The sequence below is a fragment of the Eschscholzia californica genome, unplaced genomic scaffold (genome assembly GCF_041429995.1).
Source record: "Eschscholzia californica isolate CP2 unplaced genomic scaffold, dmEscCali1.0.p SCAF_3, whole genome shotgun sequence".
Lineage (NCBI taxonomy): Eukaryota > Viridiplantae > Streptophyta > Magnoliopsida > Ranunculales > Papaveraceae > Eschscholzia > Eschscholzia californica.
In genome coordinates, this window is record NW_028238420.1 from 27,160,530 (window position 1) to 27,230,990 (window position 70,461).

General features: G+C 36.8%; 6 protein-coding genes across 12 annotated transcripts; 2 read left to right on the top strand and 4 right to left on the bottom strand.

The window, feature by feature from the left end:
• The first annotated feature begins 9,001 nt into the window (after positions 1-9,001).
• Positions 9,002-14,328, top strand: LOC147549281 (high mobility group B protein 10-like). 3 transcript variants are annotated; one of them, XM_086670165.1, is made up of 7 exons: positions 9,002-9,612; positions 10,867-10,945; positions 11,120-11,279; positions 11,896-11,988; positions 12,938-13,305; positions 13,430-13,533; positions 13,916-14,328. In XM_086670165.1, exons 1-6 carry the CDS (start codon positions 9,359-9,361, stop codon positions 13,511-13,513), a joined length of 1,038 nt encoding a protein of 345 aa, XP_086526291.1. In that variant the 5' UTR covers positions 9,002-9,358; the 3' UTR covers positions 13,514-13,533; positions 13,916-14,328. The 3 variants fall into 3 exon arrangements, with proteins under 3 accessions (XP_086526291.1, XP_086526292.1, XP_086526293.1); XM_086670166.1 differs by having other exon boundaries at positions 9,111-9,612; positions 13,978-14,154; XM_086670167.1 differs by having other exon boundaries at positions 9,351-9,616.
• Positions 14,329-20,783: 6,455 nt separating this feature from the next.
• LOC147549282 (ubiquitin-conjugating enzyme E2 5A-like) lies at positions 20,784-24,585 on the top strand. 3 transcript variants are annotated; one of them, XM_086670171.1, is made up of 3 exons: positions 20,784-21,024; positions 21,766-22,001; positions 24,057-24,585. In XM_086670171.1, exons 2-3 carry the CDS (start codon positions 21,786-21,788, stop codon positions 24,285-24,287), a joined length of 447 nt encoding a protein of 148 aa, XP_086526297.1. In that variant the 5' UTR covers positions 20,784-21,024; positions 21,766-21,785; the 3' UTR covers positions 24,288-24,585. The 3 variants fall into 3 exon arrangements, with proteins under 3 accessions (XP_086526297.1, XP_086526296.1, XP_086526295.1); XM_086670170.1 differs by having other exon boundaries at positions 20,813-21,024; positions 21,781-22,001; XM_086670169.1 differs by lacking the exon at positions 20,784-21,024 and adding an exon at positions 21,052-21,299 and having other exon boundaries at positions 21,781-22,001.
• Positions 24,586-25,343: 758 nt separating this feature from the next.
• Positions 25,344-27,402, bottom strand: LHCA3 (PSI type III chlorophyll a/b-binding protein). The gene is made up of 3 exons (XM_086670168.1): positions 26,949-27,402; positions 26,407-26,468; positions 25,344-26,106 (listed from the first exon to the last, which is right to left on the bottom strand). The coding sequence occupies exons 1-3, from the start codon at positions 27,114-27,116 to the stop codon at positions 25,491-25,493; spliced, it is 846 nt and encodes a 281-aa protein (XP_086526294.1). The 5' UTR covers positions 27,117-27,402; the 3' UTR covers positions 25,344-25,490.
• Positions 27,403-28,071: 669 nt separating this feature from the next.
• On the bottom strand, positions 28,072-39,882 carry LOC147549284 (uncharacterized). Of its 2 annotated transcripts, XM_086670163.1 has the most exons (8): positions 38,851-39,882; positions 30,587-30,751; positions 30,228-30,326; positions 29,983-30,084; positions 29,780-29,899; positions 29,031-29,171; positions 28,576-28,932; positions 28,072-28,456 (listed from the first exon to the last, which is right to left on the bottom strand). In XM_086670163.1, exons 1-8 carry the CDS (start codon positions 39,460-39,462, stop codon positions 28,190-28,192), a joined length of 1,863 nt encoding a protein of 620 aa, XP_086526289.1. In that variant the 5' UTR covers positions 39,463-39,882; the 3' UTR covers positions 28,072-28,189. The 2 variants fall into 2 exon arrangements, with proteins under 2 accessions (XP_086526289.1, XP_086526290.1); XM_086670164.1 differs by lacking the exon at positions 29,983-30,084 and having other exon boundaries at positions 38,851-39,874.
• Positions 39,883-41,479: 1,597 nt separating this feature from the next.
• Positions 41,480-46,369, bottom strand: LOC147549285 (WPP domain-interacting protein 2-like). The gene is made up of 3 exons (XM_086670172.1): positions 46,047-46,369; positions 44,552-45,796; positions 41,480-42,302 (listed from the first exon to the last, which is right to left on the bottom strand). Exons 2-3 carry the CDS (start codon positions 45,627-45,629, stop codon positions 41,620-41,622), a joined length of 1,761 nt encoding a protein of 586 aa, XP_086526298.1. The 5' UTR covers positions 45,630-45,796; positions 46,047-46,369; the 3' UTR covers positions 41,480-41,619.
• Positions 46,370-49,957: 3,588 nt separating this feature from the next.
• On the bottom strand, positions 49,958-56,068 carry LOC147549286 (putative WRKY transcription factor 2). 2 transcript variants are annotated; one of them, XM_086670173.1, is made up of 6 exons: positions 55,530-56,068; positions 54,194-54,724; positions 52,204-52,377; positions 51,254-52,101; positions 50,991-51,149; positions 49,958-50,661 (listed from the first exon to the last, which is right to left on the bottom strand). In XM_086670173.1, exons 2-6 carry the CDS (start codon positions 54,653-54,655, stop codon positions 50,115-50,117), a joined length of 2,190 nt encoding a protein of 729 aa, XP_086526299.1. In that variant the 5' UTR covers positions 54,656-54,724; positions 55,530-56,068; the 3' UTR covers positions 49,958-50,114. The 2 variants fall into 2 exon arrangements, with proteins under 2 accessions (XP_086526299.1, XP_086526300.1); XM_086670174.1 differs by lacking the exon at positions 55,530-56,068 and adding an exon at positions 55,277-55,525.
• Between the last annotated feature and the right edge of the window lie 14,393 nt (positions 56,069-70,461).

Consider the following 70,461-nt stretch of genomic DNA (forward strand, 5'->3'; position numbering starts at 1 on the left):
TTAGTGCTCGAATTTCATATTTGGACCAGTTTTAGAATAAATTAAAATAGAGATGGTTACCCGAACTTTATCATATTTCATATAAATGGACAGTTTCAGCTATAGATTTATAGTATGGATCAATATATGATTTGTCAGCTTATGAAGACTCTAAAATGAAAAATAGATTTTATCGGAAAATGGTTGGTCGGTTTGTATGCATTTCAAGTATCCGATGGACATGGCTATGAAGTTAGAGAACAATTCAATTATTCGAAGTCTTCCAGCGATACAGATTGTTTTTATGTTTTTATGTTTTAAGTTTTCATCGTTTTCTCTTAATTATTGTCCTTATTGTACGAAGGTTCTTAGTATAAGAACCTAATGTTTCTATTCGGTTTTGGTTATTCTTCCTTATCCCAGAGTATGCGAATGAGAAGGAATAAGGTCGTCTGGTAGGCGGAAGTCTTTGGTGATGCAAGGACTGAGGTAGGGGTTCTGAATCCTTTATCCAGCATGGTTTTTATAGATAATGAATATGCTAGATTCTATAGTTATATATGCGTCATTATAACTAGAGTTTAGGTAGCATGAAACTCGATTTATGGGATGAACTGAAATATGCTTGAAATGTTTTGATGCGATATGAGAAATGTTTTCGAACTGATTTTACGATGATTGTGAACTACTGGGGATTTTCTTGTATGTACCCGACTGCGGATTATGTCAACCTACGGGCACGTAGCCATTGAGGGTAGGATGACATGTGGACACGGTTGTGACCCGTGTGAGACCGGTGAGGTGGGCGACAGTAGTCATGAGACCTGTGGGAGTAGAGTGCTCCACTTGGTGGCCATTGGTGCTCGTGCCTCCAGCTCGAGGCTCAGAGCCGTACACCCTGACCGCTCGCCAGGGAGGTGACATTGATTGGGATCCCTCTGCTTTGTGGCGATATGACTCTTGGTTGTTCCAGTTCCGTGTTTGATAAGATAATGAATCGAATGAGAATATTGGTTTTGATATACGAATGAAATTGATTTGAATCGAATATGGGAATGTGGTTTTGATATACGAATGAAACTAATTTGAATCGAATATGAAAATGTGATTTTGATATACGAATGAAACTGATTTTGAAAGATCGCATTAGATGCATGACAGGGTACCGAAGAGAATGAGGTTCAGGTCCTTCCATGGTAATTGGGGGACGGCTCTCTTATTCGAACTCGGTGATAAAAAACGTATTTAGATACTTAAGGTATATATGTATCATGAGGTAAACTCTTCAATGATTGCGGAGTCCCTTAGTGGGAGAGGGGCTTACCAGCTAGGGGTAAGTCTCTTTCTCGAGGAGACGTTAGTGCATTAGTTAGTGCCATAAATGGGCTGGTACTATCTAACGCGCTCTAGGTTCTCCTGAGGAACTCTCCTCTTATTGGGAGTGCACCATGGGTGGGCAGCTAATCACTGCTATTGCTTGCTAGATTAAGGAAAATGGTTTTGTATATAGTATAGATTGTAACTGGTTTGATGACTCGTTTTGTCATGATGTTTACAACTTATTAAATGAACTTTTGAAAACGTGATGGGTTTTGGATTGGTCTTCTACCAGAATAACTCGTGTCGGTGAGTATTCTGACCCCTACCAGTTGTTAGTGTGCAGGTGCTTCGTCGTAGCCTCGAGGCGGAGGGTGTATTCCAGCCGATGATCTTGTCTGATGAGGCTTGTGGAGTTATGTCGTTTTATATGGTTTTTCGTTATTTTCAAGTTATGTATTTATCGCAGAAGTCAAACTCTAATATGTATATACGTAAAACTTAGAGTTGTTTATAAGTTGTATCGGTGTTGTATGAGGCGTTTGTATGTTTGTGGTTCAGGTTTCGATCTGAAACTGAGTTGAGTTTGTTTAGCTTCCGCTCGATAGTTTATTTCTTTGTGTATGCGAATGTATGGTTTGCATAACAGGTTTTACAGGTGCGACCGGTTCGATTTACAGAGGAGACTCTGTCGGATTTCTGTCTCGTCTGTGAATTGCCGGGGCGTGGTCGTGTCTATTTTGGGACACGGGGCGACACAGACACCATCGAGAGCAACAATCTAATTGTGTTTTGATGATTTGTGGAAAACCCCCGTTATGCTTCGCTTGAAGAATATCTACGTCTAAAAGATCATTTTAAAACTCTTCTAAAATCCATATTCGTATGGAATCCTTTTATTCACTATAGCTTTCTAGGTCTTAGTGGTATGGCTTTTGTGCATTTAGACTTTTGCTTTCGGAAGACTTTTAGACTTATGATCTTACCTTAATCTTTTAGTCAGATTTGATCCTTTCTTGATTCAGGTTTAGTCTCCAAAACTTCCTTAAATCTAGTATTTAGTATATTCCAGTCACATTAATCGCTTTCTTATGTCTAACATAAGCTTTTAGTGAGTAATTGACTCTTGAGATCTTGTCAAGTACATTTGTTTGAACCATGATTAACTATCGTTGAGGGATACGAGATCACTCAAATTTTAGCTTCATCCATGTTCTTTCAAATTTGTTTGACTAGATTATAATAACTAAATTGGATTCTTTGGTATAATTCTTTAAAAGTTGAGTAGCCATCTTTTAAGAACATCATAAAATACTGAATATTTTATTTATCTCCATAATCTCATTACAGAGTCAATGTTCGAAAAAGGAAAACTAAAACTAATTTAGAGTTATCCCTGTGGAGTCCATGATCCTTCTCTAGCTTTATGCAGCAACTATTGCTCCTTTTAGCTTTTGACAGGTTCATCTCCTTACTCATTAAATACTCAGCTTCCACTTGTTCTTGTCATTCATAATGAAAAGAATAATTTCAGGTATCCTATACCTTTTGTGGAATTGTATTTAATTGAATCAACTTTTAATATATTTTATCTTGACCGGAAACCACCTTTCCGTTCTTTTTGTCTTCCAGGAATTTGGGACAGTTTCTCTTCCAATGGCCTATGCCATTGCAGTAGAAACAGTTGGAATCAGATTGGGCACTTCTGTTTTTGGCAAGTTGTTTGCCTTTCCATTTGCCCATCTTCTTCTTCTTGAATCTCTGCTTTCCTTCCTTTTTAAAGCCCTTTTCCTTTTTAACCATCGGAATTTCTTTCTTAGGTTCCACCACTGCGATATTCTCTTCGGCTGTCTGGAGCATAGCGTGTAGTTCTTCTAGAGATTTATCCCATCCATTCATGTTGTAGTACATTCTAAACTGACTGAACCCATTATGGAGTGAATGCAGGATAATATCTGTGGCAAAATCTCGGCCATGGTCGACTCCAAGTCGAGCTAGTTTCTCAAAATGACTAATGATTTTAAAAACATGTGGCCCTACAGGCTTTCCCTTCTCAAGGCGCATATCCAATATTGCCTTTGAAATCTCATACCTTTCCATCCTCGACTTCTTTTGGAACAAATTTGTAAGTTGTCGAATCATGGTATAAGCGTCCATGTGAATGAACTTATCCTGAAGATTAGGTTCCATGGTTGCTAACATAAGGCATGTTACGGGTTCAGCCTTCTTTCGGAGACTTCTTTCCGAATCTATCTCCTCATCAGCCGAATCTTCAGTGATTATCGGAAGTGGTGTGTCTAGAATGCTTGCCTTGTTTTCGGATCTGAGAGCGAGTTCCAGATTCTTTTCCCATACAATGAAGTTACCTCCGTTCAGTTTTTCTTTCTCTAGTAGCCAACGGATGTTGAAGGATTCTTTGGTTGTCATAATTAAACTACATGTAAGAAACGCGAAGTGATTTAAACTTGTTATCCTAGCATAATTCCTGTATGCCTATATTATTCTATATTTTTGTCCCCTAAGAATAATATAATTCCAAGATCCCATTCCTCCGGAATTAAACGTACTAAGGCACTGCCCTTAATCCATCGTCCTGGGTGAGTAACTCCTTACTGATCATACTTCTATGATTCTTGGTTGACAAATTTCACACTTGTGTGTCAAATTGTCCTTTTGCCTCGAAATCCAAAACCCTTTTGCTGACTCGTTGAGAATAACCATTTAGACATGTAGATCTCTGCTATAGATCTACCCCTATTGTCCCGAGGTAAAAGATGGCACTCTACGGAGGCCGACCCACCACCGATGAACAAGGGACAACAGGTGTTTTAATCTGGGTAGGCATTTACTCAAAATTCTTCTTGGGACTTTTTACGTAATTTATCAAGTTGCGTTACTGTGAACTCTGACATAACCAATTATGATTTATTACGTAAAGTTTATGTGGGTTTGCGTAAAGATTTCTTACATATTTTAGTATTACCCCGAAAATATCTCATCTTTTAGGTTATTTCTTGTTTGCCTACGGTTCGTACGGATTCTTATCCTTGAACCACCATTGAATACTCCCACTCGAATCATGATTTCATCATTCGATTCGTCAATGGCTACTTAAGACCCTATACTCTAAGTATTATTCGGGCACTTTCACTTGTGCTTAGGAACAAGAAACGTTTACCTAACTAAAGGTATACTAAGCAACGCAATCACATAAAATATACAAACATCCAGAAATATGACAATCATATAAGATAAAGTATGTATCCTAGATTCGTTTCTAGGTTCGATATGTCTCGTATAGGTAATTGTGGGAAATTGTGACATTCCTATATCTAATGTGAGTTCTAAGTCAAGGATGAACCTATAAACGGTCAAAGTCAAGGTCCGGACCCAGCTCGGCACGTTCCGAGCCGTGTCGTGTCCCTCGGGTGGACGCGTCCTGGACCTAGGCCAGACGCGTCCCATGGACCACAGACGCGTTCTTTAGTCACAGACGCGTCTGTCCGAGTTCGTAGCATCTCGGATCGCATCCGAGATGCTAGGGATGCGTCGGACGTGTCCCTAGTACGCGTCCCGGCCCGTCTCGAACTCCTACTCGGAGACGGCCTAGGACTTATCCAGACGCGTCTTCTAGACGCATCTGGAGTCGGCCAAGAAAATTGCGTCTCGGTCTAATCCGAGACGCGTCAGAAGATATCGCAGGTCGAGTCTAAAAGACGCGACCTTTCCGAGATATCCTCGGATATCCCAATCCGTGTCGGACTGGGATGCGTCCGAGACAATCTCGGAGTCCCAGTCCGAGACAGACTGGGACGCGTCCTGGTGCACGCGACTGGCCAGACGCGTCCAAGGACGCGTCCAAGCCAGTCTGGCCCGGGACTGACTTCATCTTCCTCCTATTTTCTTGTTGTCCCTCGATTTTTCTGTTGTTCCTTCATGGTTCAGCTGCTGTTTTTCACTGTTTTTGATGATTTTCATTATCAAAACAGTGGGTTTTGACCCTTTTTTGCTAAATTTCAAAACCCTAAAACTAGTTTTCGAAAACCTTTTTAAAAAAAACTAAAGTTTTAGTGTATTAGGCTATTGAATCTACATCAAAAACCCTGATTTTCATGTCCAAATCTTTATTTAAACAATGGTGTTTTCTAGTCATTCAAGCTCGAATCTTATTCGTCTAGTCAAAGATAGTTTCATGTAACCGGCTCGTGATGCCACTGTGGGGTTACGTATGTGTCTAACACACCTTTTCAAGTGTTTATTGCGGAATCTCAAACATCTAATGTCAACACTAGACTCCCACGATCTAATTATACATGAACTAATCAATGAACTAGATATGGAAAGATAATTACCTTTAATCGCTTTCCCACAAACAAAATTCTGACAAGATTCTGAAGATCAAGAACTCCAATTGTAGTTCCTCTACTCGAGACATCGAGTGTATGACTTGAACTCCCTCCTTCGAGTTAGCTAGAACTCTTTTGAAGGTTGAGATGAAGAACACCTTCTTCTTGACTAGATAATCGAGAAAACTCCTTTTCTCTTTTGGCTTTTCTCTCTAAAAGCTCTCTTGAATTGTCTCTTGATTTTCGTCCATAATTATGTCTTAAGGAGGTTTATTTATAGAAACCATAGAGAAGGTATTTGACCCAAACTAGGATTCCTAAAATATCTCCTTCAAGACATATCTTTTTGTGTCCCATATGAAACCCTAAAAGGGTTTATGTGTGGCCGGCCAATATAAGCCTCTATGGGCTTTATGGCCGACCAACACAAGGGGTCTAACTGGCCATGTGATGGCTGGCCCCTTCCTAAGGTCGGCCATCACATGGCCGGCCCCTTTATGGGCATCCCCGGGCTCCCTTTTTAACCGGAGTTATGTACACTTGTCCGGACTTTTCCGAACTCCTTTTGGCCTCAAATAATGGATCCAATTCACTTATTTGCCACTTTATATCTAGTCAATATCTCTCCGTTCAAACCATCACTCTTATGCTTGTAGGATCCGATTTATGTTAGCCGCGGATTACTGAAGTTATCCGACAATCGTAGTTGGCTTCTAGCTAAGCATTACGACCCCTAATTCGACCGGACTAATGATCTTCCAAATATGGTCATTATGATCCTATTCGCCAAATCGTACGCATTATCATCTTTATCGAAGGACATCCCTTAGAAGGATACCATTCCTTCGGACCGAGGGAATATATCCCTCACGCCTAAAAACCATTCAACCCAAAGACCAAGAGCACACAACCTTTAGAATGGACAGAGGACTATATTGTTACCAGTAGATGACGTTCAACTACAAAAACGTCAGTGCAACCTACCAGAGGTTGGTCAATGAAATCTTTCGATAATAGATCTGGAAAACAGTATAATTATATATGGACAACATGAACTTTAAGAGAACGATCAGGGCAGAGCTCATCTTTAATTTGACAATGACGTTGATAAAATTTAATCTTATAACATGCAACTGAATCTGGAGAAATGCGCTTTTCGAGTAACGTATATCAAGTTCTTAGGCTTTATGGTCAACCGCAAAGGCATCAGGTCCAACCTTTCGAAGATCATTATCCGCGGGAAATTCCAAGCCTAATGACGAAGAGAGATTTACAGACACTTACCAGTAAACTTCCAAGCCTAATGACGAAGAGAGATTTACAGACACTTACCAGTAAACTTGCTTCTTTGTCTTGATTAAGGGAAATGGGGGACAACGCGCTGCCATTTTTTAAGATCCTGAGGGAGTTACGTAGATTTGAATGGATAGAGGATGCGGGACGAGCTTTTGGAGATTTAAAGAGACAACTTATGGCTCTACATACGTTGGTAAATCTGTGTCATGGGGTATATCCCCGTCCAAATTAAGCTCTTCCACTACAACCAACATTGAGAGATGGGGAGTCTTCGACACAGATGGCATTAGTGGAGAGGCGAGCTAGGTTGGCATAGTTCCTCCAGTGGTTCTCAAAATTAGCATATATTTCTTCAGTAGTTCAGTAAGTTGTTGCGCATACCCATCCCATGATAATCGGAAAGGTCAATTCCATCAAACGTCGTGGATGGAGATCAAAGTCCATGAGATGTGTGAAAAGGAGAAAACCAGAAGAATTCGAAAATTTTGAGAAAAGGCAAATGATTATTGCCATGAGAACGAAGAAAAAACATTTTGGTGTATTTATAGGGCAACGATTCCTATAGTGAAAGCCTGAGTCTAGTGAAATATATGTTGCATAAGACCAATTGTAGACATGTTTTGCAAAAAAGCACTGCGTGAACTATCAGGTAGAGCAGAGGTCAAGGTATCGGTGTGCCAACAAAGAAGTTTGTTCCAAGGGAGCAAATAGATGTTCAGACCCCCCCCCCCCTTTGAGATGATAACAACGAGATGATGCCAAAAGAAAAACCATTGGTAGTCAAGGAAACTAATCACAAATGCTCAACCTGCAAGCGACCATGAATGCTCTGTTGTGTAGGAGAATAAAAAACAGATCAACATAGCAATGACACATAATCTGCCAAAGGTATGGCTGACCTCTTTTGAAAAACATTTATAATGTGAATTTTGCATATGACTAATCATGACATGTAGAGAAGTATTGAGTTCTTCTACTCCCTAACATCTTTGAATTTGGCTAAGGAGTTGGGGGACTCGTGTCGAGCCAAATATTGTCAGCTTTGACCAGTCAAGAAGTCAACCGACTTACTTGTGCGACACTTAACGGAACCGTGAGTACGCATGAAAAAAACTTTGATAGAAGTTGTAAAGGGATGGTCCCAAAAAAGCTTTGCCACCTGAGCCTTAAAACGAGAAATCGACAGGAGTTTCCTTGGGACCTTAAACTCTGCCACGACTTAAAGGTCACTAGAAGAGTGGATCTCAGTTAGCTCTTCAACCTAGGCCCTATAACAAAAGGTCTGCAGAAGTAAGTTCGACACCTTGAGCTTTTCTATGCATAAAGAAGTGCCAGTTATTGGAAGGTCGGATAACGCCAATTATTTGTTGACATAGCAAAAAGCTATGATCATAAGACTGTGATTAGAAAGATTTAATTAACGACCCTGCCATGTTGCCTTCGTTAAACCAAGTGATTTTACACAACCAACACATATATAGACAAGACAGGTTTGTCCTAAAATTGGATATGACCCTTAACCTTTAATTTCTCATTAGCTTTCAACCTGCAACACTAAACTGACTTTGTGTTTGCAGGTACCCCTGTCCGATCCAATCATCAACGACAAGGAGGATAGTTGAATCGAAGATAACAAGGACAATTTCCATTGAAACAACTTCCGGACATCATCAATAGGTATTTGGTGGAAAAATGCTACACATACAATTAAAATCAAAATAAGAAGCTCCCTTCGTTTCAAACGGTCGGAGAAGAGAGTTTTACTTTGAATGCCAGACACTAAAGTATTTTTAGGTGAAGACCTTTGTAAATGGAAGTATTTATTGGAGGAGAGAATAAGAATAAGAAAAGAAAGACGGAGAGGAGCATTATAAATAAGAACAACGGTTTAAGGTAGATTAGGAAAAAACCAAGTTAACTTTTAAGTTAGTTTTGGGGCTAAAAGATACTCGAAATAATCTGAAGGGCCAGAATAGTGAGTTGGTCACTACGCGTGGGTAAACAAAAATTAACCCTAATTTCTTTCCAATACTTCAAATTGCTTATGCAGTCAACCAAAAAAAGTGGTCAAAAAACCCTAAAATGCCTTAACAACTTTACATTATCTCTCTTAATAAAGAAAAATCCAAGTAACCAAAAGAATTATATATCAAATAATCTTGCTTTACGCTTACCCCAAGTTAAATATTTGTTTTATTTCTTACCTTCTCCACTCTCACCTTGAGAAATCAAAACAATCTGGTTTGTAACATCTTTATTATTACCCAAATATTTTAGCTTTCTACTCTCTAAATTTGTATACCTCTACAAATCTATCATTAATAGATTCCTTTTGTTTTCAAAAAAAATCAATCAATCTTAATTTTTCCCCAACCTCTCTTTATCATCTCTCTTATTATCTTTTGAAACTTTGACTAAAAATGCCTACCCATCCCTCCATGAACCCAACCACTACTTCCAAAACACCTACTATTACTTCTACTAGTTCTGTTGCTTCAACAGTTATTTCATCAACACCATTATACTCTGACACAAAACCAAAATCACAAAGAGATTTAGGTCTTAATGAATCTTATATTGCCCCTGAGGCAACATATGAACAAGTTACTCAAGATGCTGATCTTTTTCATAAAACTTTGAAGAATCTCCATGGATCCCTTGGAACTAAGATTACGTATGTGGGTTTGTATTTTTATCACTTTTTGATTAATGGGTTGTGTTTTAAATTTGTGGGTTTTTCTTCTTTTGATCAATGGTGAGCTCTGTGTTTGTTAGACATATATAAAAATCAAATCTTTTTGCTCGTTTGGGTGTCTATTTGGTTAGCCTCTTGTTGATTAACTAGTTTCTTTATTTTCAAATTCTCTTTTTAGGGTTTTTGTGTTAATTTTATATTGAGATAGGTTGTTGGTTTGTAGATTTGTGTTCAACTGAGGTTTATTATTTGTTTCTTGATCTGTTTAATTGCCTTTTTGTTTATTGGATTATCTAGTGTTGTAAATTTTCTCTCTTTGAAGAGGGTTTTTTTTGTTGGTCTTTTTAAGACATGAGTTCATCTTTTGCTAAAAAAAGGAAAAGAAGAAGATGGGGGTTTTGCATGTGAATTTAGGGCTTTATCTTGAGGTGAATCTAATGTTACAGAATATAAGGTATTGGGGTAGGTTCCATTCTGAAAGGAGGCTTTGTTAACAAATACCCTCAGTTGTATCGTTTTCGCCTTATAAAAAGAATCTAGGTTTTCTGTAACATACCTGATTAATGTTTGAACTGTATTTAAAACCTTGTATTCTGTCAAGGGACATTTTTCTTTTGTTTCAAGAAGATATTTACTAGTTATCTTAGGGCATCAAATTTTAGACTCCCAACTTTAGAACCCTTATTCTGTGAAAATTAATTTTTCTTGGTGGAGAGGAAGGTAATAACTTCTATGTTGCTCCTTCATTTTGTTGTCCCTTTTATGTCTTCTCTATTCTTGTTTAATCGTCAACTAAAGGTTTATGAATTTAATTTTCTTCCTTGTATTGTTCTGGGCGTTTCTGTGATACATTATATTCGTTTTTGCGTATCAAAAGGATGTTTTTTTTGTTTGTGAACTTTCTTGGAGAAAAAACCCTATTAGATTTTTCTTCATTGCACACTTTGTCGAAGTTGTCATCTAGGATTAAATTTTTGTTTTTCCAATTTTGCTTTGCTTTTCTCAGTTCCTCAAGTTTTTCTTGCATGATACGTTCAGTGACCTTACTTTTACTTATCTAGGGTAATTTTTCGTATCGTTTCATTGTTTATTTCTTTCGCAATGTTTTGTGACAACATAAATAATCTGCATAGGTATATACTGAAGTTACTCAATCTGTATGAACTATGTTATCAATAAGACTTCTACTCTTCTTATTTCGTTCATGGTTTTTGTATTTTCTTTTTGTAATAGTGTACCTACAATAGGAGGAAAGGCTCTCGATCTATACCAGCTTTTTGTGCAGGTCACATCTCGTGGTGGTCTTGCAAAGGTGTCAAATTTCTTTCTGATTCTCTTAGTTATATGCTCTCAGTTTTTCTCTTTTCCGCTCTTTTTGTGGAAATGCACATTCAGATTAATCTTAGTTTGTGTACAATACCTGTAATTGGATACGATTGAGTTTGCATTGATTACGTTTCTCTGTTCTTATACACTGATTTTTCAGGTCATCCAGAACCGCCAATGGAAGGAAATAATTGCTGTTTTCAATTTCCCGGTGACAATTACCAATGCATCCTTTGTTCTGCGGAAGTACTATATGTCTTTACTTCATCACTATGAGCAAGTCTACTTTCGCAGAGAAAACAAGCCATTCTCGTTGACTTGTATGTCTTATACTCGTTTACTATTAGCTAAATGCATTTTGATTATGCGAGGTAGTTGGTCTCGGGACTTGGGACCTGACTCTGCCTAAGTCGAGTCCTGAGCCGTCTGAGTCACTCGTCCATGCCTTATTTTCTTATAAAAATATACATTCGTATATTTTTTTTCCTTTAGACAAGCTAAATGCTTTACGATTACAATGGAAAATTTTAACACACAAAGATAAAAAAAGAACAGTTCAGCTCCAATGATCTTTAATAACGCTCAACCTTGACCATTATCGAACAAGAAGAATATATTGTTGGATACATAAGAAGAGAAAAAGAAAGAGGAACTTGGCTCTTGTGATCAGAAGTGGCTGAGCTTTGGCCCACCCGAGCTCGAGCCAAGTCCTGAGGTACTAGCTATTAACTCAAAGGGTCGGGCCCTTTTAACGGATGATAAATACAAAAGAAAACTCAGTTGCATTACAGTGTTCAGTTTCATTAATATTTATATTTGTAGCCGTTATATCCTTTCCGTCTACCATATACGTCTTTAGCTGCTGAGGAAAATAAAGAAAAGAAAAATGCATTTGAAGATTTTGGGTTTAATATAAATTTGTTCATTATTTTGCAGACGTTGGAAACAGTCCCGTCGGTGCATCATCAAGCTTACAGACTCAATGTGCAACAAATCCTGAAAATGGCACAAATACGAGTGATATCCCAGGTCAGATCAAAGACATTTTCCTAAATTTCTTAACGTTCATCTAAAATATTTAATTAAATAGCTCTTCTATCGGAGACTATTTTTATATCTGCTAAATTTGTCATGAACTATATAAATTTGTCATGAACTAGAATAAAAGTGCTCTTAGGGTGGTAAAAATTGAGCCACTAATTAGGAACCGTTAGTCATCATAATTCTTACTGTCAAAAACAAGTGTTATTCCATTGCTTTGTCCCTGAACATAAGAAGATTGGTGACTACACCTAAAACGTGAACTTTTCTTCAGTTTAATGTCGTAAAACGAACTGGATTCTTGTAATGATTCTCTCAATGTAAGATATTCTTCGGTTATATTTCCATTTATCATGTCCATTTGGTTTGTATTTGAGAAGTTCTATGGCTCCTTTTGTACAATTCATCATAAATATTTGTCGCCTTGCACCCTTAGAAAGTTGTTTAATTTTTTGGCTCTTGAGTTAAACATGTTGGCAGAAGCTTCAATGCAGGTTTACTCATTATAAATTATAAAAAAAAAAAAACATTACCTACATAAGTTTTATTTTGGCTCTTGAGTTAAACAAAAACAAAAATATATTCAATAATAACTAAGAAAGAGTGTGATCTTGAGGCCCATTTATTGGACAAAAATTGAACCGCTCTTTCAGAGTTTCGATTTCCTTTGGCGAATGAAATAAGGAAAAGTTATATAATAACGAACAAATAATTTGTATCCTTAAGCAACGAGTAATTATAGATAAATCGGCAAAATAACTAAAGGAAAATAACAGCTTGTTATAGTAGCCGACCAAGCTTGCTAAGGGACCCTCAATGGGTTTAACATTCAAATCATTTGTGTATTTATTATAGTGAGATCTACTGCATTTTCTACACAAAGCTTCTGTTTGGAAGCTGGGTGATCTTATACGGGTTTTGCTTTCTATCTATACAGCAAATTCCCAGATATGTTCAGGCAGTCGGGTGAGTGGAACAATTGATGGTAAATTTGATTACGGATATCTTGTTACTGTGACATTTGGTTCGGAGAAGCTTAAAGGTGTTCTATACCATGTTCCACACGATTCACATGTTTCCGCCAATAATACTAATGATACACTCCTACCTCGTCGACGGAACCGTAAAAGATCCAGACGTGCAGATAGTGACCCATCTCGTCCAAACCCAAACAGGAGTGGTTATAATTTCTTCTTTTCTGAGAATTATGCGAGCTTGAAGTCTTCGCATGATGACGGGCAAGAAAAGACCATCAGCACAAAGATGGGGAATATGTGGAGTCAACTGTCAGAGGCTGAAAAACAGGTATTTGATGTCTGGCTTTTGTGATGTTCAGAGTCAGATGGAGTTACCAATGGGGAAATACTCTTTAAGTCATCGAAGTACTAGGTTAGGACTCTCTTCTCACATTTGCAATTCTAAGTTGCAGGTTTACAGAGATAAAAGTTTGAGAGACAAGGAGAAGTACCGGGAGGAGATGTCGAAGCCATCAGATGGTTCACAACCACAATAAATTCCATGATAGATCAACAGGTTCTTTCAAAAACTCAGAGTTCTTATTTTTCCGTCTCGAATTTAACTTAGCCGAATTTGACAATCTGAGCTTGATGTATGTGAATTTGACTCATAAGTCATAACTTCAACCAAGTTGGATTTCTATACCTCAGTCTAGACTTCAAATGAAGTCTGATTGGAATGGGTAAAAAATAGCTATAAATCAAATAGCAAACAAGTAAGATCCATCTACTTAGAAATTGAACTGAGAAACAAACAATCTGGAATCTGACTGGGGACGAGAACACCTCAAGTCGAATCAGACGTCTTCTTGTTGTAAATGCAGAATAATACTTGGTGAATGATAAATTTCAGTTCTAGATGGTTCGGTTTTTAATACCCTTTTTTCTCTCTTGTTTAGATAAGCAATGCAGTTGTGGGTGGATACAAAGCAACCGATTAATGATTTATATGATTCTGCAGTGATGGTATTAAATCCATGACTTCAGACTACGCGACCAAGCATTTTAGACACTTATCTGCAGTTCTGCACTGGATATATACATATCTGACTCTATCTTCGTTAAGAGAAGTTTTGGATGAAAATGGGAAGTATAAACCTTCTTGATCTAAATATCTGTTCATCACAGTATTTTCGGCTTGTGGGTTTCTTCAGATGATTAGCCTAGGTAATTTAGAACTTCAAATAGCTGCAAGCTTCAAGACACTAAAAAAAGATCTCTTTTGTTTCAGTAATTGATGCAACCTAGGGTTTTGAGGTCTGAGATATGTAAAACATTGTGATGCCTTCATTTATGTGTACTTTATTCTTCATTCCGCAGGCTTCTTAGAATGGACTTTTCCCACTTTTAACATTGAGCCATTGAGGCACTTCATCACCAACACTAACTCTAGCTATTTAAAAAGAAAAGTCTTAAGCTATTTTTATCCCAAGTTTCAAGGAACATTTTCAAGCATTGAGTCACTTCTCACTTTACCCCTAAGACTTGTACTTGTCTAGCTTGAGGGCTTGCGTGCAGCTTTACACAGACTTAGGCCAGGCCCCATCAGACAGGGCTTGTTTAGCCAGGCTTGAGGACCTTCTTTCTCTGGCTTGGTGGGCATTCTGTTGTAGCCCCCAATTTGAGACTAACTTGCCGTTTTGGTCTCCATAAGTGTCTCGCAGTTTATTTTGGCCCCTAAGGGTCAAAAAGTCTTGAAGTCCTTCCGGAAATACCTTTAGGAACCAAAGAGGAACTAATTCCTAAAAAAACTTCAAAACAAACTAAGGTCACCTCATCTCTCTCTCTCTCTCCTCCAATTCACCACCTCTCTATTCTACTGTTCCACGTCGTCTCTCGCCACTTCATCATCATCTCCAATGAAGGTCGTTGATCAATTTTTCCGACGACCTTCAAACTAATTTTTTTATTTCTTCTACTTTCTCTTCTTCCTCTCTTTTATTTTTCTTATCTCTACTCGCTCTCTCCGGCGAAGGGGTTCTTCCCCTTCGTCGGAGAGAGAGAATAGAAGAAGAGTGAGGAAGAAGAAGAGAGATGGAAAAGAAGAGAGAAGGATAAGAAAAAGAGAGGTAGAAGAGATGATTTTTTATTTCTTTGAAAGTCGCCAGAAATAGTGGTTTTTCTTTTGGTTTGAAAGTCACTAGAAAAAGTGGTTGGTTGGCGACCTTCGTCGGAGAAGATGATGAGGTGACAAGAGAGAGATCACCTGGAAGAGAGAGGTGATGAAATGGAAGAGAAATAGAGATGACTGACTCTGACACGTGGTGATTAATCCTTAAAGTTCACTTAGTACTTCACCATTGCCCTTAAAACCTATAGAAGCACATCAGAAATACGCACTCAATCAAATATTATCTTCTAACGATCATAACATGTGGCTAGCACCCAGTTGGTGTCCTCACATTGCATCACCTCAACCGGTGTTTCGCGCCTTCCAAACCTATATGGAAGATGATGAGGTGGCAAGAGAGAGATGACCTAAAAGAGAGAGGTGATGAAATGGAGGGGAAATAGAGATGACTGATTCTGGCGCGTGGTGATTAATCCTTAAAGTTCACCTAGTACTTCACCATTGCCCTTAAAATCTATATAAACACATCAGCTCAAAAGATACGTACTCAATCAAATATTATCTTCTAACGACCATAACATGTGGCTCTCACCCAGTTGGTGTCCTCACATTGCATCATCTCAACTGGTGTTTCGCCACCGCCCTCCAAACCTATATAAGCATATCAGGTTTTCCTTATAGGGGGGTGATTCACACTCTCACAGAAATACTTCCTTGAAAGCTACAACACTTGATTGACTTGAGCGTCCTAGTGTATTTTTTGCAAGTCACCTCTATCTCAAATCAATATCGATTGAGGAAGGATATTAAAGAGAGTTTACGTGATCAATTTTCTAGGAGATATTAGGAAAACCACTTTCCACCATCATCACATTGGGACACTATTATCAATCTCATTCTCGAGCAGACTCTCTCATGATTTCTATGCATAATTCAAGGGTTAATCGATATCAATATACATGTGTGACATTTTGAAGTGACGTGATTACTTTCCACGGTGGTCGCGCGTCTTCTTGGAAGGGTAAATTGTGTTTAAAATTGCCTCTTTCAGATGTAACAAGGAACACAAATCTCTTTTTAACAGTCCATGAAGAACCGTTCGTAAGTAGGGGCTACTAAATATAGCCTACTCGGATTACTCGAATGGGAATCATTCGTAAGTCCCTCTGATATACCAACTGGCAGAACACTAAGGGGTTCTAAATTTTGAGTTGTCAATAGATGTTTGGGGTCAAAGGAGGTTGACCTTAGTCAATCTCATCCTTGAGTGCTAACTGCAATTTCGGGTGCTTTTAGCTGCTCCCTTTCTGTAATATTTCTTGACATTCACTTTTTTTTGTCGAAAGTCTACTGATAATTATTATTAATAGATAAGAGTACGGTTATGTAACTCCCCAAGTCCAGATTTCCACGTCGGCCGCTATGAAAATCTAAACTTAAAGCATTTCTCCGCAGAATAGTAAACATAGTCGATATATTCATCAAAACAGACAAATAACATCAAATACGAAGCTCATAAGAAACAGTAAATCATCTAAAAGAAACTTTATTAAGTTCACAAAACTGGAATGAAGTCTCTAAACCATCGACACGTAAGTCGAAAATAAAAAAATAAAAAAAATAATTACTTAGGAGATGCAACCCCAAATAACTACCTAAGAAAACAAAATAGAACCGCTACGAAAACTCCTCCAAGGGCTAACTACGACTCAAGCAGGTGGCAATTCCTGATTTTCTTGACTTGAAAAATAACACGTTGGGTCAGAACCCCAGCAAGTAGATTTCCTAATCCCTAAAAGCTTAATAGACTGTCTCAAAATCTATCAAGTCAACTAGATTTCTCCATGTATATAAGTAATGGTGACAATAAGAGGCATAGGCAAGTAAAAAATTACTCCCTCAGTCCGAAAAAGAACGACCTATTTTGAAAACATAACTTTTTAAGGGAACATCATTAATTGGAGTTTGACTTTAAAAAATAACATGGTTTTTCCAATTGTAACCTCATTAACTTTTGTAATTTACAATGAAAAAGTTGAATTTACTTTTAAATAATGTTGTCATTAAATTTATAGTAATGGGTATTGTTGGAAATAGCGAAAAGTTCATTTCTTTATTTTTAGAAACGGGACACTAAAATGGGACAACTCAAAATAGAAATTAGGTCATTGAATATGGGACGGAGGGAGTAACAAACAAAGACAAGTGTTACGGTAAGTTGGTGTCTATCCAGGGAGATCGGATCCATCACCCGAACCCTCCCATAACCCACGTTGCATGAGAGTGGGGTCCACAAAGCTATCCTTGTGTTAGCGTCCACCTCATACGCTCCATACCTAGGTCATACCTCAGTACGTCTTACCATGCGTACCCGTCGGTCATCGCACCAAACATTCGGTAGAGAGGGTCGAAGTCCAGGGCCGGCCCTGACATTTTGGTGGCCCAAAGCGAACAGAAAAAATGTGGCCCTAATCCTTGCAAATAAAATATCACATTTATGATTAAAAAATCGTAGTTACTATTAAATTATAAGGAGTATTAAGTATCGTAAATAGTTTTATTTATGTATACAAGAAAAGGTTGAACATAAAATTGAATCGATCAACTTCAAATTAAAGAAACTTCTTTCTCTAGATGCAACCGTAACAAATATAGTTAACAAAATTTGTAAACAATCTATCCGTAGGGGTTAAAGTCCTCCCTATCTGTAAGTAAGCTTTAATCTGTTTTTTTTATCTTTTAAAGCAAGAAATTTAAATTCTTGGTACGACCAACATTCTATCATACTTACAATCTCTATTGATAACAAAACGAGCAACAATCAACAACTAAATAGAGAAAAGAAACTATGAAACGACTACTCATTAACGGGATATCGAGGGATTAGCCCGGTTAAGTGATGAATAGCCTAAAAGCAAACATAACCCTACCCCTTTGTTAATTCTTGATTTACATAAATTAATGGTGTTTTGAAGTCCAATTTTAAAGAACAACTTGTGATACCATAATCCATTAACCTTTAATTAACTAGATCAAACTTTATCATGGGTGAACATTATTTCTTGCTAAATTGATCTTCCCTAAATCTCCAAAACCTCACGACCTTGTCCTCCTATCTCACTTCACAGTGGATTCACTAGATACCCCCAATAATTGTTTAATAACCTAATTCTAATGCAAATGTCGAATAGAAGCAAGAAAGTAAATAAACATGGAAATGAATTTAAAGCCATATTTCTAATGTGGGATGAGAGAATGAATTTAAAGCCCTATTTCTAATGTAGAATGAGAGAGATCCTAATCTAGGACAGAGAAAAAAAAAAATGAAGCTATTGATGTTATTTTTAGTAATGTGGGCCCCTCAAAAGTAAAGTGTTTTGGAAATAAGTGGCCCATTCTTTTAATAGGTGGCCTCTAAAATCTAGTGTCAACAACTTAAGTCCAACATTTTTTTGTTGGAAAATAACGTTTAGGAGGCCCTTAAATTTGGGGGCCCAAAGCAAGGCTTTGCCTGCTTTGGGCTCAGGGCCGGGCCTGGGTCGAACCAACCACCAAAATCATCATCTTCTCACCACATCACCGCATCACACACAGACACAAATCAATCGTCATAGCATGCACTCTACTTTCATGTTCAACAATAGCATATAATAAATTCATTGATTTATCAAGAATTGTCAACTAAATCATGCTTCCTGTAATTAAAATATCATCGAATAATCTTCATGTTACTGCTGAATTTTAATCATCAAATTATGTATATTTATACACTACTCACGTTAACAAGAGAGGGATGTGTAGTTATGAAAGTCATACCCATTAGACATAATAAAAAATTGATTTATATCACTATTTTCAATATATATATAGTTGTCGAAAAATAGTTATATACCATGTAAATATAAGCCTGGGTGCAACTATCATCAAATTTATGGTGGTTCAATATATTAAACATCAAGGCTATTTTCTACCATAAATAAACCTCTAATTATGATCCCAAGTGATCATACCTACTGATTTTATAAGTTATTTATTCGAATGTTACATATAGAATGTTTGTGTTATAAACACTAACTCTAGTTTGGATTATGTGGAGGTTTGGGTTTCATGAATACTATCTAATCCCTTGATTTTACTATGAAAAAGGTTATTAAAGTCATAGAGAAGAAGAAACCTACTTGTTCTTGTAAATCCAAATAGTAAACACAAAGTACGCTTCTTCTTCCCTTAGCTTTCTCTCTTTTCCGTTCCTCTCCTTCACTTTCTCTCTCTAGCTTTTTCTCTTTGTTGCTGGAAAATAATATGGAGGGGAAGAAAGCGGAGGATTTTAGGTTATAAAGTTTCAAGAGGATTTTTGTTTTGTAGGTTTAGTAATCATTCGTAATTTTTAAAGGCACCCCCTCCCCCCACATACATGGGGTGTTACAGATTACAATACATATTAGAATAAGTTTGGGAATATATTTCCAAAATCTCTTGCTTTGAGTTGTTCGAGCCCATTACGCGAGTTTGTCAGCTGGTTTATTGTGAGCTCTGACGATGTAAGAGAATTGAATGTTGGTGAGTAACGGTATGAGATCTTTAACCTGTTGGGTATGATTTACTTATTACCAATTAATAGTTTTTCTGAGGTCCTGAAGATGATGAATTAGACATTGGTTGTCGCTTTCTATTATGGCGTGCATATATTGATGATCAATCGCCCAACGTATGCTTGAAACAATAGCCTTAGTTTCGCTTTCCTCGCTATTGCGAGCTCTGAGAGTTTCTACTTTTTGCCATTCACTTCAACTTATTAAATTGGTTGGACATGTAGCTGATACTACCTTACATGACCCGCGGTGCTGCGAGCAAAAATCCTCATCTGTGTCGGGTGCTTGTTAGCACCACTCTGTCCAGTCTTTCTTCTTCTTCTTCTTCCTCCTCCTCATTTTCTTCTTTTTCTTCTTCTCCTCTTATCCTTCTTCGGATCATCATCAACACCTTGTCATTGAAACAGATTTTCAAATCCATCATCGTCTAACAACAATGAAGAGTTGGAGAGATAAAGAATCTTGTTTTAGAGAAAGAGAGTAAAACTATCATGGGAAAAACTTTGGTTTCAAACCAACCTTGATCATTGATGAGGAATTAGAGAGAGAAAAATTTTTGATCCAAAACCACAATTAAAAATGCTCTCTAGAACCTTATTCTCGGACTGGTCTCAGACTCGGACAAGTTCGAGAGGCGAGAGGTTTCAGACAGGATAGTCTGAGACCTTAAGCAAAGTTTCAGACTAACCAGTCCGAAACTCAAAACAAAAGTTCAGACTAGACAAGCCTGAAACCTCTTGGACTGATCTGAGTCAGAAGCCTTGCTTTGAGTTTCAGACAGATCGATATGTGCCCGAGTGGTGATCGTGTTTAGGATCAAAGGAGAATAACCTTAGCCAATCTCATCCCGCGCAAACAACAAATTTTCCCATGTTTTTAGCGGCTTCCTTTCAGTAACATCTCTTTGACATTCACTTCATTATTTCAACTAATTAAATTGTTAGTGGTGACTGCACCAGAAAAGTAGCCACCAGTTAGATCAGGCAGCTCTAGAGACAACCCAAGTGGGCTTAACTTGTCTTGTTTGTCTGTTTTGGTTGTGTCGTTTGGTTTTCAACTTCATGACGTAATTCTCATTAGGCTTTTGGTCTATTAATGAAGTTTGATTCAAAAAAAAAATAATTCAATTGTTTGGACAGACAGCTGGCGCTTACTTACTCGAGCCGCGGGTCTGCCAGTAAAAATCCTGTGTCCTGAGATCGTTATCTTCTCTCTCTCTCTAACTTGTAGTAGTAGTCGCCTTTGAGATCTCTCTCTCTCATCAAAATCCGCCATTACCCAATCTTTTCAAAGCTTCGTTCCAGATCAATCTCAATCCGTTCTCCTTCATCCCTTTAGCTAAAAAGTAAGATTCTTCCACCCTCTTATCTTCTTTGACGCTTTTTCCATTTTTGTACTTATGTTCTTTCTTTTCGTATAAAAAGTCTTTCTGTTTCTGTTTTGTTAACCTACTTTTCTAAGTTGCGTAGGTTTCATGCATTCAAAAAAGCCCCTTTTTTTTAAGTTGATTCATCTCCCTTTTTCTACTACCCCTTTTTAATGCTCTATGCGTTGATTTAATTGTTCATATTCAGTACTAGAAGAGCTCTGTTCTTGTTATGATCTTTGATAGAGCTTCAGGTTTACGCTCTTTTTAGCTAATTTTTCTCTTTTTCTTTTTAATTTTATTAAGAGTTTCTTGAAGTTGACTTTTGATTAATTTTGTTTGGTAAGAAATTTGTAGTTTAATTTTTTATTTCCCTCTGATTTGTGATTTCTGAAAAGATTGAATCTTGATTAGGTTTGATTCAACTGTCTCAATATCATTTGTAGTATATGAATCATAGTAGATCTTTGGGTAGTTCACCAAATAGAGATTCATGTCGTATTCTTTAGGCTATAGCCTATATGAAGTAATGGGTTGAGTTGGTAGATTTGTATATTTCTTTCGCGATTTTCGGAGTACTGAAATTTCATAAAGCTCTTAGATTTTGAATTGATTTTGGGCCGTAGATCTTACTGTTATTTATTACTTATTGATGTATATGGTGGTCAGTGTTGTTAGAACTTAGAAGATCAATTTTCGATGGTTAAGTGACAATTGTAGTTTTATTCGATTCAGGTTTCATGGCTAGCAAAAGGATTCAGAAGGAGCTTCAGGATTTGCAGAGAGATCCTCCAACGTCTTGTAGTGCTGGACCAGCTGGAGAGGACCTCTTCCACTGGCAAGCAACTATCATGGGCCCTTCCGATAGTCCGTACTCTGGAGGCGTTTTCTTTGTCATGATTCATTTCCCTCCAGATTATCCCTTCAAGCCACCCAAAGTCAACTTCCAAACTAAGGTAATAACTACTGAGGAGAGAAAAGTCTTTGGTGTTCATAACAAGTCGTGCTTCAACTGGTTCCTTGATCAATTATTATATATTTGTCAATTACTAGTGTATAAAATGACGATCATATTCATGCTCTCTAGTATATCTTTATCTTTAATCCATAAATTGCACGAAACTTGACATTTTCACAATAATTAGTGGACCTCAGCTTTTAGGGATTTTAGTCAAGACCATAGAAAATGATAGATGATGACCACAATTTTTTTGCTTAACCACTGTCGTGTTTTCGATAGTTAACACAAAGTCTGATTTGCTTGGTCCATACCTAAATTAAAGAGAGACAAGACCATGTCCAACTAATTTGGAACTTTATTGATATATCCGAAGCAATAACTCTTTAATTGATGCATTTATCGGTGTATATTCGTTTTTGTGTAACTTAGAAGATATAATCAGGGTCGTACCTGAGACTTGAGAGAATCTGACTTGAGCAATAAATGTGGTCCCGCAATATAAATTTTAACAAGAATTGTAGAAGCATCTTAATTTATTCTTCATTAAATTGTTTTAACAGAAGTTGTTTCCATTAAGAAAAAGGAGAGAAACTAGGATAACTACATGGTCATAATGCCTAGACAGACAGAAAGGAGTACTAATGAGAGAACTCTTCTTAATTTCAAGAGATAATGGCAAGTACATATACTATTAACATGAAGTTATAGTTGTACAGGAAAACAAAGGAACGATAGTTTGGATTTGTTTCCAATTATGAATTGTCGTTTCTATTCAAATTCTTTTTATTTTTCTTAGGAGAGGTTAAAGAGAGATTTTAGATACAAAAGTAGAAACAAACAGAAGAGAGAAAATATTTGAGAGGAGAGACTTGTGGACGAGGATTGGTGATGATATGACATAGACAACAACGAAGAAATAGAGAAATCGACTTGAAATTAGTTTGTCTAGGCTTGTTGATATTCTTGCAGTTCTATTGAGTACCGTATTAGATTCTTAAGTGAAAGCTTAACAAGTAAAGAGCCTTGGTCGTACTTTCATTATTGGAAGCTTCATTTATGTGAATATCATGTATGGATGCAAAATTACTTTCTGAGCATATCTTTGATTGATTAGTATATTACTTGTCCTCCATTTTATTCAATTTGGTTTTGTTCATCTGACAGATAGGTTTTATATAAATAGGCTTACCTATGTACGTGTAGTATCAGCTGTATGTACTATGTTCAGCCTTTCTTTCTTTACTTGAAACCATATGTAGTTGAGGTAGATTTTGTGTCTTTGGAACAGTAGTTTCTTACACTTGTTAGATGTGTGTTCAGAATGCAGAATTGGTTGAAATCAGTGTCGACTGGTTCGTTATTCAAAAAGATGTGGAAGATATGTGACGTTATTCTTTCCTGCATCCCTCTTTGGATCTAAAAGTATAAATATAGATTAGTGTAGACAGGTTCTACATGAAAGAAACGTAGATGTCGTGTGTCATACTTCTATGAGACATCTTTTGGATCTTAGTAAATGATGTATCTTTCTTTAGCTCATTTTAGTTTACCATTAATTTGTCGGCAGTATAGGATATAGGTTGACAATGCCAAATAGCCAAATCGAGTGCACAGTAATCAATTTTTGTATGAATTGTTCTTCTATAAGTAGAAGGTTGAAGGGCTTTCCTCAAAGATGTGTGGAACCAAATGTACCTTCAATTTGGGGCAACCAACCAAATATCTAGTCTGTAGAAATTTGCTGTGAGAATATTTCTTTTCAATATTGGGGTCATGTCTTTATGCTGGTTAAGGATTAGATGGGAAAGAAATATTAAATGGTTATAGGATTCTACGACTACGGAAGCAAAGTTCTTTAAAGTCTAGTGTTTTCGTTCATTTGGGCTATCTATCGTTATCTACTTCGGACACTAATTACTTGTAGCCAGTATCTTTAATCTTATTTTGTTATCTAACCTTTTACGCTATATCTTCTATGAGGCACATGATTGAACTGAATCTCATATGTAACGTGTTCAAACTTGACCCTAATTTGTTGTTTGTCATTCAGGTATACCACCCAAACATCAACTCCAACGGGAGCATCTGTCTTGACATCCTCAAGGAGCAATGGAGCCCGGCCCTTACCATCTCAAAGGTCCTACTCTCCATCTGTTCCCTTCTTACCGACCCAAACCCTGACGACCCCCTTGTCCCTGAGATCGCCCACATCTACAAGAACCAAAGAAACCGATATGAGGAAACAGCAAGAGCTTGGACCCAGAAATATGCTATGAACTAAGATCACCTTCCAGTCATCACAAAGAGTTCTAGGACCCAGACAGTCAGGTACTTCTATAAATGATCAATGAAATCTTAAACAATGTAATGAATTATGCGATCTTTTGCTTGATTGATAAATCAATCTGCCCTACAAAATATTGCATGGCGTGTATTTTGGTTGTTGTATATTATAACGAGAATACGTGAATCTAAATCCTTATTATGTATTCTAGTTGTGGATTCTTGTTCTGTTATGTTCTTCTTCAAGGATCATATAGTTGATCATTCGCTAATATTATGGATATGACTTGAATAAATGCTATACATTGTTTCTCGTTTTAAGTCTAGACATACCATAACAGAAATGATTGAAAACCACTGTAGTTCAACTCGATTGAATCGTCAGATGAATTATACAGATAAATCCGATCTTTAAATTCTTACTTTCATCTCATACTCCATGAAATTCCAATTGAGTGCGCATAAATTATGTTTACATCTTTGGCTATTGGTGCATGAACATAAAGAGTGCCATTTGTTTGCTTCTTGTAAAATCTAGCTTCAATCTTTTCATTAGGACTGAGTCATCAAACTGTTTATGATTTTCGTTTAGTGATCAATAGTATCTTTGCTTTTGTCGAATATGAAGTTACATTCTGTGTCTCTGCATTGTTACCGATACCCATAGCTCTCGCCTTTCAGTATGCATGATACTGATATTTTGAGCAAACCAAAAGATCCAAATGCAGAATATTTATATTTGACCTGACTTTAAGAGTTTGTTGCTAAACCTCCCGGATTAGTCTTAGAGTAAGCTATGAGCTGAGGTCGTTCGGCCTGGAACGTCTTAACTTTTCTCAGTTTTTTCAATTGCCAGGCAATAGGACGCTATGCCTACTACATTTTGGTTGATCCTTTACATTTTTTATCTAGTGTTCTAGAGTTCGTAGTTGAGTGTAAGTCCGGTAATTTCAAGAATTCAAGTGAGTAAAATCGAGACTCGAAATACTCATGGTAAGCTTGAACCAGCTGAGTTACCAATATGCAATTTGTTCTCTAATTTTGAACTCAAGAATTTAGCCATAGATGTAATCCATTTTTATCTAATCTTAGTTCACAAATTGTCATACATGAGAGATGAAAAATACAAGTAAGACAGAAAGATGTCTGAGAGAATATCCATTACAAATAGTAATTATACAATAGCAAATAATTATACATCCTAATGGAATTTAAGGCTGGTCAAGATGTTGTTGTTGACTGGGTCAGCCAAGTGGTCCAAGAGGTTTTGGTAAGGTCCAACTCCTGTTACCAAACCTTGGATGAAGTAACCCAAGACAGCTAACATAGCCAATCTCCCATTCTTCACTTCCTTCAATTTCAACTCTTTCATTGATTTCTCATCCTTCCCAAACCCTAGAGGGTTAAAGAATGGTCCTCCTGGATAAGACGGATCGCCCGACCCACTGAAACCCTTCTCCAAACCTAAGAAGTACTGCTTGCCCATGGATCCGGGGTTGTACCAGTCCTGCAATCTCCTGTGCTCAGCAAATCCCATCAAAGCCATTTCCAATACAAATAGTGTGTATGAATCTGCCCAGTAGTTGTATGTTCCCGCAGGTGGGATTACTCCGGTTTGGAACCATGGGAGAGCGGTTTCAGCAGGAATAAGTCCAAGCTTTCCAAAGACCTCCGGTGCGATTGCACCGGCTGCACCCAACATGGCAAAACGTCCGTTGATGATCTCACCGTAGGCAAGCCATTTAGGTTCAATGAAACCTCCTGTTCCTTCTGGATCCGAAAGTCCAAGCGGGTCAAACCCGAAGTCACCTGGGAGGCTGTTAAATGAAAAAAATCCAAGTGTATATGTTAGTTTCAGGTCAAATATGCATATTTCAAGTCTACTTCTTAACAGGACCCTTTATTAAGTGGTTCCAGTACTCAATTTTTAGTAGGCAAATCCTAAAGGAAAAAGTTATTTGGGCCGACAAAAAGTGGCGTGAATAAGGCCAACTGGTGACATCATGTTCAAAATTTGCTTTATCGGATCATTTGCACCACTTTTTGTCAAGCCAAGTAGCATTGTTGAATAAAAATATTACATACGCTTTCAAGGGAGGGAGAGGGAGGGGGTTTACCTGCCGTCCAAGTAAGAAAGGCTCTGTTTGGATGCAAACCAAAGTTGTCTGTTTGCTCCTTGCTGAAAAAGTACAAAACAATAAAAAAATTGTTATAAAACGATAAAGAAGTTCTAATCTGTTATTCGGTGGATCTAACTCTACGAAAACTAAAGAGAAACTACAACACACAATCGAAACATTATTTCTTTTATAAATTATGTCTGATAGTGTAGTGATCTAACTATAAGTTTACTCTTCACAGATCATTAGTTCAAGTAGTTATAGTCCTGAAGATTGGACTAAACCTGTATATTTGAAAGCGATGTTTGATTAAGCTGGCTTGCAGTACCAAAGGTTCTTTTTTTTTTACGGCCGAATAGTACTTTAAGTGGCCAGTTATAATTAAGAAGTTACATGCATATTTGCTCTAATGTTTTCTTGAATTTTTTCACTTATTTCAAGTACTTTTGCTTTTGGTAGAAAACTATAAAGAAAAAAAAATATAGAAAGAATATATACATAACTAACCTTAACAGATTTCATCAAAAAAAAAAACTAACCTTAACAGGTGGAGTAGAAGCAGCTCTAACAACAAAAGAACCTTTTCTTGATGAGCCAACCTTTACACTTAAAAACCTAATGGGTGTTCCTCTGAAAAGTTGTCTACCAACATCCATTGAGGATGAAGATGAAGTGAGAGAAGATGATAATAAAGTTTGGCTTGCCATTCTTCCTTTCTTTTCCCTTCTTTTGTGCCCTCCTCAAAGTTGAGTTTATGTTGAATGAGAATTGATTCCAACTAATAAAATGTAAGGAGAGAAAGTGGGAAATCTTAGTGAATATGATGTGGCAAGATTAGGTTATGATATTGACCAATAAGAAACTCACACATGGCAGATTGGGTGATTAGATAAGGAGATCTTGATGGATTCTTAGGTTTTTGAATCTCTTCTTACATTTGGTTAGACTGTGAGCCACTAGCTAATGTCTGGTCCTTGATTTTTGTGGTGGGTCTCCCTCATTTTTTTTTCTTTTAGATATTTAGGGTTTTGAATGGTCCACTCAAATTTCTTGTGGTTCATACAAAATTTATAAATACGATTATAGAATGATATTTTCTTGGATGATACTAAGGTACAAATTGAAGATTGACAAACAAGAGTTGCATCTAAGCCTTGTATATTACATAAGATCTTCAATGGAATACTAAATTTACATTGTTCTATACCATATGCATTGGCTTGTATCAATTTTAAATCAACTTTGGAAATACTAACAAAAAGTAGTATTTATTCTTAGCAGACAATAACTATGAATTGTTGTTTTTCGTGTTCTAATATGAAAGATCATAGGGCATTGTTACTTATGTTCGGTCGATATAATTAATTGGATTACTTAAGAAACAGGCGATGAGTTTAGGGTTTCCGGTTACACTAGTGGACGCCACATAATTTAGGATGCGGGTGATTTAATAAGAAACCGAACTTCTTGTCAAACCCTTCCAGGATTCTACCAAAGAGTGTTTCACCAATCAGTATCTGACATACCCGCTATTAGTGAAACAACCTAAATTTCCTCAGCATATGGTTGTGTCAATGGTTGTCCGAATCGGTTAACCAATAATACTTTTAGCCTATCGTTAAAACATCGGATTCATGACAAAAAGTAAGAAACATGGAGGAGTTTCATCTAAATGCCGAGACGTTACAACTTGAAAGAAAAATTATATGCCTTTACAAAGAATTCAATAGTTCAAAAGAAGAAAAGTAACATATTTGTATGATTGTATCAAGAACTAGAGCTAAATATAATTTCTATTACAAAGTAAGAGACCACCAGAGTTTATTCTCTCTCTTTGCTTCCAGTTCTCGAGGAACCGATATTCATTGTGTTGAAGCTTGTGATATTCGGTGGTGTCAAACCAAGACTCCCCGATTTCGTTATCAGCTTTGCTGTATCTGCTGCTTGTTAGGTCTCTAGAAATAACACAAGAGGTATCAACTGCAAGACTCCAACTCTCACGGTTGCTGATGAAACAATTGCTCTTGTTGTAGTCGGTGCTTGTTTCCTGAACAAGTTCATAACGAAATCGTCTATAATCACAAAAGACAAACTAAATAACAAGATTTAAAGTTTATTTAGTTCGAAAATAAAATGGTTTCCAAAAGAACACTTATTAATAATCACCTGAACTGTTTCATGTAAGTTATTTTCTGGCATCACCGGCACCATTGGTGTACTTTTGCATGATGTAGGAGAACCATCGTTACTGGTTTCCCACTCCAACCACGGCAAGACAACCCCGTCCATCTTTGCATCAACTGAAGTAGATTGTGTAGGAATTACGAAGTTTTCAATATTTTCGAGATGGATTATAATCGGGTCCCTTGATTTTGCCCTTCCTCCAAGCTTAGAACTTGCATCACTTCTTTCTCCGTCAAGTGAAGAGATATCAGTATCTTCAACATTTGAAAGGAAATCCTCGATATATTTTTCTGCTTCTTCAGTCAAGCAATTGGACATCCTTCTTCTGTCATTGTTTCTCTATTGACATAATGGAAAGAGATGAACTAAAAATTGGATAAGAAAGTTCTCTAATGGCCAAAACTTAAGTGATAATTGTGAAATTGAGAAAGTTCCACCTTTCTGGCATGAAATGAGTTCTCTGGACCAGCAGTACTCTTCGGATCAGGAAGCAACTCCTTAACAATCTTAGAAAGCTCTCTACCTCGTTGCTCTTCAACAACCATCTCAGCTAAGAGATCCTTTTTACGCTTCTCTGTCTGATAAAAGTGGAAAATTAGGATTCATGTTCATTGGGAATGATGAATATAATATTACCAACACAAAGGGCTATAATTAAACATTTTGGTATTCTTCTCTCCAGGCCACTCCCATACCAACGGATAGAAAGATGTTCTCTATTCTGACTTCACAGGCCACAATCATGGAAAATAACTATGTAATATAAACAACAAATGCAATTACAACGCCGACAGTGTCCAATGAAAGATTCGGATTTCCAATTCAAAAATCATAATCTCTCCTGTATTAAGAATAAGCTCAACGAGACATTTGAATTCTTCACAAGGAGGAACTTCTTTCCTAGGTGTTCAAAGGAATGCAACAGATCAGATAGACTCATAATCATCCCATAAAGTGACCAAGGACATCCGCGAGGCAAACCCGTTTATGGATTTCACAAGTACAAAGTAAATTGTAAAGTATCAGGACGTAGCTGCACAAGCTATAAAGATGCTAAATGACTAAGGATGGAGGATGCCACTGCTACAAGATACTTATGAAATAGTAATGAAGATGCTACATGATTGAGGATGAAGGATGCCACTGCCACGAAATAGTAATGAGATTGTGGAAAGATAGACAATACCTGCTCCAATCTTCTTGCATAGTTATCCCTAATCAAGGAAACGGCCTGCAGGACATTAGCCTCGTTTGGCGGCATTAGGTTATTCTTGGCTAAACCCGATGGCTTTGTTTGCCCCATGACCTGCAGAAAGATATGGAAGAACACACCAAAGTCAATAAAAATCAATGCTTGGAATTAGCTTGAGAATTTTTAATGCTACATACTTGAACAAGCTCCGTCTTAATCTCTTGAATAGCATATCTAAGTTCTTTCCGCATGGTTTCATATAGACCAGTCTCTCCTCCGTTCCCAATAGGATGGTCAGACTGAACATGAAGCACGCAGTAAGGACTTAAGTTTTCTATTCAGTGAGATGGGATACCCATAATCAAAATTACAATTTATGACAAAACCCGTCAAAAATGTTTTTTAGTATTTAACTTTGTAATTTCCAAAAAAGAAACCAAACCTTTTTCTGTGCATAAACTGTTCTTATTATTCTCTCAGTGTCGTTGCTATTGAGACAGCTGTCCTGTGATTCCTCATCAGTTAATGCAGAAGATTGGCTCTGAAAAGTTCAATTGTAATCTAAGTTTGCTTCATTTTACAAAAATAAGCTCTTATCCAACAAAGAATTCAGAGACGGATTAATGGAGATAAAGATACATAAGTGAAGATGCGATTAGCAACTCATGTAAAAGAGATGGGCCATCTTATACTTTTTATATATCAACTTTAGTTTTGTTTAACCAATTAACATGACCCATTTTCCTAATAACAAGAAACTGACAAAACCTCACTAACTATAAGTAAAGAAAATTTTCTTACTGAGTAACCCTCATGCGATTTTGATAAATCTCTGTGACTCATCGTCCTTCTCAACGCGCGCCGAGGATTGGTAGCTGTTGGATTACGGATAGAAGCTTTCTGGTCATGCACAATTCTGGAACTTTTGAACTTTGCATGATTATTAAAATGATTAGAATGATCGCTCTGCAATCAGAAATGTAGCAAAATGTTGTTAATGTCCTCGTAAATACATGAACACAATAAGACCCTAAGCACACAATGGTACTTCATCGTTCAATAAATCAGTATCGTTTATGCACATTTCAAAGATAACTACATATGATGGAGTTTGTCAAATGAAAAGGGCAAGGACTTGCATTATCTCTTCAAATCTAATTCGTAGTGAAAGATACAAGGACACATTAATTATTTAGAAAACAGAATGCAAAGCTGATATTAGCGACTGAAATTTCAGGATTTTGTAGCATCCTACCATTATTCCAGTTCGGTCGCAAACTTGCAGTCGAGTAATCAACTGAATTTTTTTACCTCCGATCAGTCATCTGCCAATTGAACCACTTATTAAACTACATATTATAAGCATGACAATTCCTGTTATCGTGTACCCTAGAGCTCTGATACTTTTACTAATATGACCCAACTTATTCTCATCTTTGCTCCTAATAAATATACCTAATTTGCTTTTCATTTAGTACCTTGGCTTATACTTTTGGAAGTATATGTAAGACGGCTTGTACATTAAGTGTGCGCTATGCAAAATAAAGCAAGTACAAGACCCATATTTATACGTCCCATACAATCAAGGCCCATAAAAGAGTGGGCTTAAGAAAACTCGATCACATAAACTATCAAGTAGGAAGGAACATCATTTTTTGGTGAATGGGCTAAACGCCTAAAAGCTTCATGATGAATTAAAGTAGTACTAAAAGAATAGGAACGCAAACAAAGTAAGCTAGGTTCTTGCTCTATCAAGTCAAATTCTTCTCCATCACTCAGGGAGCTTGAGAAAAGAAAGAGAAAAGAGCCTACTTCATCTCTATATCATTTCACTCCATCTTATGCAAAGGAAGATCAAGAGATAAACAGAAAGAGGAAGGTTAAGGATCTAAAAAGAAAATTAAAGAGAAGTAGATCTACAATGGATGAAGGTACACATGTTTTTATCAATCTATTTTATTTCTACTCACGAATATTTTGTGTTATGAAAATCACATCTTTAAGTTTTCCGGCGACCTTTAAGTTTTCCGGTGACCGGAGTGATTTTCCTGTGGACCCTTAATTGATGTTAGAATTTATGCAATTAAGTTTTAATATACATGTTAAGGATGAGTTATTTTTGATTTGTTATCAATTAACTTAAAATAATAACAACTTGTATTGGAATAAAAATGGCGATCAAAGTGACATATTTGTTTGCTAGAAAGTTGTGTTTTGTCTTCTTGCTAAAAAGTCTTCTCGGAAGAAAAAAAAAAGAGAAAATGAAGTAAGAAAGCAAGTTATAAAATAGTATAAAATATTGAAGTGCAATTATATTTTATATTTAAAAGTTTTTGAGCACTGTGCCACTTGTTATTAGAGCATCTCCAATGGCCCTTCATAGCACCAAATAATGGTATTATGGAGGGTTATGGCCACCCAACGGGGCTGGGAAACTAGATAGTTTTCTAGTCCTGGCGTCACGGTTCACCCCATCATTTTGGTGGGATGGTGGCCCCCCTTTGAACTTTAGGGGGGGTAGTGGTTGGGGACATTGGGGGACATTTTCATGTCCCCCAATGTCCGTGTTATTGGTTGGGGACATTTGAAATGTCCCCAAATGTCCGTGTTATTGGTTGGGGACATTTCAAATGTCTCCAAATGTCCCCAAATGTCCGTGTTATTGGTTGGAGACATTTCAAATGTCTCCAAATGTCTGTGTTATTCGTTCGGGACACGAAATTAGGGACATTTCAAGACAAATTGTTTTTGGGGACATTTGGAGACATTTTAGTGTAAACTTGGAGAGCTTTTGGAGAGAAAATGTCTCTCAAAATATGGAAGACACTTGGGGACATTTGAGTAAGGAAGATAATAAAAATAATTATTATTACCAAATCATATTATAATAATAATATCTTATTATTATATTACTACATTATTGTATTATTATTATTATTACTATTATTATTATTATTATTATTATTATTATTATTATTATTATATATTTGAGTAAGGAAGGTAATAAAAATAATTATTATTATCAAATCATATTATTATATTATATTATTATAATATTATAATATTATCTTATTATTATATTACTATATTATTGTATTATTATTATATTATATTATATTATATTACATTATATTATATTATATTATATTACATTACATTACATTACATTATATTACATTACATTATATTATTAGTGTCCACAGATATCTACAGATGTCCACAGATATCTACCAATTGTCCATCAATGTCCACAGATATCTACAGATGTCTACGAAAGTCGAAAAATATATATTTGAAAATATTAATTAATTTTTTTTATTTCATATGGTAAGACACTAATAATATTAAAAATAATAAATATCAACTAAATATCTATCAATGTCCACAGATATTCACGGATGTCTACGAAAGTCGAAAAATATATTTTCAAAGTAGTAGGGCAAATTTATTTCGTATGATTAGACAATAATGATTACATTAAAATAATAAATGTCTACCAACTGCCATCAATGTCCTCAGATATCCACAGATGTCCACAAAAGTCGAAAAATATATTATTGAAACATGAGTACAAATATATTATTTCATATGGTTTGACAATAATGATAATATTAAAATAATAAATGTCTATCAATTATCCTTCAATGATGAGATAATAATAATAATAATAATAATAATAATAATAATAATAATAATAATAATAGTAATAATAAATAATAATAATAATAATAATAATAATAATAATATCCACTACACATTTTGTCCATGGATTCAATATGTTGAAATGTCCCCAGGACATTTTGTCCATGAACCAAATGTCTTGAAATGTCTCTGAGACATTTTGTCTATGAATCAAATGTCCTGAAATGTCCATAAAGACATTTTGTCTACGAACAAATGTCCCGAAATGTCTTGAAATGTCTCTGGAACATTTTGTCTCTGAGTGTCCTCCAATGTCCTGAACCACAACCCCCCCCTAAATTTTGAGTCCTTTTTTGTTTATTTTTTAGTCAGTTTCATCTTTATATTTCTATGTTTGGTAATCTTATTTAGAAATTATTTTCAAATTTACTCCTTATATCAATTAAATGAATATTAATGTTTAATTAATACATATATAAACGAATGAAATAATTTAATTAGATTAATTGTTGTAGTATATAAGTTTATTTTATTTTAAAATAAGTGTTAAAAATGATAAAAATAAGATTTGGTGTGATGAATAGCGATTTTGTGGGAGTGTTAGAGTTTTGTGTTTAAAATCAAAAATTTGAAAACACCAAAAAATTTGGTATAGATTCTCTTTTGATGTTATTTTTTATGTCAACCATTAGAGATGCTCTAGTGAGTACAGGGGCGGACCCACGTTGGGACCCGTGGCGGCACGTGCTCCCACGGGTCTAAGGTTAATTACCAGTTCCAAACAGAGACGATAAAGTATAGAAACAAAAAACCCCATATCCTTAGCGTGAAACAGAGGATGGCGTGGTGATCTTACATGAAGTCCTACGCGTAGGAGGTCTCATGTTCGAGTCCGGCAACCTTTTTTTGTTATTTCATAGGTAAATTCGTATACGGCCCCTAGTTTTCTATTAGTTATCCTATAAGTTTTTAGCAGACACACTAATGGCTCAACTAACTACCATGAAGTTTGATGGTACTAAGGGAATGTAAGAGCATACTTTAGAAATGACCAGTATTGCAGGAAAATTGAAAGGTCTTGGTAAGACTGTAGATGAATCTTTCATTGTTCGCTTTATTTTGAACTCCTTGCCTCCTCAGTATGGTACATTCCAAATGAATTATAATCACTGAAAGAACAATGGAATGTAAATGAACTCTCAAGTTTTTAGTTCAAAGGGAGACAAGGCTTAAGCCACAAGAAAGTTTGGCAGGTCATCTGGTATCTCAAGACGTAAAGAAAAAGAAATGGAAGCCTAAGAAAGGAAAGAAAATCAATTCACTAAAGTATGATGGACTTGCTCAAGTATCTCAGGGCCATATTCAAAAGAAGGTTACGTGGAAGTGTCATTTTTGTAGAAAGAAAGGACATTTTCTACCTGACTGTCAAAAACGTAAGGCTTGGTTTGGGAAAAAAAAGGATTCCTTACAAGCATAACCCGAAGTCCGACTGAGCGTTTTATTTTAATGGGAAAGCAGTCCCCTTCTAAAGTTTTAGCTAATGGCACTTACCGTTTGGTTTTGAACATTGGTTACATTTTGGACTTGACTAATACTCTTTTTGTTCCTTCGATGTCTCGAAATTTGATTTCTATGTATCAGTTAGATCTTTTGGGGTACTTTTTGAATTTATGTAACCAACATTTTGATCTTGTTAAAAACTCTTCAGTTGTGGAGTCTGGTATTTTAAGTGATAAACTTTATAAACTCAGTCTTGATGATCAGTTTGTAAAAACCCTTTTAACCCTGCATCATAATGTTAACTCTGGAATTAAACGTAACATTATTAATGAAAATTTTGTTAGCTAGTAGCGTAAAAGATTGGGGCAGGTCTCGAAAGAAAGAATGAAGAGATTGGTGAAGGATGAGATTCTCACGAACCCTAGACTTCACTGATTTTAGGACATGTATTGATTGTGTAAAAGGAAAAACAACAACAGACGCACCAAGAAAGGAGCCACAATAAGCAGAAATCTTTTTGAGATAATTCATACTGATATTGGTGGACCTTTCTTCACTTCTTGTATTGGTAGAGAGAAATATTTTATCACCTTTATAGATGATTTTTCACATTATAGTTACATATATTTGTTGCATGATAAACCTCAAGCGTAAGTGTGGCTACGGTATTTATCACTGAAGTTGAAAGACAACTAGAAAGAAAAGTGAAATCATCAGATCAGATCGAGGTGGTGATTATATGGCAGATATGATGAATCAGGTCAACACCTCGGTCCATTTGCTAGACTCCTTAAAAAGCTTGGCATTTTTGCACATTCAATGCCTGGAACTCCGTAGCATAATGGTGTTGTTGAAAGGCGTAATCGAACATTAATGGATATGGTTAAGAGCATGATATCTAGTTCTACTCTACCCGTCATGTTGTATGGAGAAGCTCTTAAGACTGATGTATATGTCTTAAACCGAGTTCCTAGTAAGTCAATTCTGAAGACTCCATTTGAGTTATGGACTGAAAGGAACCCCAGTTTGAGACATTCAGAGTGGGTTGTTGTTCCTACTGGAAGTCATCACATTGATGATGTTGAACAACAAATGACTGACCCACAACCTCATAATCCGTTAGAGCTATGCAGGTCTCAAAGAATAAGAAAATCTGTTATCTCTTCTGATTATTTGGTGTACCTCCATGAATCTGAATACGACATTGGGATGAGTAAAGAATAACCAGTGTCATTTTCACAAGCAATGGAAACTGATGATTCTTCTAAGTGGATTTATGCAATGACTGAAGAGTTGAAATCAATGAAACAAAATAAAGTCTGGGATTTAGTTCAACTACCTGAAGGGTGTTTGGTAATCTCTGTAGAAAGTGATTTTTCGTCGAACTTTTAGGCCTCATTTGGGAAAGCTTAAATTTTGTGCAGCTGTTCTTATTTGAGCACTTTATTTGAAGTGCTTAAAACAAGTTAATTTTGGTTGTTTGGTAATCTCTCTAGAAAGTGCTTTTCTCATACGTAAAACTAGTAAAATACATTTGTAACAATAAGTTGAATGTAATTTTATCCAACCAATGATATATTGAACTACATAAGTAATAAAAATACATCTCATCAAAAAAATACAAATGACGATCATAGGCAGTGGCGGATCTATGTGGGTAAGAAGGTAGGCTATAGCCTCCCCTCACCCCCACAAAATGCAAAAAGAAGTTGGAATTAGCCCCTTGAGTAATGAATCAATTTTGAACGTTTCAAAGTTAGTCGTATTAATGTATGTAGCCCGGCTGGTAAGAGCTAGAGTGTTAAAGTCGTGTCCCTTGCAAACATCACGTGTTCGAGTCTATCAATGTTTTTTTTTTCTAAGTTACCCCCTAACCCTTGTTTTTATAAGTTTGTTTTCTCATTGGGTTTTCCAATTTTTCTGAAAGAGTGAATTATAACAATCTCAAATTTCACTTTTAGGAAATTAAGTACATCATACCAAAATAATTGTATCGCGAATTGGAAAATTAAAACTATGTAAAAAGCTAGAGGTTCAAGTGTGCAACAAAAATTTAAATTTCGCTCTCATAATCTTTTTGGCAAATTTTTCAAAGTTTTGCGTTCAAAGTGTTTGTCTTCATGAGGCAATATTATATTGAATGATTTGGATTGAGCTAATAATTCGTATTATCAACAAATTTACGATTGTAAATCGTGAATTTATGCTTATCTCACTTGAAAAACTCATCGTTTCATTTAACATTGCAGTTAAATTATGAAAAACGTCTCACTTAGTAAAACTTATCAACGGCAAAAATATGTTCTTCTAAATAAAAATAACTAATACTCAACAAAAAAGAAAAAGTAAAAGATAACTATTATAAATATTTGTTTCTAAGTTAAAAATGCAATAGTAGTATAGAAAATCCCAAGTTAACGTTGAACACACTCCATCAAATTTTTTTGTTATACTTTAGCCTCCCCTAAACATTAATCTATTTTAGAAATGGATTACACAAATTTAAAGAATTAGAAAAGCTGTAAAAACTGTTTTATATGAAATTTAACCTAGAATGCAAAGGTATAAAGAGAAATAATGATTAGAGTATTAATGCAAAGTTTAGTGAGTCATTAATAGTTCCAAACAATAAAAAGAGGGAGTTAGTGAGAGAAAAAAAGTCTAGAGAGATAAAGAAAAAGAGAGTAGGAAGTGACATTTTCAACCAAAATGAGAGAAGTATGACATGATGTTTGCAACCAAATGGGAGGGTGATGAATTCGAACCCGAGACGTGTATGTCCGGTGTCCCGTGAACGCTTCCCGAGAAAGCCAAATGCAGAAGCCACAAATCGTGGCTTCTGCTTTTTCGTTATAAAGTGTTTGTAAATTATTTTGCCGAACATGATAAAAATTCAAAAGCACTTAAAAATAAATTAAAAGTTGTTTTTCCACAACTTTTAAGCTAAATCAAACACGGCCTTGGTTTTAGGTCACATTAGTTTTAGCCCCCGCTAAAAATTAAATTCTACATTTTCCACTGCGTACAGGGCCCATATATATATCTCGCATACAATCAAGGGCTTGTACATTTAAGTGTGATCTATGCAAAATAGAGCAAGTACAAGGCCCATATTTATATGTCCCATATAATCAAGGTCCATAAAGACTGGGCTTAAGAAAACTCAATCCAATAAACTATCTAGTAGGAAGGAACATCATTTTCGGATGTATGGGCTATACGCCCAGTTACTTCATTATGGATTTAGTAGTATTATAAGAATAGGAGTGTAAAGAAAGTAAGTTAGGTTCTTGCTCTAGCAAGTCAAGTTCTTCTTCATCACTCAAAAGAACTTGAGAAAAGTAAGAAAAAAGGGTCTACTTCATCTCTATTTCATTTTACACCATCTTATGCAAAAGAAGATCAAGAGATACACAAGAAGAGGAAGGCTAAGGATCTAAGAAGAGATTTAAAGAGAAGATAAATCTACAACGGAAGAAGGTACACATGTTTCTATCAATCTATTGTATTTCTACTCATGAGATTTTAAGATCAACGAGTTGATGGTTTAGTTGGTAGTTGAGTATGAAAACAATGTTCTATTAGAAACATGGACTTTTAAGTCTGATTTTGTTTTTTGTATGGAAAGGTTTAGTTGGTAGTTGAATATGAAAACAATGTTCTATTAGAAACATGGACTTTTAAGTCTGATTTTGTTTTTTCTATGGAAAACGGACTTTCAAGTACGAGTTTCTGTCTGAAACTCTGAAATTTAAAGTCGAGTTTCAAACAGAAGTCTTTCTCAACTGTAGTGACCAACATAAAAATCCAACAGTATAAATGACATTTTATTCTATAGACATAAACCCTAACCCTAAATCAATTTTTGATAAAAACAGATTAAAGATAGGAAAGTAAAACCAAAATAAGAAGTAAAAAGTTACCTCTGAATCACTAAACTGATACTTGGCTACAGAGACAGAACGCCTTCGCCTCGAACTATCAACTCCGTTGTTCCTGAAGCTACTACTCTCCAGACTATTCTTTCCAATTCCATCACTAGTTCGAGAATGGTGCCTTGAAACCGACCTTCCTCGCCGGAAATTTTCAGTACTCTTGTTTCCGGTACTACTATCTAGAAATCTCTTCCCTTCACCAGTTGAGGCATGTTGCCTAGAAACCGACCTTCCCCTCCTGGTTGTAGTAGTTCCAGCCATAGAAGGACTGATACAAGAACTTCGTCGAGCTAACCTACCTCGATTATCATTTTCTTTCTCATCAGAATCTTTGACAGGAAAAAATTCATTAACAAGATCATCAAGGCTCATATCAGAGTATTCAAATCCTCTATCTGTATTCACGGATCTATTACCTCTAGCCGGTGCTGAAAGCTGGTCGGAATCAGTGTAACGACCGGAAAATCGACTGAGACTTCTTGAGCGGCGATTAGAACCAGCACGATTTGATGAACCGGCATCATTTGTAGTGGTATAGGTATTGGACGGAGAAGTGATTGCAGATCTCTTTGTTGTTGACTTGAATGCTGAAGTAGCCATTTTTTAACAGGTTTGAGTAATGAATCAAATGAAGGAATTTGGTTTTGACATTTTAGGGTTTTTATTAGATTGAGAAAGGGGATTTTTGGAGAAGGAGATTGGAAGAGAGAATGATTTGATGAAGAGAGAGAGAGTGTGTGTGTGTTGATTTTTAGGTAAGAAATTTGGCGGAGAAATCAAATTGAAACTTTTTTTTATTACCTTTTTATATCTAACGGACGTCATATCTTCTTTTTTGACTGTTTGAATTTTGCGACAGTGAATCTGACACAATTCAAATTGAGTTTCAAATTGTTGCCCTAGATACAAGGGGGTGGACAGTACCTTTGTCCCAGTCAGGCATTCATTATGTAGCTGGCTGGAAACCCTAGTTCCGGCAAGGCAGCGGCTGGGTCACTCTGGTGCGAAGGTCGGTAGACTATTCAGGGTTTTAGTTCAAAATACTATATATATATATATATATATTATATATATATATATATATAATTAAAATAATAACTAATAAAAATCTCTCTCTCTCTCAATAAAATATAACAATAAATTTTGTAACATTTGATTGATACAAGTGTTCGTGCCCTAGGACACGGGATATACCCTAGTACTATATAATATATATATATATATATATATATATATATATTATAATTATTATTTATGTCAAAATATTCATAAAGAAGACTAATCATCTAGATCAAAATATTTACATCCAACTAATGCAACGGCCACCGTCCTTAACAAAAAAAATATGCAACGGCCAGCGCAGAAAGAAGCAAGGGATAAGGTAAAGGACACAGACAGTTACCAATTTGGCAAGGAAGGAAAAGTATCATGATAGTCAACACCTTCAACTTGAATATAGTATGTGTCAAAGAACCATGTTTTATTATGTTCAATTGAGCCTTCAAACGATATCTGATGTTGCAAACCTGTTTACAACTAATGGCGTTTCTTGCCAAGAGGCAAGGGAGGAAAAGTGTCATTGTAGTCAACGCCATCAACTTGAATATAGTCTTTGTCAACGAACCGTGCTTTATCATGTTCAATTGAGCCGTCAAACGATATCTAATTTTGCGAACCTATTTACAACTAATGGGTCTCTTGTCAGGAGGCAAGGGAGTCAAAGACCATGTATTATCGGTCTCGAAGCCAAAATTTCTTTGGCCATTACATCACGCCATTTTGGAGATTTATAGCCAGTAAAGATTTAGGTTCTTCTGTTGTGGTAATGGAGGAAAAAAGTCATAAAAGTCATAGAAACAAGGAATATGCAAAGGTGACATCTCTTAACCGATTCAAAATATAGTCAACTAGATAAGCAAATAGACTCCTAACATGAGTTGGTTGTGTAGGATTATCAAGTTCCTCGATGGGATGGTAAAAGACACAGGACACGCGGAAGCAGAAAATTGTGGAGAAGATATACAGTCTGATGGATCGATAGAGGCCTTCACAAGAGATGATGAAGATAAATCCTCTGTAGAATCTATAAATCTGGAATCATGTGAATCCTAATAATGCACTATTATCAATCATAAGGACAAGCGCCAATACAATATCTTTTTTCAATCAACCAAAATTTTCTTTCTCGTCTGGCCACAATGTGTTATGTCTGTTATATGTACATATATAAATACGTTCTAAACAAGCACAACAAATAGTACATTACGAGCAAATAAGAAATTCGAAGTAATGTATCAAAATCGATCCCCGGAGTATGCATCAAAAGTAAAATTTATCATTAGTTCATAATGCCAAATCCGCCTGCATTCAGTACTTCAATTGTCCATTAAAGGTAAAATTTAGATTTAGAGGTATAGATTTATAGCCCAAGCTCTGTAGTTCTTTTTGCTAATACAAAAATATCTCTGCGCTGAAATGAATATTCATGTTCAACACATCCTACCATACGAACACATCCTACCATAGGTATAGTGCGGTCAATCTCTTTCCCATTTTGCCCGGAAATTATCCAGGTACTTCAGTATTAAAACAACGCAAGGAAAAGAGAACACAGTACTGCAAGCCATGAACTACATTCATTGATATGATGTTAACAGGTCCGGTGAAAATTTTAGGAGCTAAATTAAACATACAAAATCAAAAACATTTTGCTCCCAAGAAGATAACAAGGTACATCTGTTTCTAAACACTTTTTTTTCATGTCGGTACAAACCAAGTTGGCTGAGGAAACAATTGCATCATCAACATCACAACCCATAAAAACAACAACACTAACTGCACAAAGAAACACAAACTATACTTACACACCCGATTCTGCATCTCCAAAATCTCCTCATTACCAAATATTTCTTCACATGATGCATCTAACTCTTCTGCATGTTTCTTCAACAAGGTGGCCTTGCTTTCTGCCTGCCTGAGCTTTTGGAGCATGTGATTTTGCTTTGTTGAAAGAGATTTCTGCTCCTCAAATAGTGAAATTTGATCTTTAGTAGCAACTTTCATGTTCTGAGTTGTTCTTGATATCAATAGATACTCAATTTCGGCTTCTATCTTCTGCATAAGAAGATCCTCGAGCTGAGCCTCCATCTCTATGCGCTTGTCCTCAAGAACTGGTAGAGTTTTACTGGGTTGTTCTCCATTTTGCGTTTCTCTTCCGTTTAATATGTTTTCAAGTTCAGCAACCCTAGACTCCTTGACCTTGAGCAATTCGGATGCTTCTTCCAGTTTGCATTCTAAATGGTTTACTTTCTGATTTAGGTCAATCAGTTGGGCTCCTAGAGGATGAGAACGATTTCTCTCTATTTCATCAGAATTGGCGGAAACGAAGTCCTCTGGTGGCAAAACAGGTTCCTTTGCAAGCTCGCCAAATCTTTGAATTTCTACAAGAAGAACGACGGTCAGATTAGAATAGTGATGTGGAACTCAAGCTGTCATTTGTAACAAGCGGGTTTCAATAATCTTTTTAGTGCAACAAGTAAGGTATGTATTTCTATTTAGATCAATAAATTACTTTATACCCAGAAAGAGTAAACTACAGATCTGGACTAACTCTGTGCCTAATATATCTCTGGAATATTGATGCATCAAATAACTTTCAAATACTTCTGAATAGAGAGAATGAGCTAATCTAATTAGACTCTTGTCCTTTCTTGTTTTAGTAATACCTGTTATCCTTTCAGATTTCGATCTGGACAACACCATCCAAGGGAAAAAAAACAAAAGGTGACGAAAAAAACCATTTTAAGTTGTTAGCCGATGGATCTGAAGCTAGCCAGGAAATAGCGAGACTGGCACGAAATTCATGTCATTATAAACTAAACCATCAAACTAACTACATAAAAGTTAGCTAAATAGGAAGTTGATGTATACCTACTTGTTTTAGGCTATTTGTACTCAGACTGGAATGCTTAAGATTTAGATACTCTTAGCTTAAAATATATAGCTGGAGTCCTTAATTTGCTGTTATTAGTGAAGCTAGAAGTTAGTTAATGGCACAGTACTAGAGTTTGTGCATCATGTGATTAGTCGGAGGTGCTCGAGGAAATCATATTAAGCACAAAAAAATCCCAAACAGAAGAGATCTTTCATTTTAAGAAAAACAAAAACACTATTTAAACTTCTTTTCTTTTTAGTTCTTTTTGGTCTTAACATTTTTCAATGATATTTCTCCATTTAGTAACCATGTCGCAGTTATGGCAAAAAAAAAACTTATGTTACTACATTCTCAACCAAGAGATAGGAATTGGTTATCTAACAAAGTAAGGGTATCTGGAAAGCTACAAGGATTTGTCTGGAAAATAAGACTGACAGCCATGTCACCTAAAAACGAGAAAGCGATGTTCTAGTAAGTAGTAATAGTACTATGTGGAATGAGTACTTCTACACGCTCTGCTAGTGGAATACCTTATCATGCGATCATATTGAATTCTTTTCCTAGCCATTGCAAGTATTTTAGGGCAGACCTAAACAATTGAACTTAGACTCTGTTAACAGTTTAATTAGTTACCTAGAAGATGTATAAAACCAACTCAACTAGCTCATAAATTAGATCCCCTAAACTAATTAGTAAAATTAGACTTTAGAATTTGAATTGCAAAACTTAAAGAGTACTGGGTCTGGAAACCCACAAACCAGTAAGCGAGACACGAATGCAAGATCAGGGGATTCCAATAATACTCGTGAGAGGGATTCCGATAATACTCGTGAGAGAACAATAAAAATTTAGATATTTTCAGAAGTTCGTTGTGCTTCTAGAGTTCTCATAGTTTTCCAGAAAATGCATCATTCCTTTACCAATATAACCAAACTATTGCACCTCATAAGTAAAATACTCATGTTGTATATAAAGAGGATTTATGAGACTTTGACAAAATAAGACAATCAAATAGAAGGATCCCTGTTCTGCCCTTAACGTAGGTTAAATTTGGTTGACCAACACATACCAGATATAAGAATAAGACAATCAAATAGAAGAGTCCCTGATCTGCCCTTAATGTAGGTTAAATTTGGTAGACCAACACATATCAGATATATAAGAAGAGCATCGTACAAGAGGTGAGCTGTCAGTAGAAGTAATCTATAGATTACCACCATGAAATGCTTTAAGAACAAGACAAAGGCAAGATCACTCCCACAGATAAATGAGTTGAAATCTCAAATTTCTCAATGAACTTTTAACTAATATACGCTAAAAAATCACTTCAAAGCAAGCGTCGTCAAAATTTATAGACGGCAGCTAACATAAACTAAGCTTGTAGTGGAATGTTACGAAACACCCTCAGAATATCTTAAAATTTCCGAACTATTCGTTTTATACTACTTCGACATGTTCTTAAAGGCAACCTTGAAAATTCAGAATTATCTTTCCGTGGTCTCTAATCTAATATAAAGAGAGGGAACCATCAAATTTTAAAAAGAAAATCAAACAACTCAAGAATGCATTGAAGAGAAAAAGTTTACTACAGATCTACCGCAAGGGAACCGAACTGACATGGATACAAATACTGCATGCAGGCGTGCAACATAAATACGAAATATAATATACCTCTGACATCTATATTTTTTTTACTGCCAAAGAGTTATAATAAAACAAAAGTTATGTTTAAATTTTTAAAAGGGAAACACTTACCAGTTTCAAGAGCTTCTTGCACGGCCTGGAGAGAAATGATCGATTGGACTAGAGGGTCCCATTCTGCGAGGCTTGGATGATTCACAAGTTCTTCATCCTTCTCTTCTATGGATACATCAGCAGAAACATCCGGAATAACACTCCCATTCTCTCTGCCATATTTATCCCTATCCTGCCTGCTAGTTTGAGGATTGCTAGCCTGACCACTTCCACTGTTTGATTCACCAAAATTCAAAGGTCTCTGTCTCCCATTACTACTCCCATAAACACCACCTGTCTGTGTAAAGACAACATTGGAGCTTCTGAGATCAGATTCCTCACTAGAATAAGAGTTCTCCGTCTCAATCTTAACCCTTTCTCCTCGAAACTTCTTACCAGTTTCAATTCTACCTTTTACCTGTTGTACCTTTTGAATTGTGTTACTTGAACTCTTTCCACTTTGATACTTAACCCTATTTTTGTCCCTTCCTGACATGTGCCCGTCGTGCCTCGATCTCGGAGCACTGGCAGCCGTAGAAGATTTACTACTTCGATCTGCACTATTCTCGGAATCAGTACCAACAGCAAAGGCAGATCCCACTCCTAAAGTAGAATCCAAACTCGATTCTTGAACAGCAGAACCATCAGGAGCATCTGGACTTCTTACAGATGCGGCAGAATCCTCACTCCTCTGTTTGATCTCAAGAGATGGCGCTCGAGGTTTCATAGCCTCTGGAGTGTTGGGGAGTCCTCGCTTCAAAACTCTATTTAAATCGAAACCACTACCTAGATCTGTAAAATTTTCTCTTTTTATCCTCCTCCATTTCTTCAAGCCATAACCTTTCTTCGTGGGAGGTGTCTCTCCAGAAGTTTCAGACACTTCTAAAGGATTTTGTATTGGCGTGTCACTTATAATGTCTTCCCCATTTAGAGGTGAAGCTACAAATTCGTCAATATTAACAAACCCTAAACTCGAAATTTCATTAACACTAGACCCATTGATCTCTAATTTAGTTCCATCAAAACTACTTGTTCCTTCTAGGGTTTCATCATTCTCAATCCCATTTATAGGTTCTGAAGAGTCACCTCCCAAATCCATCACAAGAAATCAATGGTATTAACTGAAAAGAAATCAACAGCTCCTATTCTACTTTACTAAATTTGGATTCACCCAAACAAGAAATAAATTAAATTCCTTTTTACATCTAATTCTCCACTTCAAATTCAGATCCAAAACACCATAACCATCCAAGCCAAAGAATATATCTACAGAAGAATTATAAGAAAAAAATCAACTTAATTAAGCTAAATTTCAAATGAATTTGAACAAAATGGAAGCTTAATTAGTTGTCCAGTCAAATCCTTATCATTCCTCATCAATTGAATAAATCATCAATATTACAGAATAACAACAAGATCAAATTGCAATTAGAAATATTACTAAACATTTATTATTAGAAAGAATTTAACAAAATCAGCATAAAAAGTAAGAAAATTTGCGAGTAAGAATTGTTACCTTTTGGGGAGAGGGAAGATCAGAAGTACAAATCCTTGAAGAGAGAAGTTTTTTAAGAAGAGAGAGAGGGAGAGAGAGAGAGAGAGAGGAAGTGATAGTGTAAGGTGGAAAACCCTAGAAATTGGGTGGATTTGTTGATTTAAGGTGATGATGATGATGAAGGAATTTCGAAGAAGAAAAGTGGGAAGACTCAAACGTGGGAAGATTCAGTATGGCCAGGTTGTGAGTAGGCCCCACACACGTGGCGTCATTATTAGGTATACATTTACCGCCATGTCACAATAATACATTATCCCAACTTGTGGTCATTGTCTGTAGGGGTGGGATAACGGCCCGGAGGCCCGATACCCGCTTGGGTCCGCCCGGGTCCGTTAGGTACCGCGGGTACCCGATACCCGTGACGGGAAAAGCCCGGCCCGCCAGTCGGGTAGTTAGCAGGCGGGAAATGGTCATATCCCTTTGATCAGGTGACCGGACCGATTAACCCGTCCGATTAAAGACCGATGGTTAATACCGATAGGCCCGACTATTAAGTACCGAAATAACAACCTACCTCGACCGATAGGCCCGTCATATCCCTTTGTAACTAATATACTAATATCTCACTTTTCCCTTTTGTTATTTTAAATACCCACAATATTGTAATGTTACTTTTTTTTTGTTGAAAGCATTAGTCTTACATGTAAATTGTAAGTGACCAAGTCTAAGTCTAAGTCGTATTTAAGAGTATAAGAATAGTTAATGAAATCTAATTTTAACTTTTCATTTAGGTATTATTTAATTGTAAATTAGGTGGTTTGGCCCGATACCGTCCGACCGATACCGGTGAGTCCCGACCGGTCTCTCGGTCACAAGCGGGATTTGGTCAATGGAAATGTTGATTTTGACCGGACCGGACCGACCGAGTAAATAGGCGAACATTGATTTTGAGTGCCCGACCGAGACCGACCGATGAAGTTAAGGCCCGCGGTCGTCTCGACCGGACCGATTCCCACCCCTAGTCATTGATTTTAGGGTTATTTTCGGGTTAGCCCCTAAAGTAGGGTTGGCTTCTTGCACGGCCCCTTAGAGTAAAGAAAATGGTGAGATGACTCCATTTTGTTCTTTTCCGGCTAATGTGAATTACTATCTAAATTTTCTTCTCATTTTATGATTTTATCCTTCTGTGTGTCAGAGAGCTTGAGTTAGCCCTGTCAACTCATTGTTCGGGAAATATCAGTTAATATTGAAAAAACTATTTCTTTTTTTAGATATTGACTACGATTTATGATAGTCATTACGATGGCATTGGTACATCACAGATGCGATAAGCACAACAACAACCTAATTTAAATTCTTATAAGAACGGGTTTTAAGTCCAATTAAACTATGACCTAAAGCCCAACTATATTATTTATACCTTAATAACCCCAGTTCAATAAACCATAGAATCCACCTCTTTTTGGAATCGAATTTGAGACCTCTAGGATTTTGGAGTTTATGTTACATCATCGACAACTTGGGCTACCAAATGTTGACAATCCAAAACTTCTTAAACAACATGCTTCTTTCTCATTAAACTACATCTTCTCCAAACCTTCAATTTTTGATTTTCTTCTTTTTCTTTAATTTAGAAAAACATCACTAGTAGCTATTGGATAGGGTGAATATGATCCAGTCGTAATGGTAACTAAATAGTAAGTTATGTGTTTTCTCTCTAAATTTTATTTCTAGTTTCCTGATATTTTTCTCATTTCTAATTTTTGTATCACATATGTCAGAATGTGTGATGAAAAATCACATTTTGGGACGGATAACCCATGGATTTAACTCTCTTCAAAATTCAAAGATGTATAAGCATTAGATGTCTGTCTATTGCGACGAGTAAGGAGGATAAAGTGAGAAAAAAATCTACCTTATTAGTTTATCTGATAAAGTGAGAAAAATATCTAGCTTATTAGTTTATGATGATTTCATTAATGGATGTCAGGTAAGTGTTTTAATTGTTCATTTTTGTAGTTGCATGTCTAAATTAAAAGTGATGTCTATAGAGTACAACAAGTTTTTACATGTATTGATTGGTCTGATTTACAGTGGAAATTATGTGGATATTGTTGTACAATTAAAGCCATTTATAAATAAAACTAAAATTTCACCCCAATTCATTACAAAAAGAGAAAAATTGGCTCAGTATTTGTCCAACATTCCAATTGGCCCCAAATATCATTTTTTGTCAAGTCAAATTTTGCATTCCATGATTGCCCCAAATTGGCCCAGTATTTGTTCAACATTCCAATCGCCTTCCATTTTTACCTTTATTTATAAGGTATTCACTTATTTGGTTTTTCTCTCTATCTGACTCTCCAAATGGGGTCGCCAGCAGATGGTTGCCCTCTTTCGACGACCTAAAAAGTAAATATATATATATATATATATATTATCTTCTTCATCTGTCTCCCTTTCACCACCGCTCAGTAGCGTGACTGAGATTTTGGAGGCCCGGTGCGAGATTTTGATCGGGGCTTCTGACAAATAATTTTTTTGAGACATAATATATAAAAATAGTTACGGAACAGTTTGACCATTATATAAATAGATATCATGTAAGAATTTATGCATGAATATATTACTTGCGTAACTAATTTACTTAAAAAATTGAAATGCAATAATGTATCAAAATTATATTCTCTGCTAGACGACTACAATAGGTAGTCACGATTATATAATTGATATTCAACAATAAGAATTTTGAAGAGTATTCATATAACAAAATAAATATGCGATTCAAATAGATATAAAAAATAGTTTTTGCATTAATACATACAAAAAAACAAGTATATTCCATAGTTTCAAAACAAAAAAAAAGTGTATATTTCATAGTGAAATTAATAAACCTATAAGTTGTCGAGAAAAGTTTGTGTGTAAAATAATTATTTTTCCACTGAATAAAAGTGTGACTTAATAAGTGGGTTAAACCCCCAAATTCCATGAAATAGTTAACATAGATGGTTGCAAGATAACCCATGATTTTTGGCCCAAATAACTTAAAGTGCCCAGAGAGTTTCCATTTAAAATGTTAAAAGAAAATAAATGTTCATATATCGTGGGTCCTGGCCAAATAACTTAGTGCCCAGAGAGTTTTCATTTAAAATGTAAAAGAACCGTAGTGGGATTTGAACCGGGACGCCTGCTACACTAAAACTAACCACACCCATGCCCCTGCCACCGCCACCATTGTTATATTCTCTCTCTTGAAACTCCAAACTCCAGTTTGAGAAGAAACCTCAAATCTTGATTTCAATCGATTCAAACCCGTCTTTCAGGGGTCTAGTCATAAATCTCAACTAAAACCCCAAGTTTTAGTTCTGACTAAAAAGGCGGCCCATGCCAAGCAAGAGATGATATTTTAGGTCCCTTGCCAAGATTTCGGGGAAAAAAAAGTCCCTTGCCAAGCCCAAGCATATGGCCCCAAAAAAAAATATATGTTATTAGTAGTCACCTAGGCTAGGGTGGACAATTTTAGCTGGCATTGAGATAGGTAAATGTAATACCAAGTGACATGACTTCCCCAGTAATGCCCTCAAATAATCCAGGATGATTTTGAAGATCTGCAACTTGCTCAAATTTATACCATAAAGTGAACTAGCCCCCACATGGGCAATATGTGTACATTATTATTTCCATTTAAAGATGGTTTATATTAAGAGAAAAAAATATCAATAAATTAAGCAAGATATCAACAAGGATACCGAAAACTTGAAACTAAAACTGAGCTGTTAACTTTACTCTGTTCCATAGTTCTTCATTTTCTCTCGAATACATTCATAAATGGAATACAATCTAAGGAATTTTCGACATTTTTTATGTTTTCTCTGTCAACAAAGATAAGAAGGATATAAAATTGAGAGATAGCAGAAAGGAACAACTGTATATGGTCAACCATCTCCAGATAAGTTATAGCTATAAAGTTCACTCCAAATATTTGTACACTAAAATATAACAAAAAGAAGCTTCATTTCTTAAAACAGTTATATTCTACACAACAAAATAATTCATCTCTGTTTCTTTTTCTTTTTTTTATCGATCACGTCAGAGAGGTAACCTACTCATCATCTGCTGATATAGCGATGAACCATTAGAGAGGTTTATGCTCGTTTCAGATACGAGTTCCTCTTTTGGTTCTCCTTTGGGCATCATAAAACCTACTTCATTTGCCCGTTGTTGCTGTCCTAGATATGAGTGAATCGGCAGATTAGGGAGCTTACCTTGGCCCGGGCCTAGCCCTGCCATTGATAGGTTATTCAGGCCTGGCTGATTCATAGCGAAAGAGTAGCCAGATGAGTTTCCTAGCTGTTGTATCCCATGCAGATTGTAGGCGCCAAGGGAAGTGGGTCCATTGAATCTTGCGATATTTTCTCCGATTTGAGTCGGTTCTGATCTATGAACATGGGATTGCCCAGGCCCAGTAGTTGCTGCATTAGATACTCCAGAACTTACATGACTGCTATTTCTAGCAGCAGGTACGTCATGGTTGTGCTTTCCTTCGTAGGTTGTGATCACTGCTTTGAGATCATGTGACGCCCTTTCCACATGCTTCCTCACTGTGCAACCTGTACTTGTGCACTTGTAGTAGCTCCTGTATCAACCAAGAAATAATTAAGTATCCATTTGAGGGTCAAGGTCTCGAGGAGAGGTTAGAGAGAGAGAGAGAGAGCAACAATGTGAAAGTACCATGACGAACAACTTATGGGGAGTAAAATTGCAAAGCTTTAGCATTATCCTGAACGTTACCTTCTTATGAAAAGACCAGGTAATCCATTCTGGGTTCGGCTCTATACTTATTTCTCTATTTAAAAGCTTTTTCCTATTTGTACATTTTCCAGGTTTGTGTTTTATTAAGTAGGAGAGTTCTGCTTACTAGACGATTAAAAAGTAGGGAGTGGGAAATAAATTTCTATCACGCACCTTGGATTTGGATTTCCTTTCACAACTTTCTGTCCATATTTGCGCCAACGATAACCATCGTCAAGGATGTCCACCTCGCTAGTTGTTTGGACTACAACTCTCGGTTCACGAATTGATCTTGTGGCCCCACTCATATCCATCGGGCAAACTTCGATTTTTCTGAATGTCACCATATACAAAAAAAATATATCACCTTAATCTCTGAAATATTATATGAACTCTTAAAACTAACAGAGGGATATAGTATTGAAAAAACTAGAAACCTTCTCTTTGACTCGGATTCATCTCCTTCATTCTCGTTAACTAGAGAGACACTTCCATGCGTACCACGATCATCTTCATTTTCATTGTTAGAGACACTGGATGAGACATCCAAAGCATCAGAGGTTTCAAAATGGGGGTTCATCTTGACCTGCATTGGGAGAGCTGGGTTGCAGAACTCGGTGGTCAAAGACGGCGATGCCGTTTCGTTGTGGCCATTCCCAGCAACAGGCATACCAATCATCGTACCTCCTTGTGAACTTAGCCACATAGGATCAGAATCAGTAGCATTTTGTTCAGGATGATCAACTTGCATGTCAGATTGTGGGTTAGAAGATCCAAAAGCAGATCGACGGTGAAGAGGAGGTTTTGGGTGATCATGTGCTCCTTTGTAAATGATCTCTGTAATATGACCTTCGTGAGATCGTTCAACCTTCTTCTTTACCTCACAATTTTGATATGTACATTTGTAATAGCTTCTTGGAAACTCACTGCCTTTCACTTGCTTTTGCCCATACTTCCTCCAATTGTATCCATCCTCAGTTGAGGTACCACCAGCAACAGTGGTGATTAATTCTCCGTTTCCTCTCTCTCCTTCCCCATCTTGTTGGTCACTAAGTGGTGGAGAATTTTCGAAGTTTCCATTGATAGAATAGGACTGTTTTGGTTCCGACAACATACTATTACTAGTCATGTCATTCTTCATCGTTGAATTGAGCAAGTCTTTTTGACGAAAGCTGGTCCCAGAGAAGGATTGAACTTCATCAGTATGTATATTTCGAGGCTGCTGCTCTGATTGAACTGGTGCCACAATATCCGGGAACGACTCTTGAGGATTTGAAAGTGGTAACTTCATAAATTATAAAAAGGGGGATATTAACTTAAAATGAACAAAACAACCTTGTTTTAGAGTTTCGAGAATATAGTAAAAACTAAAAGATACAAATCTTACGTTGTTTCGTCCAGTAGGGAAAAAGAAAGAACTTGAACTGCTATGAGGCTTGAAAGCGAATGAAGAATTGTTGAACGCTTCATCAGGATTGGCTTTGATGTTGTCGTTGCTACTGTTGCTGCTTCTGCTAATTGGAGCAAACGAGAATGATCCAGTTGTTGGAGAAGGCTGAGCCTGTACGATAAATAGAATATGGAACATAAGAACTTAGACACTGTTTTAACAAATAGTTTTCCGATTCCAAGCAGTTTGCTCTGAAAAAGCAAGGTGTTGCCTTGAGGCTTAGGCGTAAAAGGCATACGTCATGAAGATAAGGAAAATTTACACCACTTTTATATAAAAAGATACAGGAGATATTCTTTTGTACATCGCAATTAAAACATAAAGTTTTAGGTGTCTAACCAAACTAAAACTATCAATCTTTTTAGTTAACAAAAATAACACATTCACACTGAAAAAGAAAACCTAATGCTTCTACATTCTTTTATATTTTTTTGCTTTAACGGTTTCTTAAATTTTGGATGGAAAAACTATTAAGATCACCCACTTTACAATTGTGCCACAATATGTGAGCCATACACCTCTTAAGCCTTGAGGCCTTCCTCAAGGCGTACACCTCACAACTAATATGTGTACGCGTTGTTTGAGCCTTCAGATGCGCACGTGAGGCAAAAGACGACAAAAGCCCGAAGTTTTAAAACTTGAACATATAAATCTAATACATGGTAATAATCAGTTCATTAGAATTCAATGGTTCAAATCATATAAATGTTTCAATCTGATCGTGGGATGAAACCCAAATAACGGTGTTGGCGGAAGAAATTACTGGATAGTCAACTATTATTCCCTTATAACGGATGGCTGTTCTTTAAGGCGGCTGCTTAAAACATGTGGAAAAGTTTCCAGTCCACCCAGTAAGCAGCCAACTTTTTTCTCCTCTTTCATCTTCCCCTTAAATTCATATATATTGAAAAGAAAGAGGTGCAAAAACTTTTATGGAAAAAACAATATTACTCTACAAAATATTCATTATCTAAATGACAACCGTACACTCGATAACAAAGAGAAGCATATATGCATGCCTCATAAATTAGCATCAAAGATCTAATTATAGAAACCAAATAACAAAAACAAATTGAATCCACTTCATCCAAACAAACGTCCATGCAAGAAAAATACATTCAGGGGTACAATACAATCGTTTTACTCAACTATGTGAAATCCAAATTCTCGAACAAGTTACATGAAAGCAGGAATTTCCTGATCTTTAGGCTCCTGAAAATAACTAGGTATGCCCAATAAGGAAGAACTTACATCATCCTAACCTTCCGACAGCTCACTACCTTAAATTTCTTGGATCTCAACTAAGTTTTAAAAGGATGTCATTCCTCAACACTATTTGCATGTATCTTAAACTGTGAGCATCGACATTAAGACGATTGCCTAAAGAGACATAATATGGATTATCTATAACAAACGGAACCTCAACAAGTGAATGTGTTTTTGGCAAACTTTCTTTCCCATTCATACAGAGATATAAGCAAAGCCATTCACCACACCAGTCTACGTGTCTGTCCAATCGTTCAGACTTCAGAGAGCTAAGATGTTTCTTTATGATATCTTCCTTATTCTGTTACTTGTGAAATTTTTAACCATACAAACCACGAAACGCTACATGTAGTTGTCGATACAATAATCGTTCGACTTGAAGCATTGACGGCTATTAAAGACTTAACTTATCTGGATTTTAAATGAAGCAACTATTGAGTATTCACGGTTGGGATATGCCAAATCAGGTTTAGGTCAAATGTCATCAGACACATTAAGTGTAAGAAGCATTTTGGATTCTAACAATTAACCATATGTAACTAAACCTAACATATTCTGCTTCGAGGAACAAGACAGTACAAATGATTCAACGTTACCAATCACCCTTATAAGTAAATCATTCCATCATCAAAAGGAAATGACAAGTTAAATTTAATCTTACCAGAGCATTTGAAAGGAAAACCGGAGAATCGAGCAAACAAGTTGGACTAAGACCAGGTGGAATTGTTAGGTAAGGAGATCGAACTTCAGGGGATGAGGACATATTAGCAGATCTAATCCTAGCCGTGTTCAATTTTGGAGCATTAAACCCAGCTCTTGCTGCCATTCTCTCGGCAAGACCACCTCTTGAGCTCGACTTCTGGTTGGAAAATATATTTGTTTCAGAAAAGTCATTGCCACCAGAAATACTAATTTCTTTACCTTTCTCTACCTCCGCATCCATCACAGTTTTATGTTTTACTATATCTGCAAAAGGACCCTCATTCGCCTTCTCTTCAAAACCATCTGAGAATGATTTTGAACCAAATTCATCACCTAAAAGAGAAGAGAAAAAGGTCCTTGGGCTAGGATTTGAAGTTGCCCATTCTCCATCAATCACATTTTGATCATCATTACCAGCCATGAAAATTGGTCTATCAGCTAGAGTTTATGTATCTTAAACAACCCTAATTAAGGAGAATATAGGCAGCTCCTGAAAGAAATCAGATGGATCACCTTAAGAGTCCAATATAATTAAATACAATATGAACAAAAAGTATCAACCTGTAAGAGTTACAGATGGAGTGGAGATTAATAGGCTAAAACTCTCAATAGAAAACCCTAAAAACATAAAAAAGAAATCAGCTTTTTTAGGTAGAAGTAGAATCTTTTGTGAAGATCAAATTACTTTAAGGTTTTGGTTGTTTAAAAAGAAACCCAGCCCTTGATTTCTCAAGGGATTCCTCACAAAACCCACATCAAAAAAAGGGAATTTTTAAATTATCACAAAATCTTATCAATAGAAACAAACAAGAACAAAATGTAAGAGTAACTAAAGTTTTTAGGTTTTCAAGAGATTTAAGACAAACCCAAAAACCAAAATCAAATTCCTTTTATTTTCTAGAAAAAATAACCCATTTAGATGAAGATAGAGAATAAAACAATAAACCCCCAGCCCAATATGGATAGATAGATAGTTAGAGAAGAGATCTAAGAGAGTAGAAATGGAAAAGAAATAAATGAAAACCGTCAAAATGAAACTGACCCAGTAATTATTAGAGAGAAGAAAATATAGATGAAGGAAGAAACCCATGAAAAGTAAGAAACTCCCATTTTAATACCAGAACTGAGGAACAAACGGAGACCCAATCATTTGAAAACGGAAGAAAATATCAATCAAATAATAATAATAATAATTAGAGAGAAATTAGTCCAAGAGGGGGTCCAATCAAATCCAACTCCAAGAGATAGATAGAGAGAGAGATGTGAGAAGGAAAGAGAAAGGGGAGAGACCAAACCTGATTATCAATTCTTCCTTCTAAGTAAAATCCACAGAAGAAAAAATAGGCCTTTTTGGACCAGACAGGAATTAGATAGAGAAATAGAAATGAAAAAAAAAGGTAAGAGAGAGAAAGAGATTGGTGGATGATGGTGATTACAAGTTTGACTAAAGACCATAAAGGAGGAAAGAAGGAAGAATGGGGTTGGGTTCTTTTGATGTGGGTGTGGGCCTCTCTCTCTAACTCTTGCCCTCTTGGTGTCTTTTTTGGGTTCTGGTTCCTTTGCTTAGAGAGAAGAGAAGAACTCACCACCCCCTTCCTATACCCAAAATAAAGAACCCAAACAAACAATCTTCACTTTACTTTCTCTCTCTTCTTTTTATTTTTGCCTTCCTAGTTTTATGGTTTTGTTTTGGTGTGTTTTTTTTGGTGTCAAGTTTTTCTAAGAAGCCTTGGTGTTTGTTTATCTTTGTATACATATAAATAGATGGGGTTTTATAATCAAGACAAGACAGGCTGTGTACGCGGTTTGTTATGTACTCCACATTGTTTTAACTTGCCAATGAAAACAAAAATACAAACTTTGAAGGAGTCTATTCAATTTGGGCAAGCTTCTACCCAATTGTGACGTGCCTAAAGAAACTAAAGCTACAATTCTTCTCAAGTTATATCTTTCCACAAGTTTTTAAGAGGAAATGGGTATTTGGTGGTATAATTAGTTATAGACAAGTTTGTTTGTTTGTTTTATAAGAGTAGTAGATTATACAGTTCAAAAATATGAGATGAGATGAGACGAGCAGCAATTGCTAGATCAATGACTATTTAATGAGATGAATGACGTAAGTGTTCTAGTCGTAGACTACTTGCTGAGACAACCAGTCTAATTTGATTCAAATACTATGAATAATCTAAAAGTTATTCAACTTGAATGGATGAATTTGATTCAGGTTTAATTAGTTGGGAAGTTGCATCTGTATAACATGTAGCAATTGTAAAGTTCGCTTTGGTTGAGTGGTCATATGGAAGAGTGGAAAAGATTTTAATTTCTACTTAAAAAAAAAATGTTAGAAGATGTGCATATCTCCAACCCGCGCCTCCGCGCGTCCGGCACCATCCGTGCCATCCCTTCCTCGGGAAATTGTTGTGTTACCTTATGAGTTTAATTTTAAAGGTAGAGATGGACAATTGTTTCCATCTCACCTTAATTTCCAAGATAGAAGTTAAGAAGTTGCATGTAAGGTGATTTGAACTCGGCCAACATGCATACCAACCACAATATAGATCGTTGGCTTGAACTTCCTCTTAGTGTATACCAACAAAAAACATAGATATCCTCCAAATAAATCCGCGGATAATCACATGTATATTTCGAAATACTATAATCGGATCTTACCCCTTCCTAAGAAGAAACACAACATCTTGATTATTTGGGTAGCCCTTGACTTACATAATATGCACTATTGAAATAAATATTAACTACTAAAAAAATATTAAAATTCAATTCAATTTTGAATTTCGATTATCTGTTGATCAAGATAAACATTTCCCAATAAATATACATTTGCTAAGTTTGTGTAATAGAAATCAATTTATATTTGTATATTTTAAAAGGATTTTAACCTTAATTGATGTAGTTGTACAATAGTACTATGCAACAAGGCCTCATTGGTAAGTGGGACAAGATTCTATGGCCTCACATTGATAGTTCATACTTCATAGTTATGGGTCTAACTTCATTAGCATGGAATGTTCCATTTTCCAAGTGAAATTTACAGAAAAAGGATGAAAAAGTACACTCCTTATTAGATGTCAGAAGAAGAAACTTTTTCTACAGCAATGGTGTCTCCTTAGCCATGCCCATTAGCCAATGAAACATTTTAATACTCTGTAACCCTTGTCAGTACTAGGTTAGTAGTAGCAGAGTTGATAGAATGGGAGAAGAAGATGGGAGTACTGAGTATGGTAATAGTAACAAATTTTTTTTTTTCTAAAACTATGGAAGCCTCTTCTTGGAAAGGGAGAGGAAGGAGAGAATTATTGTTTTTATCATTTTGTAAAGTATGACCATTACAACACTAAAATCAAATGCAACACCTTATGTTGTACCTTTCTGAATTCAAATTTGGCTTGCCTTGAAGACCTCTCCATTTGGGGGTGCTAGATGTTTTTTGTGACTTCTGTCAAGTCCAACCCCATACTGATTTGGGGTTTATTTTGAAATAAGTTTGTATTACAAGTCTCAAATTATTTGCTGTTAGAATATAGCAGTTTTGCTATTATGTAAAGTTGTTAATTATTGTAATATTCATGAATAGGGAAGTTTCCCAAGTTTCCCAATATTCATGAATAGGGAAGTTTCCCATTATTCCTAAATTACTTCTATATGTAAATCCCTTGTAAACCTATAAATACTTGTGTAAATCAATGAATAAAACACACAAGAGAAATCTTCTCACATATCTCTCTCTTTCTTGTCTTCTCTCTCTGTGTTCAGGCTATTATTATTCAAGAGGTATTTCCCTCTTCACATGGTATAAGAGCCAATTCAGTTTTTTTTAATAATCAATTTCTTCTATCATGACTACTACTGAAGTCGATTCTGGAGAATATACTCCTCATTCTCCACCTAATATGGTGTTTGATGCTCATCACTCTGACTCACCAACTACTATTCTCATCACTCCATTATTAACCGGAGATAACTATGCCTCTTGGTCAAGAGCGGGCAAAAGATAAATTCGGGTTTGTAGATGGTTCTATTCCCAAACCCACTTCTCCAAATCAATTACACTCATGGGGAAGGTGTAATGATCTTGTTAGTAGTTGGATTATCAATTCCATTGCTCCGGATATTCGGTCTTCCGTTTTATACGATGAAAGTGCCGCCGATATTTGGCGTAATCTTTATGAAAGGTTTTTTCAAACCAATGCCCCCAAAATTTATCAATTGAAACGGGCAATTTCATCCTTCAAACAAGAAGGACATGATGTCTCCTCCTATTTTACTCAACTCAAAACTCTACAAGATGAGTTACAATCCCTCATGATAATCGATCCATGTATTTGTGGTCAAGGGAAATCGTTACTTGATCGTACTAATCAAGAACGTGCTATGGAATTTCTTCAAGGGCTTCATGACCGTTTTTTGGCAATTCGAAGTCAAATTTTGTTAATGGATCTTTTTCCTTCAATCCTAAAGATTCATTCTCTTGTCAAACAAGAAGAAATCCAACAAAATATCATGGCCGCTACTTCTAATCCACCGGAAGCCGCCACCCTTGCAACATACAACAATGATCAACGAAATTTTCGAATGGAGAAACCAAACGCTCAACGTCCTAAACGAGCTCGTCCCTTTTGTGACTATTGTCAACAACATGGCCACGTCCGGGCTACATGTTATCAATTAAACGGTTATCCAAACCGTTCCAACTCGGGTGCTCGGCCAAATCGCCCACCACGACCGACCGGTCCACTTGCCGCCACCGTAACCGAGACGGTTGATCCTCCAACGGGAGCACCTCTAGCCACCTCATTAACTCAAGAGGAATATGAAGGTCTTCTTTCACTTCTCGATCACCAACGTCATTCTAACGGCACTTCCAATCCTACTCAAGGATCTACCGACGCAGGTTTAACTTTACAGGTATTCAATTCCTCTCTTCTCCTTGGGTTATTGATTCCGGTGCCGCCAAACATATATGTAGTTCTTTATCTCGTTTCTCACATTATGTTGATGCTCCACCTCAATGTTTTGTCCTTTTACCGGACGGTAAACGTATTCAAGTACGTCACATTGGAACGATTGTTTTCAATTCAAATTTAATTCTCAAAAACGTTTTACATGTTCCGGAATTTAAAATCAATTTAATTTCTGTCTCCCAACTCACCAATTCTCTTCGATGTTTAGTAACATTCGATTTTTTTTCATGTGTCTTTCAGGACCCAGTGACGAAAACGAGGATTGGACTTGGTGATCTCCATGAAGGACTATACTTTCTCCGCACGGATATTAGGATTTGTTCCTTTTCAATTTCTAGTAATAGTCTATATAATAAAGATGTTTCCGATATTTGGCATTAGCGCCTTGGACATCCTTCTTCTTCTATTTTTAAGTCTTTAATTTCAAGAACTCAATGTATGAAATCAGTTTCATTCAATAAAAATCCGTGCGAAATTTGTCCCTTGTCCAAATTTACACGTTTATCTTTTCCGTTAAGCAATTCTACTTCTTCTCGTCCCTTTGAATTAATTCATGCGGATTTATGGGGACCTTTCTCCGTCCCCTCAAACTCTGGTTGTCGTTATTTCTTAACTTTAGTGGACGATTTTACTCGTTGCACTTGGATTTTTTTAATGTCAAATAAATCCGACACTACTCAATTTCTCAAGAATTTTTCTAATTATATATCAACTCAATTTGATTCTTCCATCTCCAATTTACAATCCGGACAAGGAACGTTTCCTATTCCGAAAATTCAATCAATCCGATCTGATAATGGTATGGAATTTATGAATCATGAACTTCAATCATGGTTCCGTAAGAAGGGCATTATTCTTCAAACTAGTTGCCCTGATACTCCTCAACAGAATGGCATCGTCGAAAGAAAACATCGACACATTCTGGAAGTAGCACGCTCCTTACGTCTTCAAGCCCATCTCCCAATTTCCTTTTGGGGTGAATGTGTTCTAACGGCAGTATATCTCATCAACAAATTGCCAACACCAACATTACAAGGCATTTCTCCTCATGAAAAACTCTTGGGTTCTCCTCCCAAATTTGACCATCTTCGGGTCTTTGGATGTCTATGCTTTACTAGACGTTCTTTGGTAAAAACAAAGTTAGATTCCCGAGCATCTCCGGGTATTTTCGTTGGCTATCCCCACAATAAAAAAGGATATCGCGTTTTCGACTTGAATTCTCGTAAAATAATCACCTTTCGTGATGTCCTTTTTAAGAAGACAAATTTCCGGTGTTATCTAAACATCCGATCTCTTCTCCTCCTCCTTACCGACCGATGGTCTCCATTAGGCCTGTAAACGGTGGTCCGAAAATCCGAATTCGATCCGCATCCGCACTCAAATAATCCGACATTTTGGATTTCGGATTCGAATTTCGGATTCGAATTTCGGATGTCTTGTCGGATAATTTTCAAATATCGGTTTCGGATTCGGATATAGCTATATTCGACTTCGAAAAAATCCGATCCGATTCGCATTTGAAATCAACGGTTAAGATTCACCCAAGGGATTAAAAAATAAACAAAACTTTAACCTCAACTAGTAAACTTAAAGTCTAGGACTAAGTCTTCAGACTTCAAAGAATCAAAGTTCAACTTCAAGTCTTCAACCCTTATCAGAATTTCGGATCAGATAATATTGTATTTGAATTTCGGATCGGTTAATATTCGGATTTCGGATAATATTGTGTTATAATGTTATGGCTTAAAATTCAGAATTTCGGATCGGATAATATTCGATATTCGAATAGCATTTCGAATATCGGATTCGGATGTCAGTTTTGACTATCCGTCGGATATCGAACCCTTATCGGATAGTTCGAATAATTTCGGATTTCGAATTCGGATAATACTGTATCCGAAAATAGTTCGGTCCGTTTACAGGCCCAGTCTCCATCCACGATGATGGTTCCTTTAATTTTCCGAGGACATCACCATCGGCTCCTCGTCAAGCATCTCATCAAGCGTCTGATGTGCCTATAGGCACTCCCTCACGGCTTTTCGGCTCTGTCCCTTCCGCTTCGAGTCAGCCCGACAGCGACTCCTCTTCGGGCACTCCTGGGCTCCTCAGGGACCAAAGCCAGAGCCCGGCTCCCTCCTCCATCGATCACACACCCACATCTCTAGGGACGCCTCCTCCCGATGGCCTATTCATCCTTCACGGCCATCCCGCAACCGCCGACCACCCACTCATCTCAATGACTACATCTGTCACTCTTACCCGGATTCTGATGTGGTCTACCCTCTTACTCAATATCTAAATTTTGAACAATTCTCGGGTTCTCATCAAGTCTTTCTCAATTCGGTAATCACAACCGTTGAACCCACTTCTTTTTCTCAAGCCGTCAAATCACCTCATTGGCGTGAGGCAATGTCTAAAGAAATTGCCGCTTTAGAATCAAATAACACATGGACCATTACAGACCTCCCTTCTGGAAAAAGGGCCATCGGATGCAAATGAGTCTACAAAATCAAATTCAAAGCCGATGGTTCCATTGAACGCTGCAAAGCCCGTCTTGTAGCAAAAGGATACACACAAATCGAGGGTCTCGATTTTCATGACACCTTTGCCCCCGTCGCAAAGTTAGTTACTGTACGCGTTCTTCTATCAATCGCGTCTATTAAAGGTTGGTCTCTCCACCAACTAGATGTAAATAATGCCTTTCTCCAAGGCGACCTCGATGAAGAGGTCTTCATGAAATTACCTCCCGGTTTCTCCAAACAGGGGGAGTCCAAAGTCTGTCGCCTTCAGAAATCTCTCTATGGCCTTAAACAGGCATCTCGTCAATGGTTCTCAAAATTTTCATCCGTCCTTATCAAGAAGGGTTTCACTCAATCCCTCTCTGACTATTCATTATTTTCTCTCTGCACATCTTCCGTACATCTATACGTTCTAGTTTACGTAGATGATATTGTCATCACTGGAAATGATGAATCCGCCATTTCCAAACTTAAATCCTTTCTCCACGCCACTTTCTCTCTCAAGGATTTGGGTCCTCTTAAATATTTTTTAGGGATCGAGGTCTCCCGATCCTCCAAAGGCATATTCCTTTGTCAACGCAAATATGCCATTGACATCATTAAAGACTCTGGTCTTTCGGCATGTCGTCCTTCTCCTTTCCCAATGGAACAGAAACTTCACCTCAGTCCTTTTGATGGTGATCCTCTATCTCACCGTAACACGTCCTGATATCTGTTATGCGGTCAATAATCTTAGTCAATTTCTACAAAAACCCAGCACTACTCACCTTGATGCTGCTCATCGGGTCCTTCGTTATGTCAAAGGATCCATTGGCCATGGCCTTCTTCTCTCTTCTTCCAGTTCTCTGCACATCACTGGATACTGTGACTCTGACTGGGCTGGATGCCCCTCCACTCATCGTTCTACCACGGGTTACTTCACTATGTTGGGTTCTTGTCTTCTCTCTCTGTGTTCAAGCTATTATTATTCAAGAGGTATTTCCCTCTTCACATTTGCGAACAACTATTTGACCAGTTAGTTGTGCTTCTATTCAAAAACTCAAAGATTACAAGTTTAATTTACAGTAGAGGTGGAAGGATTTTGTATTGACTTGTGTTAAGTAATATAAATTAAATAAGAGTAGGAATGAACTTTCATACCCTTAAATTATCGTTAAGGGTCTTTTTATGCCATTTAGGGTCCAAGATGATTATACTGATGGTTGTTATGAGCGACTGTTGAAGTCCATGTAAAAAAAAGCTTGAAATTATCTTAACTAACTATTGTACCACTGAAATAAACTGGATTAAGATGATTCACATAAATCATATTCAGACAAGTCATACTAAAACAAATTAGATTTAGACAATAAAAAAACAACGACATTGCGAAAGTCTTTATCTTCCTCAATAGATTTAATCTTCTTTTGCGTTCTACATAAAATAGACAGATATTTACAAATGAAAGTTGAATGTTATTATAATTGTACCATGTATCTAACGTATTATGGTCCATCAAATTTATGGTTAAAGAAACATATGAACATATAGATGAAGAAAAAAAGTGAAAAACTGTACAAGGCAATTCTTTTTTGTTTGCAGTTAAAATTCCTCAGCAGTCCATTTTATGGCCAAAATCGATAATGTTGGTCTTTTTTTTTTCTTCTCAATAATCATACAATCATGATCAACCCATATTCACCTATACCATTATCACCCAACTGGAATTTCATATGGGTCATACCAGTCATCCCTAGAATTAAGATTTTCATTTGGAAAATATGTGTCAAAGCTCTCCCGGTTAAGGAAAGAATAGGAAAATACATTGATAAGAACTTGAACTGCCCTAATTGCAACGAAATCGAATCTATAGATCATGCTTTACTTCATTGTCCAATGGCAAAAAATATATGGTTCTACTTCAATATTATTTCGGAACATATATCCTCGGTGGCAGAATGGATATTTACATGGGAACAGAAATCACAGAGTAGTAGCACTATTAATAATATACATTATGCTACAATTCTATGGAATATATGGAAAGTTCGTTGCGACCATTGCTTTCAACATGAGATCAATTCACTTGGGAAAATAATAAATATGATTAATACCTTCCCCAAACATATAGACAATAATATTTTCACTACCAAAACAACACAAGGAAAATGGAACCCTCCTGACAGGTCTTTCGTGAAAATTAATGTAGATGCGTCTTTCATTGATATACAAAATGTTGCAGGTACAAGTCTGATTATTCACAACAATGAATCTAAATTTCTGGAAGCTTATGCCACCACCACTAGAAGCAGAAATGCAGAGGAAAGTGAAGCAATCGCAATACTGAATGGTATGTTATGGGCTGAATCCCACAACTATAGCAAGATCATCATAGAAAGCGATAACATCAATATCATACAATATTTACAAAATAAGAGGAATGAAATACAATGGCAATCCAACATTCATATAAAAAAAATACAGGACATCAAGCAAAGGCTGGAAATAGTTAAATTCTCTTACACGAACAGGAAATTCAATAAAGCGGCAGACAAATTGGCAAAATGGGCAAGGAAGAGGAATAAGACGCAATCATGGAAGAATGTTCCTTATATAGTTTCTAATATGTATTGTAATAAGACTCTTAAGTTCTAGTTTTAATAAAATTATCAATTTCAAAAAAAAAAAATAATAATAAGAGAATTTGTATGATATGAAACCTATATAAAATGTGGATGTGAAACTTGGAGAATAACTACAAAACTAAAATCTCTATAACTATAACCTAAGAAGCATTACGATATGATCATTATTCTCTAACTAGCTAGCCTACAAATAAAAATGAAATATATCAATGGAAATCGTACAATTATAGTGAGCCGATGTAGTTGTGCATCTTGATGGTGGTTTTTGTAAAAACAACGTGTTCTTAGGCCAGACTCCTTGAAAACCTACAAACACGAGAGAAACAATAGATGTCAGTAAGTCTTTACTTGATGTCAAGACTCGGTACAATCAACTAGAAAAGCTGGCATTAGCTCTGGTGACAGTCGCTAGAAAGTTGAGGTCGTACTTTCAATGTCATTGCATTGTGATCGTCACTGCATTCCCAATGAAGAATGTCATGCACAAGCCAGATATGTGTGGACGCTTGATTAAGTGGGCAATCGAACTATGTGAGCACGACATCACGTACCAACCAAGGACAACGATCAAATCCCAGGTATTAATTGACTTCATTGCTGATTTTACTCCTGACTCCCTAGTGTAGGCCCAAAAGGAATTACTCTGTCTCACTAAGCCAGACCCTCAAAAGTGGACCTTGTCCGTGGACGGGTCAAGTAATATGAGCGGAGCTGGTCTTGACTTCATCCTGACCTCCCTACAGGGGGACGTAGTCCAGCAAACAATCAGGTGTGAATTTAAAGCAACTAACAATGAGGCAGAGTACGAAGCTTTAATTGTAGGTCTGACCTTGACTAAAGAATTGGGGATCCGGAACCTCGATGTAAGGTCCGACTCCCAGTTGGTGGTCAACCAACTCTAAGGTATGTATCAAGCTATGCCCAGAACTGGGAAGGTAAAAGTGCACCAGCAACCTACCGACTTAATCCCAGAATCTCCCCAGAGATCACAGTCGATTACAGATCTTGAAGTGTTTAAGCAAGTTTGGACTTCACGCGTCCAAGGGAGGAAACTTCTCCCAAAAAATCTATCGCATCGGCAGGATATCTACGAAAAATCCTTGAACTTAGGAACTTTCATCTATCTTGGATACGAGATAAACACAAAGGGAAAACTTCCCTCCACGACAATCACCGCCTCCTCTTAAGCCTATAAAAGGCCCCCAAATCGTCCTTCAAAGGATACGATCTATGAACCAGAAAGGATCACAAGAAACTCTGAGTTATCACAACTCGTCCCCAAAAGGATCGATCAATATTCATTCTTTTACTGCAAAGAGCGCCCTGACTGTCTTGACCGTCGGAGCGGTTTTCGAACCCTTTGCAGGTTTTCCCCTCTTTGAGATTAGACGAACAAGAGTAATAAGTAGGAGAAAGGAGTAGGAGAAAGGAGCAGGAGCAGGAGCAAGGAGCAAGAATCTAAGAGCAGGATCGAGGAGCAGGAGCAGGGAAGCAGAGAACTAAAGTTGGAAGCAGAAATACTCTGCAGAATCAAACTTAACCTAACAGAATATTCGATCGTAACAGGAGGTTGTCATGCATCAACTCCCTGTTTCATACTAATATAACGGAAGGCCATTTTTTGACATCAGCAACTCTCACTCGAAGTAATGTCCAAATAATAGCTCGAAAAGGCCCGGGACAAGTCTCAGAAAAAGCCCAAGACTTGGTCCACAAGGCCCTAGACAAGGCACGAACATGGCACGACCCTAGGGCCGGCATGTCCTGGCCCGAGTCTATCTCGGCCAGGATGCGTCCTGGGCATAGGCCAGGAAACTGGTCCTTGCTCCAGACGCGTCTAGTGCAAGACCGGACCTTAATTGGGTGTGTCGGGTGAGTCCGGGACATTCCGAAGCTTCCTCGAGCTTTCCAGATGCGTCTGGTCGCATTTGGGAAGTTCGGGTCTTCCCTGGTCTCGGTCTTCCCTGGAAGCTTTCGAGACGGTCTCGGTCTCCCAGACCAAGACGCGTCTGCTGGAGCCGGTCCGGCCAGGAAGCTTCCCAAGCATCCTGACCGGTGTTTAGGAGTTTATAAAAACTCCAACCGTGCTCCTCCCTTTTTTTTGCAACTTCTAATTGCTTATTTCCAACTTTTAGAACACTTCTAAAACTTACCAAATTTTGTTTTTAAAAACTTCTAAAACTTGAAAAATAACTCTAAATCAAAACCAATTTAGATCAAAATTTGTGTTTTTGAAACCTTTTCAAAGAAATTTTTTGAAAACAACTTGAATAATCTTTGAATCCTATTCAAAATTAATCAAATTTTCATGCCAAAAACACTTTCAGACATAACTATTTATCTAAAATAGCATAGATTGATCCGAAACTTAGTCAAAATTAGCTATGTGCAAGAGGCTCTGAAGCCACTGTTGGGTTATGACTTCTTCTAGTGTTCTTAAGCGGAATCTTAGACATCTAATGTCTAACACTAGTATTCCTAGGATCTCATGCATAAGCTAATAATAACGAACTAAGAAAACTAGTTGTATAAATACCTTTATCGCTAGTTTTCCCTCGAACCTTTCCAATTGCTATTGAGAAGACCAAAAGCTCCAATTGTAGTTCCTCTACTTGGGACACCGAGCAATCACCTTGACCTCCCACCTTGTTGCTAGCTGAAACACCAATGGTGGTTAGATGAACAACACCTTCTTCTTTGACTAGATAGATAGTTGGGGATTATCTCACTTTCTCCTATCTACTTGATGTGGTAGAGTAAGAAAGCTTAATGAGAAATTCCACAACTAATTCAAGTCCCTAAGAGACCTTATATAGAGTTCTAAGTTAGAGTCCAACCCTAATTAAATTCCTAAAAAGTCCCTTTGAATAAGATTAATGAAATAGTGAAAATTAGAAACTAGTTTCTTTTTTTCCCTTTTTCCTTTGTTGTTGATGATGAATAAAATGTCCAGACGTTGACTAATGTCCGGCTTAAGGTACAAGACAACTGAATCCTCGACGATCCGACACATATTCCCCTAATTGGGAGGTCGGCTAGAGGAAACCAGCCCTGTGACGCCCTCGGCATGTACGGATCAGCCCTGGGGTCTCTAAAGGAATGAGGGGTCCACGTAGGTTCGGTCGATGCCTTACGCCCAGAACTGGGTAGGCAGAAGCGCACTAGCAACCTACCGACTTAATCCTGAAATATCTACAAAGATTTCAGTCGGTCACGGATCTCGAAGTGTTTAAGCAAGTTTGGACTTCACTCGTCTAAGGGAGCAAATTTCTCTCAGAAGATCTATCACATCGGTAGGATATCTATGAAAGATCCTTGAACTTAGGAACTTTCATCTATCTCAGATCCGAGATAAAGATAAAGGGAAACTTCCCTCCACGACAATCACCGCCGCCTCTTAAGCCTATACAAGGTCCCCCACATCGTCCTTCACACAAGACACGATCCCTAAACCCTAAAAGATCACAGTTAACTCTGAGTTCGCATAACTCACTCCCAAAAGATCCAATCAACATTTGTTCTTTTACTGCAAAGAACACCCTGACTGTCTTGAGCATCAGAGCGGTTTTCGAACCCTTTGCAGGTTCCCCCCCTTGGGAATCGACGAACAGGAGTTTGGAGATCAGTAGCTTGGAAATTAGGAGCTTGGAGGACGAGAATCAGGAGCAGGAACAAGGAGCAGGAACAAGAAGCAAATGAGACAAAGTACCAGAGTTGGAAGCAGGAATCTTACCCCACATGACAGAATATACCATCATAACGGAGGTTGTCATGCATCAACTCCCTTTTTCATGCTAATATAACGGAAGGCCATTTTTTGACATCAGTAGTTGTAATCGTCCCTTACAAGGGAATGTGACCTGATCTGGCCGACCCCTTTATTGGCAGCCCATATCACATGGTCGGCCATCCTCTTGGGCCCAAAACATCCCTTTGGTGCTCCGACCCAAAATCCCTTCTTTCGGGCCTTTCGTACTATCTTTGTCTAAACTTCTTTTAGGCCTTTGGACATATCTTTATGGGTATTATCATATATGTTCAATCCCTATTGTCATATCTTCTGATCAAGTTGCCACTCTTTCTGTAACCCGTTGTAGGATTCAGACGAACTTAGCCTTCATGATTCGACGATCGTAGTTGGTTTCTAGCTAAACATTACGATCCCTAAATCATCCGAACTTGATGATCTTCTCATCAATTGTCATATTCGACAAATTCCTCGCATTGCATCCTTGGTGGAAGGACATCTCCTTCAAAGCCTAAAGACGTCGTCGGTGCCCACAAAAATATTAACAGGTGAAGGTTCGACTTACGGTCAACGACCCGGTCCACTTGACCCGCGAATTCGATCCCTCACGGGGTTCAGTATATTTTTGCATTCATCAAATGAATAAAGCTTAACTATAGATCTCATGGGATGGATTTATTCTAATAAATGGGGATTTGGACGATTTCTTCATTCTCAGTTAACCCAAACCTCGCTTCAAGTCAATTGGTATTCTTGAAGTAAGCAACTTTCTCTAATTCAACCTTCTCTTTATGATTATATTTCAATCTGGTTGCTCATTTTATTTTGTTTCAACCCAAATGATAGGGTGAGTGAAGTTTATCTTAGAACTTTCAATCATGTGCTCATAAGATTTCTTCATTTGAAAAAGAAATGACTTCTTTTAACAAAATCCTAAAACTATTATATATTGGAATAGTAAAACTCGTGATAGAGATTCAAGTGCATATGACTTTGTTATAGGAGATCTCCGATGTTATTTTCAAAGGAGATGTCCTTCAAACAAAGATGCAATGCGAGCAATTTGTCAGATAGGATAACTGATGAAGAAGATCGTGAAGTCCGGACGATTTAGGAATCGTAATTTTTAGTTAGAAACATTATGATCGACGGATCACTAGGCGATTCGCGACTAACTTCGTCTCGGTCCTACATCGGGTTGCACCGAGGAGTCGATTTGACCGGAAGATATGACTAGAGGGATGAGACATAAAAGTATGGATTAGATCCATAATATGTCCAAAAACCGAAAGGCAAAGATAGTACAAAGGCCAAAACTTAAGGGGTTTTCGGTCGGGCATTTAAGGCCCATTAGTAGGCCGACCAAGGCATAGTCGACCACGCTAGTAAGGGTCGACCCGACCTAGCCCTTTAGGGCATAGGGTGGCCAACCACATTTTAAGGAATAAGAGTTCTTATTTTCAGAAAATCCTAAGTTTGTTTCTATTTTGGGTTTTAGGAATCCTAATTAGGGTTGGACTCTAACTTTAGGCATTTTATGTAAGGGTCTCATTAGAACAGAATTAGGTGTGGAAAATTCTCAAAGAGATTTCTGACTCTACAACATCAAGTAGAGAAAGAAAGAGATAATAGTTTCTAACTATCTATCTAGTCTAAAGTAGAAGGTTTTCTTTATCTAACCACCGTGGAGTTCTAGCAAATTTTAAGGTGGGAGATCAATTTGATTGATCGGGTGTCTCTAGTAGAGGAGATACAATTGGAGTTCTTTGTCTTCGAGAAAGCAATCTATTTAGTTTGTGGGAAATAACGATTAAGGTATAATCTCTAACTTAGTTCATATTTAGCTTATGCATGAGATCCTTGGGATACTAGTGTTAACCATTAGATGTCCGAGACTCCGCTTAGAACACTAGGAGACACCATAACCCCAACAATTTTAAGTTAGGACTTTAGGTTCACAAGATACTCTTTTTTGAATGATTCATTGGCGGAATCTTTGTGATGGTCATTTACTTAATAATCTCTGCTTGTATTTGCTTAAATTTTTCGTTCTCTTCAATTTCAGAGCATTGGGTGTTTGGTATAGATAGCATTTGCTCCTTGCCTGTAGGTAGAATTTTTTCAGTACTTTTTTGTCTGAGTTTGCGTCTATAATGAACTGATAAAATTACTCTAAGAAATGCTTATGATGGGGTAGAACGAATGGTCCTTTTAGTTTTTGGTTACCCATTTTTTTGATATATTCCTGGTAATTTTTTTCCTCCCAGTGATTTCTAAAGATTCCGAGGTTGGGTCTCATCTTTTCCTCCATGTGGTATGTGATATGAAGATATCTTCGAACATGAATAAGGATTAGG

Coding starts and splice junctions, on each gene's coding strand:
- LOC147549281 (XM_086670165.1), top strand. CDS start 9,359: ATGCCTACCCATCCCTCCATGAACCCAACCACTACTTCCAAAACACCT. Junction 11,280..11,895: donor CAAGCCATTCTCGTTGACTT/GTATGTCTTATA, acceptor ATTATTTTGCAG/ACGTTGGAAACAGTCCCGTC. Junction 11,989..12,937: donor AAATACGAGTGATATCCCAG/GTCAGATCAAAG, acceptor CTATCTATACAG/CAAATTCCCAGATATGTTCA.
- LOC147549282 (XM_086670169.1), top strand. CDS start 21,278: ATGATCTTTGATAGAGCTTCAG. Junction 21,300..21,780: donor GATCTTTGATAGAGCTTCAG/GTTTACGCTCTT, acceptor TATTCGATTCAG/GTTTCATGGCTAGCAAAAGG. Junction 22,002..24,056: donor AAGTCAACTTCCAAACTAAG/GTAATAACTACT, acceptor TTTGTCATTCAG/GTATACCACCCAAACATCAA.
- LHCA3 (XM_086670168.1), bottom strand. CDS start 27,116: ATGGCAAGCCAAACTTTATTATCATCTTCTCTCACTTCATCTTCATCC. Junction 26,469..26,948: donor CTTCTACTCCACCTGTTAAG/GTTAGTTTTTTT, acceptor GTACTTTTTCAG/CAAGGAGCAAACAGACAACT. Junction 26,107..26,406: donor CTTTCTTACTTGGACGGCAG/GTAAACCCCCTC, acceptor TTCATTTAACAG/CCTCCCAGGTGACTTCGGGT.
- LOC147549284 (XM_086670163.1), bottom strand. CDS start 39,462: ATGGCTACTTCAGCATTCAAGTCAACAACAAAGAGATCTGCAATCACT. Junction 30,752..38,850: donor ATCAGTTTAGTGATTCAGAG/GTAACTTTTTAC, acceptor TTCTGATTGCAG/AGCGATCATTCTAATCATTT. Junction 29,172..29,779: donor ATGCAAGAAGATTGGAGCAG/GTATTGTCTATC, acceptor CACTTTTATCAG/ACAGAGAAGCGTAAAAAGGA.
- LOC147549285 (XM_086670172.1), bottom strand. CDS start 45,629: ATGGATTTGGGAGGTGACTCTTCAGAACCTATAAATGGGATTGAGAAT. Junction 42,303..44,551: donor GCAAGAAGCTCTTGAAACTG/GTAAGTGTTTCC, acceptor TTCTTCTTGTAG/AAATTCAAAGATTTGGCGAG.
- LOC147549286 (XM_086670173.1), bottom strand. CDS start 54,655: ATGGCTGGTAATGATGATCAAAATGTGATTGATGGAGAATGGGCAACT. Junction 52,102..52,203: donor TCCCTACTGGACGAAACAAC/GTAAGATTTGTA, acceptor TAATTTATGAAG/TTACCACTTTCAAATCCTCA. Junction 50,662..50,990: donor AAAGGAAATCCAAATCCAAG/GTGCGTGATAGA, acceptor TGGTTGATACAG/GAGCTACTACAAGTGCACAA.